This window comes from Phoca vitulina, unplaced genomic scaffold, assembly GCF_004348235.1.
Source record: "Phoca vitulina isolate PV1807 unplaced genomic scaffold, GSC_HSeal_1.0 scaffold59, whole genome shotgun sequence".
NCBI lineage: Eukaryota > Metazoa > Chordata > Mammalia > Carnivora > Phocidae > Phoca > Phoca vitulina.
In genome coordinates, this window is record NW_022589762.1 from 5,706,136 (window position 1) to 5,778,224 (window position 72,089).

General features: G+C 39.7%; 1 protein-coding gene across 1 annotated transcript; it reads left to right on the top strand.

Annotated features, from left to right (window-relative positions):
• Positions 1-8,435: 8,435 nt before the first annotated feature.
• Positions 8,436-59,398, top strand: GALNT8 (polypeptide N-acetylgalactosaminyltransferase 8). The gene is made up of 11 exons (XM_032390747.1): positions 8,436-8,685; positions 22,462-22,756; positions 37,889-38,055; positions 42,878-43,061; positions 43,805-44,002; positions 44,496-44,610; positions 49,012-49,197; positions 50,164-50,301; positions 50,853-50,948; positions 52,084-52,251; positions 59,255-59,398. The coding sequence occupies exons 1-11, from the start codon at positions 8,436-8,438 to the stop codon at positions 59,396-59,398; spliced, it is 1,941 nt and encodes a 646-aa protein (XP_032246638.1).
• Positions 59,399-72,089: the final 12,691 nt, after the last annotated feature.

The window sequence follows — 72,089 nt, forward strand, 5'->3', positions numbered from 1 at the left end:
GATGTTTACAATTGTTAGATCTTCTTGCTGGATAGACCCTTTAAGAATGATATAGTGTCCTTCTGTGTCTCTTATTACAGACTTTAGTTTAAAATCTAATTTGTCTGATATAAGAATTGCTACCCCAGCTTTCTTTTGAGGTCCGCTGGCGTGGAAGATAGATCTCCATCCCTTCACTTTCAGTCTGGATGTATCTTTAGGTTCAAAATGAGTCTCTTGTAGACAGCATATGGATGGGTCCTGTCTTTTTATCCAATCTGCAACCCTGTGCTGTTTTATGGGAGCGTTTAGGCCATTCACGTTGAGAGTGATTATCAAAAGATATGAATTAATTGTCATCATGTTGCCTGTGAAGACGTTGTTTTTATAGATTGTCCCTGTAAATTTCTGTTGTAGATCACTCTTGGGGTCTTTCTCCTTTTATAGAACCCCCCTTAATATTTCTTGCAGGGCCAGCTTAGTGGTCACATATTCTTTCAACTTCTGCCAGTCGTGGAAGCTCTGCATCTCTCCATCCATTCTAAATGAAAGCCTTGCCGGATAAAGTATTCTTGGCTGCATGTTCTTCTCATTTAGTACCCTGAATATGTCTTGCCAGGCCTTTCTGGCTTGTCAGGTCTCTGTGGATAGGTCTGACGTTATTCTGATGTTCCTCCCTCTGTATGTAAGGAATCTCTTCCCCCTAACTGCCCTTAAGATGGTTTCCTTGGTTCTAAGATTTGCAAGTTTTACTATTACATGCCGGGGTGTTGGCCTGTTTTCCTTGATCTTAAGAGGGATCCTCTCTGCCTCTAGGACTCAAATGTTTGTTTCATTCCCCAGATTAGGGAAGTTCTCAGCTACGATTTGCTCAAATACATCTTCTAGTCCTCTCTCTCTCTCCACTCCCTCCGGGATTGCAATGATTCTGACATTGGAACGCCTCATGGTGTCACTTATTTCTCTGATTCTATTTTCATGGATTCTGAGTTGTTTTTCCCTGGCCTCCTCTTTTCCCTTTTTATCTATTATACTGTCTTCCAGATCGCTTATTCTCTCTTCTGTCTCAGTTACCCTAGCTGTTAGATTATCTAGATTGGATTGGATCTCATTGATAGCATTTTTAAGTTCTGCCAATTCACCTTTTATTTCTGCCCTTAGAGACTCTATGTTGCCATTAATTGATTTCTCCATTCTAGCCATTGTCTTCATTGCTAGCCTGAATTCCATCTCCGACATCTTGGTTATATCTGCATCCATTTGTAAATCTGCAGCATAAGTCATAATCTCTGAGTCTTTTCGGTTTTGGGGGCTCCTCCTCCTAGTCATTCTGTTGATGGGTGTTTGAGGGAATGTATAGCGTCGAAATTATTGACCAGAACCCAAGCAAGATGCACCTGTTTTCTTGGGACCTCAGGGTTGCTGGTCTCTTGTTTTCCCAGCCTGTCTTCTGTGGGAGGGGCCTGCTGCACTGTTACTCAGGCAACCCTGTTTGGGCGGAGTTGCCCTGCGCCCCTGTGGTGGGGGATGGGCTCAGTGGGAATCAGTCTTTGGGGCTTTTGTTCTCTGGCGCCTTTCCCTGGCGGCTTTCCGTGTCTCTTCTGCGAGTCAGAGCAGAAGAGACCGTTTCCAACCCTCTGCCTCAGAGCAGAGAGACCTCAGTCTGTTCTTCAGTGAGCTCTCCAGGCCACACCATCTCCGTTTCTGTCTGTGCTGCTATAAACTGCAGTGTCCTGGGTTGTGCGCCCCTCTGCAGTGCTCCCAGTCCTGCCTCCAGGTCGGGGCACGTCTCTGCCCTTTGTGCTTCTAAAACCACCAGCCGCTCCCAGTTTGCGCGCGCGCGTCTCTGCCGCTTGGGGTCCTGTCCTGGGGACTGCAGTTGGCGCGCGCACGACTCCGCCGCTTGGGGTTTCCACCCCGGAGGTTGCCGTTCACTGGCGGGACCCCAGCGCACCGGGTTTCGTCTCGGAGGCTGCAGTTCGCATGCGCGCGACCGTCGCTCCGGGTTTCTGTCTGGGCGGCTGCGGTTTGCGTGCGCGCAACCCCGCTGGTCTGGTTTTCCACCCAGGGGGCTGCCCTAAAGTCCTTTCCCGATGCTACCGGTCTGCGAGTCTGTGCCCCGTCCACAGCGCGCGAGGCTGTGCCCCGTCCACAGCGCGCGAGGCTGTCACTCACCGGCGGTGTAGGATCCCCACGGCCAGGCACCCTCCCGCCGCCGTTTATCCTCCGATATCTGCCCGCAGAATCACGGCTCTCCGCTTCGTACCTCAAAACCAACCGCCTGTGATATTCTGTTTGTAGAGATCCAGATCTTCTTACATCTCAGGCTGGTTTCGTGGGTGCTCAAAGTGGTCTGGTAGATATCCAGCTCAATTCGGGGACCAGTTGAAATAGGGTACCCTACTCCTCCTCCATCTTTCCCCCCTCCTCCCAGCTTGAATTATTTAAATGTAACTGAATGTATTTAAAGTGTCACTGGAATGCTTAAATGACATAGAAACTGAGCTGTTGGCTGGCAGGTGGCAGCTGGGAAGTAAGGTAGCACTTCAAATCATTATCCTTCAGTTAACATTTGAAGAACTGAATTTAAAGGTTATGAAAATGAATTACATGGACAAGTATGGGCTTTACAGAAATTGTGTCCACTCTAGTTCTGATGGTAATAGCCAAGACATCCTTGCTAGATCACTGATAAAACTCACAAGCAGGTGTTGGAAACAAACAAACAAACAAACAAACAAAAACAAAGAAAAACCCACATGTTTTGGTTGTGGTCCCAGTTCTTCTCTTCTTTTGCTACCTTGTTCAGCTATCTATATTGGTCTATTTTCAGGCTATTTTTCCCCCTTTGGGCCAATTCTGTTCTTTTATAGGTCCTTAGGGATGATGAATTATGCAAAGAGTTCTGTTAATCTGCCACTTCTCAAGTTAAATGTTTATCAATTATATTGACTATGCCATTGGCTCTTCCTAATTCACACTCTTAATTATATCAGATGAATTAGGTTTTATGATGCTAATTCTTCAGTATGATTCTTTTTCCTCTGTTGCTATGGTGGAGGAGATTTGTCTAAGCCTCTTGACTATTGACAGGAAAGATTATCTTTAAAGTTAGTTTTACAGGAAAGTTTTTCTTTTTACTCAGCAGTCTTGCTTACATTATTATTTCTTCTTGGGTCATACTATTCATATTCCCACTCCTGGCTGAACAGATGGAGTGAAAAACTATTGCTTTGGAATACTTGTTCTGTGTTATATATAGATTTTAGCACAATGATAAATATATAGGCAACCAATCCAGGAAGTGAGGAAATATATGCAAAAGGAAAACTATTTGCAGGCCAACTGTACTAACCCTTAAAACTGTAGCTTAAAGAAGTGTGATTAAAACACTGAAAAGGAAAGAATACAACCTGATTCAGAGTGAAAATTACTTACCCTTCTAATCCTTAGTTTCCTTATCTATAAAATAGGGTAACAATCCCTGCATCACAGGTGGTTATGAAGATGCCTATGAAAATGCCTAACACTGGCTGCCCATAGAAGATGCTTACAAAATATTTATTTCCTTTTTGTCCTCCCATGCATGTTCACAATCTACAGATAAGCTTTTTCAGCCACTATTATCAAGCTTAGTCTTTGTCAAATGAATGAATCTTCTGACATTACAGATGTAATGTATTCCAGATAACAGAAATATCTGACAGATATTTGTAAGGAAGGGTGCAGTTTAATCTCTTGAGAATACAATATCCCCAAATGAGTATAGAATGAGCAGAAATTTTAGTGAGGAAATATGAGAGAGGGAGGAGCTTCCCCTTAAAATGTCAGCATTATGATCAACAAAATCAATCAATTATGAAATACTTATTGTCTGGCTAGAGGTTTTATGCTAAGGAAGAGAAAAGATAGACATTATTAATGATTGAATCACCATTTTTCCTTAATAGTATTAAGATAATATGAACATAAAATTGTCCATACTTGAATGTTCCACTTTATGTTTAATTCCAATACACTTCTACTTTGAAAAATTTTATTCATTTCCTCTGAGCAAAATTTCTGCCCCTGATCTCTTCCTAGAGCTTCAAAGCCAGATTTCCATTTTCTCACTGGACATATCTGATCTTTCAGAGGCCTTTCAAATGTGCCTAGTTGACCCAGCGAAGTCATTCTCCTTCCAACCTGTATCCCTCAGTGCTCTAGCCCCTGCCACCCCAAGAGATAACCACTCTTCTTCTGTATATTTTTAATAAAGGGTTTGTAATTTCAGAAAGTGATGTACTTTAGTAATAAGTTTGTTTAGAGTAAGAATCACACCTTTTTTAAAGAAAAACTTTTAATTTTGAAATAACTATAGACTAACAAAATTTTGCAAAAATAGTACAGAACAGTCCTGTGTACCCTTCATCCATATTCCCCCAATGGATGTATTTCATGTAACTATAGTGCAAAGCAAAACCAGACATTTGACATTGATAATTTGTGTGTGTACTTCTATGCCATTTGATCAGATGTATAGATTCATGCAACCACCACTACAATCAAAATATTTTAGAACTAGTCCATCACAACTGCACATTACATAACTTATCATAGTCTACTACTATCGTCACTTTACCCGTTCAAATGAATTGTAAAAATATTACCTTATTTTAAGTTTCTTTACCCTCTTCAATTTATGATTGTCCTAAGTACCTCTTCCACATTCCTTCTTCCCTTCCTTCCTTCCTTCCTTCCTTTCAGATTTATTTATTTATTTTAGAGAGAGCATATGCACATGCATATGCAAGTGGGGGGAGATGCAGAGGGAGAGAATCTTCAAGGAGACTCCATGCTGAGCATGGAGCCCCACTTGGGGCTCGATCTCAAGACCCATGAGATCATGACCTGAGCTGAAACCAAGAATCTGAGGCTCAACCAATTGAGCCACTCAGGCACCCCCAAGATTCTTTCTTTTGTCATTTCTTCATTTTGAAAATTTCCTGTAAGCTTTCTTTTGGAGTAGATCTAGTAGCAAGATTCTCTTAATATTTTCTTTTCTCTTTCTTTCTTTCTTTCTTTCTTTCTTTCTTTCTTTCTTTCTCTCTCTCTCTTTTCTTTCTTTCTTTCTTTCTTTCTTTCTTTCTTTCTTTCTTTCTTTCTTTCTTTCTTTCTTTCTTTCTTTCTTTCTTCTTTTTTGTTTTTTGTCTGAGAATGTGTTGATTTCTCTGCCATTCTTGAGGAATATTTTTGTGGATAAAGGATTCTGGATTGACCATTCTTTTCTTTACCCACTTGACAAATGTTGTGACACTTCCATTTGTTTTTTGTGATTTCTGATGGGAAATCTGCTGTCATTTACATTGTTTTTTCCCTACAGGTGAGCTGTCATTTCTCTCTTGCTGCTCTTAAGAATTTTTTCTTTCTTTTTTTTCTTTTTTAGTTTTCAGAAGTTTGATTATGATATGACTTGGTGTAGATTTATTTGATTTATCCTATTCACAGTTAACCCAGCTTTTTAAGTTTGTAAATTTATGTCTTTTGCCAACTTTGGTTAATTTTTAGCCCTTATTTCTTTGAATTCTTGTTTAGCCTCACATTCTCTCCTCTCCTTCTGGGACACAGATGAAATATTAGATATTTTGTTGGAGTCTCAAGTTCTTGAGGCTCTGTTATTATTATTGTTATTATTTTAAAGATTTTATTTATTTGTCAGAGAGAGAGGGAGAGACAGCACAAGCAGGGGGAGCGGCAGGCAGAGGGAGAAGCAGACTCCCTGCTGAGCAAGGAGCCCCATGTGGGGCTCCATCCCAGGACCCTGGATCATGACCTGAGCCGAAGGCAGACACTTAACTGACTAAGCCACCCAGGCATCCCTCTGTTATTATTTTTCAAGTCTGTTCTCACTTTGTTGTTCAGATTGAGTAATTTCTATTCTATCTTCTAATCAAGTTTCCTGATTCTTTTCTCTATCTTCTTCATTGTGCTGTTAAGGCTCTTCCTGTGATTTAAAATTTTTACTTATTGTATTTTTCAGTTCTAAAATTTCCATTTGGTTTTTCTCTATGTCTTCTATTTCTTTCCCGAGACCTGCTATTTCTTTGCTGAGACTTACTATTTTTTTCATTCGTTTGAAGCATGTTTATAACTGCTCACTGAAGTATTTTTATGATGGCTGATTTAATTTTTTTTCAGACAATTCTAACATCTGTGTCATATAGGTGTTGGTGTCTGTTGATTGCCTTTCTCCATTCAAGTTGAGATTTGGTATGACAAGTGATCCTTGTATGCATCCTGGACATTGGGGGTATTATGTTATTGGACTCAGTTTTATTTAAATCTTCTGTTTTAGCAAGTTTTCTGACACTGCCTTGCTGGGGAAAGGAAGATGCCACCTTGTTACATCACGTGGGAACAGAAGTCCGGGTTTACTACTTGGCCTCCATCGAAACTTGGTGGGGCAGGGGTGCCTCATTATACTGCTGAGGGAGAAAGTTCAGGTTGCCCACTAGGCATCTGCTGATACCACTAGGGTGAGAGAGAGCCATTTTATTACTATTCCCTTACTGGCATCATGGGGGAACAGGGATAAAAGTTATGCCTTCCCTACTCGGCTTTCTCTGAACCATTTTGGAGGGGGAGTGGAAACCGAAGCTCCCCACACGGTCTTTGTCAATGGGATGGCCATGGCAAACAGCAGGTTTTTCAGTCCTGGCTGTTGGCTGGGGTAGGTCAGTTATTATCTAAACATTTTTTTCTTACTGGGCTGTCCCTTTCCTGTTCCTTTGGCTAGAGAGAGCAGGCTTTTATTGTCCAAGATTCTTTTATTGTCCAAGATTCTTGGAGGCTTTTATTGTCTTTTTTAATGTAATTTCTTTTTTTTTACTTTTTATTTTATTTTATTTTATTATGTTATGTTAATCACCATACATTATATCATTAGTTTTTGATGTAGTGTTCCATGATTCATTATTTGCATATAACACCCAGTGCTCCATTCAGTATGTGTCCTCTTTAATACCCATCACCAGGCTAACCCATCCCCCCACACCCCTCCCCTCTAGAACCCTCAGTTTGTTTCTCAGAGTCTCTCATGGTTCGTCTCCCCCTCCGATTTCCCCTTATTGTCTTTTCTTACTGGCATTTACAGTTTAACAACTTCTCCAGCATCCAGGATAGGCTATACCAGGAGGAAGAAAACACAGGGAACTCACTGCTGTCATTCCTCAGCTCCCAAGATCTCCAGCCAGTCTGCCCACTTTTTCTCCACCTTTCAGTCTTCTTATGCAGGTTTTATGTATAATGTCCAGAGTTTTTAGCTGATCTTAGTGGGGAGGAATAGAGATAAGTGGATCTACCCCATTTCATGCCAGAAACGGAAATGATCATGCATTTTTAATTTATTTTTTACTCCAGTTTGCAGGTGAGAGCATAGGAAAGATGATGAAAACAAACAAAAAAACTCCACCTGATTACTTTTCATTTTGTTCTTTTTCATCTTACCTGATTTTCCAAGATCCACTTTTCTTTACTTTTATCCACATGTCTACTTCGGCTCTTGTCTGCATATACCATGTTTGGGAACCTAATAAAGAGTTCAAGGGACTGGGATGGGGTGGGAGATATGATTATGGAGGGACCCAACACCAGAATAACAACTTTGAATTTTTGGCTCTGGAGAACAATTTGAAGTATTTAATTAACAATGATGATGATTAGGTGATTTGTCCAAACATATAGTGAATGTGAGGTATGGAAGCAGAAGAGTTACTGGAAGTTGGGGCAAAGTAGAACTATGTTGTATGGAACTGTGTAGATGACAAAAGAGGATGGGACCAGTGAAGCCTGACCATCCCCTGGGGCTCACCCTCAGGGGCTGCTTCCAGCTCATCCACCTGTTTCTAGGTAGATCCAGCAGGACAGTCTTTCCTCAAGTTTGTTGAACTAGCATTTGCTGCACATCTAATATGTTCAAGACTCCGTAGAGTTAGATAAAAGGACATCTGAGATGTGATTCTTGTTCTCAAAATCATATAGTATGGAAGCTTCCCATTTTGTGGATTCTTTTTTCAAATTATTTATCTCCTATACTTCACATGCCCTTTCAGAGAGCAATTTTACCAGAGAGAGGGAGCATTAAAAAACAAAATAAAATGAAACAAAACACAGAGAGAAAAGCTTTCCCCATCACAGCCTGAAGTAGCTCCAGGGGCAAGCATTAACCTGACTTCTAAGATAGTGCAAGGTGTGCCCAGGTACCCTCCCAGTCATTGGGTGGCTTCCCTGGCACACTCCACACATGTGACAGTGCTCAGGGAGAAGCCAGGCAGCTTGTGACAGCTTTTCCAGTTGAAGAACATCTGGCTTAGCAGGCAGCAGCTGGCAGAGACAAAGCTCAGCTGATTGTGATCTTTAGCTTACCTGGGCAGTGACACATTCAGGCCTGCAGGAGGTGACAGTTTCAGAGGCAGGGTATGATGTCCAGGAGAAATGTCCTCAAAATCCTCTGCATTGGGCTGTCTCTGGTTATTGCCACCGATGTCCTCCTGGTATTTTATATATTTTATATACCTGGTATTTTATACCTGGTATTTTATACCAGGAGGACATTACAAAAGTTGGTTTGGGGAAATCTCCAAAAGCAGCTTCATTTGCCTTCGTCTGAAAGGAACAAGACAGTGATAAAGAGACTCTCTCATGTGGAGGTGGATTTGCGGCATCTGAGTAAGTTTATAATATCAACTTGGAGGGATGGTGTGTGTGTGTGTGTGTGTGTGTGTGTGTGTGTGTTTAGGGACACTTAGAAAAAAGGGGCATGGAAGAAATAATGAATGAGAGATCACATTCTTTTTCTCAGTTGCTCAATTAAGCATCTGATATTGAATTCTATCCCTCCAAATGGGAGGTAAGTGAGAATTAGTGGGAATCAGAGCAAACAGTTGAGGGGAGTGGAGCAGGATGTGTCTATGTGAGTGGTGTGTGGGTACACTTGAACACATACATGATCACAGGTACATGCATGTAGGCAGGAAGATTGAGGCTCAGTATAAAAACCCCTGAGAGGGCAAGAGCTGTTAAACAGAGGTGACAAACTCTGGGGCAAAGGCCTCCCTTCCAGGTTGCTGTGAGTTCCCATCAGGAATTAATGGGGACTTGTTAGAGGACCCAAGATTGAACCCTGACATGGCCATGATCAACAAGTGCTTATCTCTCTCAGCCATAGACTCTGGATCTGTAAATGGAGATGAGAGGTTACCTGCTGGATCTCATACAGTTGTGAAATATATGCAGAAAATGTTCTGTAGACTGATGTGTATCACATTTTAAACTCTCTCTTTTTAAGTTGAGGTATAACTGACACCTAACATTATGTTAGTTTCAGGTATACAGCATAATGTTTCAATATTTGTATATATTGTGAAATGATCACCATAATAAGTCTAGTTAACATGCATCATCCAGGGGCGGAGCAAGATGGCGGAGGAGTAGGAGACCTGGATTTCGTCTCCTCTCAGGAATTCAGCTGGATAGGGATCAAACCATTCAGAACACCTACAAACTCAACAGGAGATCGAAGAAAAGAATAGCAACAACTCTCTGAACAGAAAAGCGACCACTTTCTGGAAGGTAGGACGTGCGGAGAAGTGAATCCGAGGCGACATTCGGGAGGATAGACAGCGGGGGAGGGGCCTCCGTCGGCCGCTTCTGGCAAGTGATAGAGCCGCGGAGCACAAAATCGGAACTTTTAGAAGTCTGCTCTGCTGAGGGACGTCACTCCAGTGGCTAAGCAGGGGGTGGAACCCTCGTGGGACAGTGTGGTCTCAGGACCCTCAGGGTCACAGAAAGACCGGGGGTGCCTGAGTGTGGCAGAGCTCCCAGGTATCTGAGCAGGGAAGCCGGCTGCAGAAACAGAGCCCAGGTGCGGGCTCTCAGCTCGGGGTTGCCATAAACCGTGATCCGCGGCACAGTCGGGCCACTGCTCCTCCAGCAGGGACCCGACAAGCGGCAGATCCAGGAAGACTCCCCTTCCTCCCCCAGGAGGAGCAGCGCGGGAGCGCACCGCAGGGATCTGCTGGGTTTGGAGACTCCACCCGGGGTCGGGTGCCAGAGATAGAAACACGCAGTCACAGGCCGGGTGAGCACGGAGTGCGGCCGGAGACCGGGGAGACGGGAGTGACTGACTGCTTTTCTCTGGGGTCGCACTGAGGAGTGGGGCCCCGAGTTCTCGGCTCCTCCGGGGCGGAGATTGGGAGGCCCCCGTTTTCACTTTCGGCCTCCAAAGCTGTAGGGAAAGCTTGCAGGGAACAAAAGCTCCCGAGAGCAAACCGGAGCAGATTACTTAGCCCAGACTGGGCAAGGGTGGGGCAATTCCGCCTCCAGCAAAGACATTTGGGAACCACGGCAACAGGCCCCTCCCCCAGAAGATCAGCAAGAACAGCCAGCCAAGACCAAGTTTACCAATCAATGAGAACGGCAGAACTCCAGCGCTAGGGGAATACTGCACATAGAATTCATGGCTTTTTTACCATGATTCTTTAGTCTTTCAAAGTTAATTATTTTTTTTAACTGTCTTTTTTTCTTTCTTTTTTTTTTTTTTTAAATTTTTCTTTTTCCCTTTTTCAACCAACATCTTATCAATCCCTTTTTTAAAAAACATTTTTATTTTTCATTTTTAGAGTCATATTCTATCCCTTCATAGTAGTTACCCGTATTTTTGGCATATATATATAAGTTGTTCTCTCTTTAAAATTTTGAGATAGTTTCTTCTAACAGATCAAATATACTCTAAATCTCTAGTGTATGTTTTTTTTCTACTCCCCTGCCTGATCACATTCTCTCCCTTTTTTTTCCTTTTTTTTCTTTTTTTTTTTAAATCCTCTTCTTTCTTTTTTCAAACAACTTATCAATTCCTTTTATAAAATTTTTTGTAATTTCCATCTTTACAGTCATATTCCATCCCTTCATCATATTTACCCTTATTTTTGTACATATATAAGTTTTTCTTTCTTTAAAATTTTGGGAGGCACTTTCTTTTAACAGACCAAAATACACCCAAAATCTAGTGTGTGGCACTGATCTATAAACCAGCCTGATCATATTTGATCACATTCTGTTTTTGTTTTGTTTTGTTTTGCTCTGTTTTTGTTTATTTTTATCTTTATCTTTTTTCTTTTTTTCTTTTTCTTTTTTCTCTCTTTCCCTTTCTTTTCCCACTGCTTCAGGTCTTTTCTGATTTGTTTAGAGTATATTTTCTGGGGACGTTGTTACCCTGCTAGCATTTTGTTCTCTCATTAATCTATTCTCCTCTGCACAAAATGACAAGATGGAAAAAATTACCTCAACAAAAAGAACAAGAGGTAGTACCGACTGCCAGGGACCTACTCAATACGGACATTAGTACGATGTCAGATCTAGAGTTCAGATTCACCACTTTAAAGATACTAGCTGGGCTTGAAAAAAGCATGGAAGTTATTAGAGAAACCCTTTCTGGAGAAGTAAAAGAACTAAAATCTAACCAAGTAGAAATCAAAAAGGCTATTAATGAGGTGCAATCAAATATGGGGGTGCTAACTGCTAGGATAAATGAGGCAGAAGAGAGAATCAGTGAGATAGAAGACCAAATGATGGAAAATAAAGAAGCTGAGAAAAAAAGAGATAAACAACTACTGGATCATGAGGGCAGAATTCAAGAGATACATGATACCATAAGACGAAACAACATTAGAATAATTGGGATCCCAGAAGAAGAAGAAAGAGAGAGAGGTGCAGAAGGTATAATGGAGCAAATTATAGCAGAGAACTTCCCTAATTTGGGGAAGGAAACAGGCATCAAAATCCAGGAAGCACAGAGAAGTCCTCTCAAAATCAATAAAAATAGGTCAACACCCTGACATCTAATAGTAAAACGAGTCTCAGAGACAAAGAGAAAATCCTGAAAGCAGCTCGGGAGAAGAGATCTGTAACCTACAATGGTAGAAACATTAGATTGGCAACAGACGTATCCACAGAGACCTGGCAGGCCAGAAAGGACTGGCAGGACATATTCAGAGCACTAAATGAGAAAAATATGCAGCCAAGAATACTATATCCAGCTAGGCTGTCATTGAAAATTGAAGGAGAGATAAAAAGCTTCCAGGATAAACAAAAACTAAAGGAATTTGCAAACACGAAACCAGCCCTACAAGAAATATTGAAAGGGGTCCTCTAAGCAAAGAGAGAGCCTAAAAGTAACATAGACCAGAAAGGAACACAGACAATATACAGTAACAGTCACCTTACAGGCAATACAATGGCACTAAATTCCTATCTTTCAATAGTTACCCTGAATGTAAATGGGCTAAATGCCCCAATCAAAAGACATAGGCTATCAGATTGGATTAAAAAACAAGACCCATCGATATGCTGTCTGCAAGAGACTCATTTTAGAACCAAAGACACCTCCAGATTGAAAGTGAGGGGGTGGAAAAGCATTTACCATGCTAATGGACACCAAAAGAAAGCTGGGGTGGCAATCCTTATATCAGACAAATTAGATTTTAAACCAAAGACTATAATAAGAGATGAGGAAGGACACTATATCCTACTTAAAGGGTCTATCCAACAAGAAGATCTAACAATTGTAAATATCTATGCCCCTAACATGGGAGCAGCCAATTATATAAGGCAATTAATAACAAAAGCAAAGAAACACATCGACAACAATACAATAATAGTGGGGGACTTTAACACCCCCCTCACTGAAATGGACAGATCATCTAAGCAAAAGATCAACAAGGAAATAAAGACTTTAAATGACACACTGGACCAAATGGACTTCACAGACATATTCAGAACATTCCATCCCAAAGCCACAGAATACACATTCTTCTCTAGTGCCCATGGAACATTCTCCAGAATCGATCACATCCTAGGTCATAAATCAGGTCTCAACTGGTACCAAAAGATTGGGATCATTCCCTGCCTATTTTCAGACCACAATGCTTTGAAACTAGAACTCAATCACAAGAGGAAAGTCAGAAAGAACTCAAATACATGGAGGCTAAAGAGCATCCTACTGAAGAATGAATGGGTCAACCAGGAAATTAAAGAAGAATTAAAAAAATTCATGGAAACCAATGAAAATGAAAACACAACTATTCAAAATCTTTGGGATGCAGCAAAGGCAGCCCTAAGAGGAAAGTATATAGCAATACAAGCCTTTCTCAAGAAACAAGAAAGGTCTCAAGTATACAAACTAACCCTACACCTAAAGGAGCTGGAGAAAGAACAGCAAATAAAGCCTAAACCGAGCAGAAGAAGAGAAATAATAAAGAGCAGAGCAGAAATCAATGAAATAGAAACTAAAAGAACAGTAGAACAGATCAACGAAACAAGGAGCTGGTTCTTTGAAAGAATTAACAAGATTGATAAACCCCTGGCCAGACTTATCAAAAAGAAAAGAGAAATGACCCAAATCAACAAAATCGTGAATGAAAGAGGAGAGATCACAACCAACACCAAAGAAATACAAACAATTATAAGAACATATTATGAGCAACTCTATGCCAGCAAATTCGATAACCTGGAAGAAATGGATGCATTTCTAGAGATGTATCAACTACCAAAACTGAACCAGGAAGAAACAGAAGACCTGAACAGACCTATAACCACTAAGGAAATTGAAGCAGTCATCAAAAATCTCCCAAAACACAAAAGCCCAGGGCCAGATGGTTTCCCAGGGGAATTCTACCAAACATTTCAAGAAGAATTAATACCTATCCTTCTGAAACTGTTCCAAAAAATAGAAATGGCAGGAAAACTTCCAAACTCATTTTATGAGGCCACCATTGCCTTGATCCCCAAACCAAAGACCCCATCAAAAAGGAGAATTACCGACCAATATCCTTGATATACATGGATGCAAAAATTCTCACCAAAATACTAGCCAGTAGGATCCAACAGTACATTAAAAGGATTATTCACCACGACCAAGTGGGATTTATCCCTGGGCTGCAAGGTTGGTTCAACATCCGTAAATCAATCAACGTGATACAATACATTAACAAAAGAAAGAACAAGACTCATATGATCCTCTCAATAGATGCAGAAAAAGCATTTGACAAAGTACAGCATCCTTTCTTGATCAAAACTCTTCAGAGTATAGGCATAGAGGGTACGTACCTCAATATCATAAAAGCCATCTATGAAAAACCTACAGCGAATATCATTCTCAATGGGGAAAACCTGAGAGCTTTTCCCCTAAGGTCAGGAACGCGGCAGGGATGTCCACTATCACCACTGCTATTCAACATAGTATTGGAAGTCCTAGCCACAGCAATCAGACAACAAAAAGAAATCAAAGGCATCCAAATCAGCAAAGGAGAAGTCAAACTCTCACTCTGCAGATAATATGATACTTTATGTGGAAAATCCCAAAGACTCCACCCCAAAACTGCTAGAACTCATACAGGAATTCAGTCAAGTGGCAGGATATAAAATCAATGCACAGAAGTCAGTGGCATCCCTATACACCAACAACAAGACAGAAGAAAGAGAAATTAAGGAGTCGATCCCATTTACACTTGCACCCAAAACCATAAGATACCTAGGAATAAATCTAACCAAAGAGGCAAAGGATCTGTACTCAGAAAACTATAAAATACTCATGAAAGAAATTGAGGAAGACACAAAGAAATGGAAAAACGTTCCATGCTCATGGATTGGAAGAACAAATATTGTGAAGATGTCAATGCTACCTAGAGCAATCTACACTTTCGATGCAATCCCCATCAAAATACCATCCACTTTTTTCAAAGAAATGGAACAAATAATCCTAAAATTTGTATGGAACCAGAAAAGACCCCGCATAGCCAGAGGAATGTTGAAAAAGAAAAGCAAAGCTGGCGGCATCACAATTCCGGACTTCCAGCTCTACTACAAAGCTGTCATCATCAAGACAGTATGGTCCTGGCACAAAAACAGACACAGAGATCAATGGAACAGAATAGAGAGCCCAGAAATGGACCCTCAACTCTATGGTCAACTAATCTTTGACAAAGCAGGAAAGAATGTCCAATGGAAAAAAGACAGTCTCTTCAACAAATGGTGTTGGGAAAATTGGACAGCCACATGCAGAAGAATGAAACTGGACCATTTCCTTACACCACACACAAAAATAGACTCCAAATGGTTGAAAGACCTCAATGTGAGACAGGAGTTCATCAAAATCCTAAAGGAGAACACAGGCAGCAACCTCTTCGACCTCAGCCGCAGCAACTTCTTCCTAGAAACATCGCCAAAGGCAAGGGAAGCAAGGGCAAAAGTGAACTATTGGGAGTTCATCAAGATAAAAAGCTTTTGCAAAGCAAAGGAAACAGTCAACAAAACCAAAAGACAACCGACAGAATGGGAGAAGATATTTGCAAATGACATATCAGATAAAGGGCTAGTATCCAAAATCTATAAAGAACTCATCAAACTCAACACCCAACGAAAAAAGAATCCTATCAAGAAATGGGCAGAAGACATGAACAGACATTTTTCCAAAGAAGACATCCAAATGGCCAACAGACACATGAAAAAGTGCTCAATATCGCTCGGCATCAGGGAAATCCAAATCAAAACCTCAATGAGATACCACCTCACACCAGTCAGAATGGCTAAAATTAACAAGTCAGGAAATGACAGATGTTGGCGGGGATGCGGAGAAAGGGGAACCCTCCTACACTGTTGGTGGGAATGCAAGCTGGTGCAGCCACTCTGGAAAACAGTATGGAGGTTCCTCAAACAGTTGAAAATAGAGCTACCATATGATCCAGCAATTGCACTACTGGGTATTTACCCCAAAGATACAAAAGTAGGGATCCGAAAGGGTATGTGCACCCCGATGTTTATAGCAGCAATGTCCACAAGAGCCAAACTGTGGAAGGAGCCAAGATGTCCATCAACAGATGAATGGATAAAGAAGATGTGGTATATATATAGAATGGAATATTATGCAGCCATCAAAAGGAATGAGATCTTGCCATTTGCAACGACGTGGATGGAACTGGAGGGTATTATGCTGAGCGAAATAAGTCAAACAGAGAAAGACATGTATCATATGACCTCACTGATATGAGGAATTCTTAATCTCAGGAAACAAACTGAGGGTTGCTGGAGTGGGGGGTGGGGTGGGAAGGATGGGGTGACTGGGTGATGGACACTGGGGAGGGTATGTGCTCTGGTAAGCGCTGTGAATTGTGCAAGACTGTTGAATCTCAGATCTGTACCTCTGAAACAAATAATGCAATATATGTTAAGAAAGAAAAAAAGAAGAAGAAGAATGTAGCAGGAGGGGAAGAATGAAGGGGGGGAATTCGGAGGGGTAGACGAACCATGAGAGACGATGGACTCTGAAAAACAAACTGAGGGTTCTAGAGGGGAGGGGGGTGGGAGGATGGGTTAGCCTGATGATGAGTATTGAGGAGGGCACGTTCTGCATGGAGTACTGGGTGTTATGCACAAACAATGAATCATGGAACACTATATCTAAAACTAATATATCTAATGATGTAATGTATGGGGATTAACATAACAATAAAAAAATAAAAAAAAATACATCATCCCATAGTTAAACAATTTTATATGCAAATACAGGATTAACTATAGACACCATGCTGTACATTATATCCCATACTTATTTATTTTATAACTGGAAGTTTGTACCTTTTGACGCCCTTTACCCATTTCACCCACCTCCCCCATGCCCTGCCTCTCGCAACTACCAATCTGTTCTCTTGAGCTCATTGCCCACCCCACTCTTTTTTTTAGATTCCACATATAAATGATATCATACAGTAATTGTCTTTTTATGTCTGACTTCTTCAACTTAGCAAGATGCCCTCAAGATTTCCCAAATTTTAACTTCTTCACATGAATTCTGGGGTTTTTAAAATTTCTTTTCTGGGGTTTATTTTTGATTCTGGCTCACCATGAAACTCTAATCCCTCTGAATTTTATGTGTCTCAGGATCTGACTCCAGTGAGGGGCAGCAGCTGTGTTTCCTCTGCTCACAAGTGAGAGGGATCTAATGCTTGTGCCCCTGAAGGGAAGTGTTGAATGTGTGAGCAGGGAAGTGACTGCACAGACATGAGAGTGTGTGCACATGGGGACTGGAGATGGGGAAAATCCCTTCTATAATGAGAACTGAGCATTGTCAGGGTTCAGGGTGAGGCCAAGGGATAGAGAGAAGGACAGACAGGAGAAACAAAAGGAAGAGTTTAAATGGAGACTGGAGGAAAAAGGGAAAACAAGATGAGGGGAAAGAGAAAAAGCACCATAGCACCGTCTACATCCTCCTTCATAAGATGCATCATATTTTATTGTGGTACAAGTTTCTGGAGGGCAAATTTCATAAGGGCTTGTTTAGTGAGTGTTTTATAGTGTCTTACCACTCTATTCCCTGTACCTGGCATGTAGAAATTATTAATCAATGAATAAATGAATGACTGTGGGAAGGAGAAAACAGAAGACAGGCAGACAAGGATGAAGGGAAGAGGGGTACAAGGCAAGAAAGTAGATGAAACACAGAGAAGATTGTAAGATCCAGAAGACCTGGCTTTGAGCACACCCCAGTGGGTTAACATTAACTATGGAAATGTGCTTAGTACAGCTTCACCAGAGGATGTCTGTGTACCTAACCAGTCACCATCACTCTGGGGCAGAGCACCCAGACCACACCAGGACTCTCTCACCCAATCCCAGGGTTCGTCCTATTGGCTCAGGCTCCTCTGGCCTTAAAATAGTAGGACTTCCGCCTCAAGCCTGACTACTCTTTCCTTCAGCTGGGACAAAGTATGCCTTGAGAGCCACCCAGAACCATTGGGTGTACTTCCCCTGCTTTCTTTGCAATGACCAGTTCCTCCTTTTCTTGTTATTCTCAGTGCTTCCCCCTTTATTCACTCTAAAATGATATGGTGTCAGGGACTCCCTACCACCTGAGATGAATTTCAGAATGTCTTCTGGACTGTGTTTCCAGATCACAAATGCTCTTCTTTCCTAAAGGGCTTCCTGAAATCGAAAGCCTGTTCAATTACCAATCATCCTGGTTGCTCATTGCCTCCAAAAAGATTGACAAAAGTCATAAGTCAATAAGGATGTCTACACAAATTATGTAAACTATCAAGAACAAAAGCAAACACGTGATGATAATTGTGGGAGGGGTTGATCACCCTAAACTAATTTGATGGAACCTTCCTAAGGATACTTTAAAGTCCCACCACAAAGACAACATTGGGTGTGCCCCCCTTGGGTTCTGGAAAGTTTCAGTATAGTCATGGGGACAGTCTAGTGACACTGTATTCATCCTGATGGACTCTGCACTTACATCCTCAAATTAATTCTAGAGTGTCCAGGTCCAAACAATTTCCCATTGACAGCATCAATGAAAGAGAAAAATCAGATATTCCCCAAGAGGAGCATAGGGGAATTCAAAGGCACAGAGATCCCAAGACCACCCTATGACCCTCACATACTTAGTATAGAAGAGTTTGAATAAAAAATACTATTCAATTTGGAAAACTATAAAAATTCTGCTCTCATTTTTATTTTCCACTGGAGCAAATATGCTTGGTACTCACATGAGCCTTTTATAAAAACCAACCATTTATTTTTCTTACCGAGTTTGCTTTGACCATCCTGTCTTTGCTTTAAGCTCTTCCCTGGTTGTTTCTCCTTCCCTTTGGGCCAGTTTAATGCCACCTTCTAAACATGTCCTCCTCTAAGTTGAAGAGATTTTCCTGTTTCCTTTTTAGGGGCTGTATATTTAGCTGAAATTCAGTCCATGTTCTGCTCACCAAGCCATGTGCTGTGGCATGGAGCTGCACCTACTCAGAGGAAATTCACACAATAGGACGGTCCCCTCATCAAGCAGGTGCCCCTGGACTGTAATTATCCACAGATTTTCTTCTAACTTGTAGGAAAGTACTAGATGGGCTAGAAGGTGATCCTATCAGTCTGGTTGGAATTTAGAGAGTTTAGGGAGAATTAGTAGGAACTAAGTGGGTCCTTATGGTGGAATGCCTTGATTATCATTTTGGGGTTTAGTGCTGAGGAGTGTCATAATCCATTTTGGGCTTGGGAAATATTAATCTGTTCTAGGTTTGGTCTAATGGAGGAGAGTCAGAAGTCTGTCACAGTAGCCCTTTACCTCATTATGAAAACCTGGTTGCCCTCTTTCCTCTGCTAACATTTCTCTGGCTGACCTCTCTGACGAGTTTTCTCACTCCTTACAGACTTTGTAATGGCTCCTGGTTTAGTTTTTGTCTCTGCCCCCAATCCTGTTATCCCCCTGGGTGATGCAGTGTCATCATTTAATACCTTGTCCTTTCCATCTGTGAAGTTCTTTACCTACATCCCACCTCACATTTCTATGGTGTATTCTGGACTTTGTCACCTCCCAGAATTGTTCACCTTAGAAATGACAAACTCATGCTGTCCATTCCTGATTGAAACCTCATGACTACAATACATCCATCGAACTTTTCTCTATAACAGTACTATTTCTCCAACTCTGCTCTTTGCAATATCTACAACTCCATTGCACACTTGTTCTGTTGCACCCACCTAAGAACCTCCCCACACTGTGTGAAATCACTTGATCACCTTCTCTGTGCCTTCACTCAAGTGCTTGGTACTGCTGAAAAAATTCTCATAACTGAACCACTACAAATTCATGGTCACTTGCCTCAGCTGACCCTGTGGTCCCACGGTGCTTCTGTGTTTCAGAAATCAGGTCTTACTCCAATTTCTTATCATAACAATTTAAAAAGTTTCTCACTTTTCTTAATCCCCTTCCTCAGTTCTCCCCACCCCTCCCCCAGAAGAGGAAACAGAGAAAACAGAATTGATAGCCAAATTTTATTGTGTGCCAGGCTCTGTCCTTAGCACTTTATATGTATTAATCCACTTAGTTATCACAGAAACCCTGCGAGGTACTTGGCAAATCTAAGACCAAGAAGAGAAATCCCTTGGCCAAAGTCACACAGGTAGGAAGGTGTAGGGCTGCCTGGCTAAGGACTTTTAACATTGATCTGGTAAATTGTTGGATAGGATCAGCCTGTCTTGTCTGGCACTCTCCTTAGCAACTAGCCAGAGAAGATGCTCAATAAGTCTTTGGTGAATCAATAGTCCAGATAAGAGTCAATAGGGAATTGGATGGGAGTGGGATGAAAAGAAAAGGATGAATTCTATCCCGAAGAGGCATACTCCACACATAGGCAATTGAATGGAGGTAGGGAAACAGAGTCAAAGGAGACCTGAGTTTTGGTGGTTGGGTAGGTAGGAGAAGAGTGGTTGGTACCATTTGTAGAAATAGGGAGGTAACCTCAGGAGATTTGGGGGGAAGGTGATGAGTTCAGTTGTTAAGGAATTTGGGGAACTCGGGAAACAGCAAAATGAGAGACATCTCCAATAGACACTTGAGATGAAAGTGATGATGATAATGATGACCAACATTGACTGAGTATTTATTAAGTGACAGGTACAATTTTAACTGCTTTATGTATACAAACTCATTTAATTCTCCTCAAAATCTATGTAGCAAGTGCAGCTGTGATTATCCCCATTCAGAGAGGTTAAGATGCTTTTCTTTAGGCCATGCAATTGCTAGCTGGCAGAGGTGACTTTCAAAATCAGGCAGTTTGAATTTAGAACAGCAGGTTGTGTGTTGGGGGTGATAGTGGCCTTGAGTTGAAAGACAAAACCTTGGAGATAGACGAGATCACCAAGGATAGGAGGGGACAGAGGACAAGGAATGGGCTAATATTTGGGGGACAGGACAGAGGTGCTTGTTGGATCCCATCTGTAATTCTATGGTGCAGAGAGTACTCACTGAAAGAAAAATGATGGCAGCATAGCCAGCACAAGCTGAGGTGAACCTAGCTGGGGGCAAGTGGCAGAGTCAGGTGAAACTGGTTTGTTTTTCTTCTGTTGATGATATTCCTAGCTGAATGATCATGTGCCCAGGCTCCAGGATGGAGCTATACCGTGGGCCTTGTATCTGGAGACAAGGCCACTGGTTTGGATGGCACTGAGGAGAAGACATATTTAGTATTAAAATCAGACTCAGCTAAGCTGGCTCTCTGTGAGATACTAATAGATTCTCCTTCCTTTGGGTAAGGAGATGGTAAGTCCTGGTTTGCCTAGAATGGTCCTGCTTTACACCTGTGGTCCTGGTGATACTTGTTATGTAACTATTAATAGCACCCCATCTACTCTGAAAAGTGTCCAAATTAGATAGATTAATTATATCTTCATCGCTAATTTAGGGGCATTGTGTTTTTGAGTAGATTGGCAGGCAGAAGCACTTACATTGTAAATAATTACTTCCTTTTTCTCTTTCTCTGTGGAGTCCACAGAATTGAGCTTGAGGTACATATGGTGAGACTCTCCAAACAGAAATCTTATAGGGTTGTTGTAAAGGTGACATAAATAATGGATGGAAAAGTGCTCTGAAATTTGGAGGCCACTTTCCAAAACTATTGCTATTGATGTCATGGATCCTAGAAGCCCTCTTCTATATAAAAGAGTCCTGTCACTGGTTTCTTTTCTTCTTCTTTTTCTTCCTTTGATCCTTCCTCCTCCCCTCCCACTCCCCCTCCCTCTTCTTCTTCTTCTTCTTTTTCTTCTTCTTCTGCTCCTCCCCTCCTCCTCCTCCTCCTCCTTCTCCTTCTTCTTCTTCCTCTTCTTTGTGAAGACAGTGTTTCTGAAATTGATGTGACCATTAGATTTATCTGGAGCAATTGTTAAAAATTCAGATCCCCACACTCCACCCCAGACCTACTGAATCAGAATCTCTGGGGGAGACCTGGGATTCTGTATTTTTATCAAACTTTTGAAGTTTGCTTATGATTAAGCAAGTTGGAAAATGTGGGATTAGGACATCTCCAATTTAAAATTCTTGGCAAATCAAATATATAAGTGAAGGGAATGGTGGATAATGGTGCAGTTTAGAATAGATCTGCCTTTGTTAGCCACTGATAGTGTAGTATGATGTTTCAAATTTCATTGTACAAAGGAGTTACTCCTTGATTTTGTTAAAAATGCAGATTCTGTAACTTCTCTTCCCCTATCTCTACCTGACTCTATGATTCTGATTTAGTTGATTTGGGGATAAGCCTGAATACCTACATTTTAAAATAATCATGACAATTCTGATGTAAGAGTTTCTTTGGCCTTATTCTGAAAAATGTTAGCTCATTATCAATCTATTTCTCAGGTCACAGTTTCTTAAGAAGACTTAAATGTGTAGGACTCAGGATAGATAAGCTCTGATAAAGGTTTAGGAGAGGTGTGTTCTAGTGCACACCTGGCCAGGACAGCCTTGCATAGCTCTGACAAATTCCCTTAACAGACTGCATCCCCTTGGACAAGAGATTACACATTTCAGAATTTGAAGAGGAAAATATTTCAAGAAAATTTGGATAGAAAACAATGCCCAGGATTACCTGAAATATTTTCTCCCCTGCCTTTCATTTGCAGAAGAAAGTATGAAATTGGCTATGAAGCAAGAAGAAAATGTGGACAACACAGTGGTGAGGGTGAAATACGAACATCCTGTTCAAAAGGCATTGAAAATCAAAGCAAGTGAGACTAAGAAGCACAAACCCAAAGAGTTACTCTTCCCAGACTCACAGCTTTTCAGGCAGTGGGGTAAGGATCTTTCTGAGGCCCATCAGAAAAAGGCCGAGGACCTTTTCCAGAAGTTTGGTTACAACGTGTACCTCAGTAACCAGTTGCCTTTCAATCACACCATCCCAGATACCCGAGATTCCAGGTAGGGCGGACCAAGTTTGGGTTGCCAAGGGACCTTGGTTTAATTGGGGGATGAGCTTTGGGAGCAGTGAAAGTCAAGGGTTGAAAGAGGGTTGAGGAGTGGAAAATTGATGGGGAAGGAATTCTGGCAGGCTGACTGAGCAGAGTTCTTGTTTTTAATCCATTTTATAATGGCAGCTCAGAGAGGACAGCTGACTGGTCCCAATATTTACAGCCCCTTGGAAATGGGCAGAGATGTCAGAGAAACAGATCCTTGAGAATTCTGATGATGAGTCTAACTCATAATTGTACAGATGAGGAAACTGAGGAAAGACTTGTGCAAGTCACACTGAAGTTAACAGCTCTGCTTGCTCCCATGGTGTTTTCCTCAAATTCTGTGTGAATTCCTCTCTGTTATTAATTCTAATTTAAAGAGCCTTCCCTGGGGCGACTGGGTGGCTCAGTCAGTTAAGCATCTGCCTTGGGCTCTGGTCATGATCAAGCCCTGCATTGGGCCCCCTGCTTGGCAGGAAGTCTGCTTCTCCCTCTTCTACTCCCCTTGCTTGTGTTCCCTCTCTCGCAGTGTCTCTCTCTGCCAAATAAGTAAATAAAATCTTAAAAAAAAAAAAAAGAGCCTTCCCTCTCTTTCTCCATCGGTTTCTTCTTCCCATTGCTTTTTCTCTCTTTGCTTCTCCCACCATTCTTCGTAAGTCTTAAAAATAACAACTTTGTTGAGATATAATTCGTATACAATTCATCAATTTAAACTGTACAATTTAATGGTTTTTAGTATATTCACAGAGTGGTGCACCATCACCGTAATCAATTTTAAAACATTTTCATCACTTCGAAAAAAATTCCATACCCATTAATAACCCCTCCTTGTTTACAGATAATTCCTCATTCCTAGGCAACCATTACTTTCTGTCCCTATGGATTTACCTATTCTCGACATTTCATGTAAGTGGAATAATATAATATATGGGTCTCTCGTGACTGGCTTTTTTCACTTAGAATAATATGGTTTTTTTTATATTATTATTATTATTTTTATTATGTTCAGTTAGCCAACATACAGTGCATCATTAGTTTTTGATGTAGTGTTCAACGATTCCTTAGTTGCATATAACACCCAACGCTCATCACAACATGTGCCCTCCTTAATACGCATCACCTGACTGCCCCATCCCCCCACCCCCTCTCCTCTGAAACCCTCAGTTTGTTTTCCAGAGTCCAGAGTCTGTCATGGTTTTTCTCCCTTACTGATTTCTTCCCCTTCAGTTTTCCTTCCCTTCCCGTATGGTACTCCATGCTATTCCTTATGTTTCACATATGAGTGAAACCATATGATAATTGTCTTTCTCTGCTTGACTTATTTCATTTAGCATAATCCCCTCCAGTTCCATCCATGTCAGTGCAAATGGTGGGTATTCATCCTTTCTGATGGCTGGGTAATATTCCATTGTATATATGTACCTAGAATAATGTTTTTAAGTTACATTCGTATTATAGTACGTATCAATACTTAACTCCTTTTATTGTCAAATAATATTCTTTTGTACAGGTACACCACATTTTGTTTATCTATTTTCCAGTTAGTGGAAATTTGGATTGTTTCCACTTTTTGACTATTAAGAATAATACTGCTCTGAACATTCATGTGTAAGTTTTTGTGTGGACATATGTCTTCAGTTTTCTTGGTTATACCATAGAAGTATAATTTCTGGGTTATATGATAACTCTATATTTAACATTTCAAGGAACTGCCAGACTGCTTTCCAAAGTGACTGCATCATCTCTAGCAGTATATGAGAGTGCTGGTTTTTCCACATCCTCACCAACATTTGTTATTCGTCTTTTGATAATAGATATTCTAGTGATGTGAAGTGGTATATCATTGTGGTCTTCATTTAAATTTTCCTGATGTCTAATGATAGTGAACATCTTTTCACGTGCATATTGGCTATTTGTATATCTTCTTTGGAGAAATGTCTATTCAGAGACTTTCTCCTTTTATTTTTAAATTTATTTTAATTTTATTATGTTATGTTAGTCACCATACAATACATCATTAGTTTTTGATGTAGTGATCCATGATTCATTGTTTTATTAATATGATTTTGTCCAGTTTATCTAATTTTTTTCTTTGGTTGCTTATGCTTTGGATGTCATATGTAAGAAACTATAATGCTTAATGCAAAGTCATGAAGATTTATGCCATTTTTTTCTAAAAGTTTTGTAGTGTTAATCTTACATTTAGGTTTTTGGTCCATTTAAAATTAATTTTTGGACATGGTGTGACATAGAGGTCCAACTTCATTTTCTTGCGTATGGCCATCCAGCTGTCCTAGCACCCCACATTGGATTGTCTTGGCACCCTTGTCAAAATCAATTGGTCATAAATATAAGAATTTACTTCCAGATATCAATCCTATTTCGTTGTTTTATAGGTCTATTCCTTATGACATTAACTCACTGATTTGACAACTGTAGTTTTTGTAGTAAGTTTTGAAATCAATAAGTATGAGTCTTCCAACTTTCTTCTTGTTCAAGATTGTTTTAGCTATTCTGAGATCTTGAATTTCCATATGAATTTTAGGATTAGCTGGTCAATTTCTACAAACAAACCAGCAGTATTTTGATAGGGACTAGATTGAATCTGTAGATCAATGTAGGGAGTATTGTCATATTAACAAATCTTTCAATCCATGAACATAAAGAATCTTTGCATTTATTTAGGTTTTCTTTAATTTCTTTCAACAATGTTTTGGGTTTGGGAGTATAAGTTTTGTACTTCTTTTGTTAGATATGTTTATCTTTTTGATGCTATTTGAAGTGAAATTGTTTTCTTAGTTTCATTTTCAAATTGTTCATTGTAAGTCTATAGAAACACAATTTTTTTTTGTATGTTGAACTTGTATCCTGCAATCTTGTCATATTCATTTATTAATTCTAATAGTTTTTTTAGTGGATATTTTAGAATTTTCTCTCTATTAGACTATGTTATTTATACATAGAGAAAGCTATACTTTTTCCTTTCCAATATGATGACTTTTATTTAATTTTCTTGCTTAATTGCCTGGCTAGAATCTTCAATAAAATGTCACATAGAAGTGGTGAGAGAGGGCACTTTGTTTTGTTCCTCATTATGGGTGGGGGATGCATTTAATATTTCACCATTAAGTATGTTAGCTGTGGCTTTTTGTACATGCCCTTTATCAGAAATCTCATTCTATTTCTAGTTGGTTTAGTGTTTTTTTCTTTCTTTTTTTTTTCTTGTTATGAAGGGGTCAGATGCTTTTTCTGTGTCTATCAAATTGATCATGAGGTTTTATTCATTATCTATTGATATAGTGTATTACATAAATTGATGATAGGATGTCAAACAAATCTTAAATTCATGGCATAAATTCTACTTGACCATAGTATGGAGTTGTTTCTATATGTTGCTGGATTTGGTTTGCTAATATTTTGTGTCTCTATTCATAAGAAATATTGGTTTTTAGTTTTCTTTCCTTGTGATATTTTTGTTTGTTCATTTTTTTTTAAAGATTTTACTTATTTATTTGACAGAGAGAGATTGAGAGAGAGAGAGAGAGCACAAGCAGGGGGAGAGGCAGGCAGCGGGAGAAGGAGAAAGAGGCTTCCCGCTGAGCAGAGAGCCTGATGTGGGGCTTGATCCAGGACCCTGGCTGGGATCATGACCTGAGCTGAAGGCAGAACCTTAACTGACTGAACCACCCAGGTGCCCCTTTTTGTTTGGTTTTGTAACTAAGTAATACTGGCCTCATAGAATGACTTGAGAAATGTTTCCTCTTCTTCTATATTTTGGAAACATTTGTGAACAATTGGTACTAATTCTTTTTAAATATTTGGTAGAATTCACCAGAAGCCATCTGGGCCTGGATCTCTTTTGGTGGGTAGTGATCAGTAATTCAATCTCTTTACTTGATATAGGTCTATGCAGATTTCTATTGATTTATTTCAAGATTTTATTTAAATTCAAGTTAGTTCACATATAGTGTAGTATTAGTTTCAGAGGTAGAATCTAGTGATTGATCAGTTGATATAACACCCAGTGCTCATGACATCAAGTGCCCTCTTAATGCCCATCACCCAATTATGCCATCCCCCCATCCACCTCCCCTCCAGCAACCCTCAGTTTGCTCCCTTTAGCTAAGAGTCTCTTATGATTTGGCTCCCTCTCTATTTTCATCTTATTTTATTTTTCCTTCTTTTCCCCTATGTTCATCTGTTTTGTTTCTTAAATTCCACATATGAGTGAAATCATATGGTATTTGTCTTTCTTTGACTGGCTTATTTTGCTTAGCATAATATACTCTAGTTCCATCCATGTCATTGCAAATGGCAAGTTTTCATTCTTTTTGATGGATGAGTAATATTTCATTGTATGTATGTGTATATATATACACCACATCTTCTTTATCTATTCGTCAGTCGATGGACATTTGGGCTCTGTCCATGTTTTGGCTAACAGACACATGAAAAAATGCTCAACATGACTCATCATCAGGGAAATACAAAACAAAACCACAAAAAGATAACACCTCACACCTGTCAGGATGGCTAAAATTAACAACTCAGGAAACAACAGATGTTGGCAAGGATGCAGAGAAAGGGGAACCCTCTTACACTATTGGTGGGAATGCAAACTGGTGCAGCCATTCTGGAAAACAGTATGGAGGCTCCTCAAAAAGTTAAAAATAGAACTACCCAATGACCCAGCAATTGCACTATTGGGCATTTATCCAGAGGATACAAAAATAGTGATTTGAAGGAGCTCGTGAACCTCAATGTTTATAGCAGCACTATCCACAATAGATTTCTATTTATTCTTGAGTTGCTTTTGATAATTTATGTCTCTTTAGGAATCTGTCCACCTCATCTAAATTTTCTAATTTGTGGGAACATTGTTTATTTATAGTGTTCCCTTATAATCTTTTTTTATTTCTGGAAGGTCAATAATGATGTCCCACTTTTATTCCTGATTTTAGTAATTTGAATACTCTTTATTATGTTCTTGGTCAGTCTAGCTGAACATTTGTAAATTTTGTTGATGTTTTCAAAAAGCCAACTTTTCACTGATTGTCTCTATTTTTATATCTATTCTCCATTTTATGTATTTCTACTCTCATCTTTATTATTTCCTTCCTTCTCCTTGCTTTGGATTTAGTTTGCACTTTCTATTTTCTTAAGGTGGAAGGCTAGATTATTATTCTTTTTAAAAAAATATACTTATTGATAGCTATAAATTTATTTCCTAGCTTCTCTTTAGCTGTATTCCATAAGTGTTGGTATATTGTGCTTTGTTTTTTCAGTCATCTCAATGTATTTTCTAGTTTCCCTTGCAATTTTTTTTGACTCAATGGTTACTTAGGAATGTATTTAATTTCCACATATTTGTGAATTTTCCTTTTTTTTTTTCTGTTTTCATCTCTAATGTCACTCTATTGTAATGAGAGAATCATATTTTGTATTAACTTAATCTTTAAAAAATTTATTGAGGCTTCTTTTGTATGCTAACAAATGATCTCTTCTGGAGAATGTTGTATGTGTAGTTTGAAAGTATTATGCTTTTTTCTTTTTTTCTTTCTTTCTTTCTTTCTTTCTTTCTTTCTTTCTTTTCTTTTAGGATTTTCACATGTGGAAGCAGAGGTGTTCTTAGAGAGACTCATTTTATGGTGCCTTGAAATAAAAGTACTTCCACTTGCCATGCTACTCAAAAAAAAAAAAAAAGAAAGTATTATGCTTTTATTGGGTAGAGTGTTCTCTAGATATCTGTTAGGTCTAGTTGGTTTGTAGTGTTGTTTAGTCTTCTGCCTAATCTTTTCTTGTTTATATTTTGCTTAGTTGTATCTATTATTGAAAGTGGGATATTGAAGTCTCTAATGATTATTGTTAAATTGTCTATTACTTCCTTCAATTCTGTCAGTTTTTATTTCATATATTTTGGGACTCTGTTGCTGGATGTATACTTTTACAATTGTCTTATCTTCCTGATGGATTGATCCCTTTGTTGTTATAAAATCTCCCCCTTATCATTACTAAGATTTTTATTTTAATATCTATTTTGTCTGATATTAGTATAACCACTCTAGCTTTCATATGGTTGCTATTTGCATAATGTATCTTTTACTTACAATCTATTTTTATCTTTTGATCTAAAATATGTTTCCTGAAGATATAGTTGGATTTAAAAAAATGCAATCTGACAATCCCTACCTTTTGATTAGATTAATTCATTTATATTTAATATTTTTATTGATATAGCTGGATTTATGTCTGCCAATTTATCTTTGTTTTCTAATGTTTCATGTCTTTTTTCCTTTCATCCTTTACTGCTTGTTTTTTATGTTAAGTGAATATTTTCCAATGTAACAATATCATCCTTTTAATTATTTTTCAGTATATTTTATAGTTATTTTCTTAATGGCTGCTCTAGGGTTTATTGTGTACATCTTAACTTATCAGAGTCTACTTAGCCTTATTATAATGAGATATAGGAAGGCTAGTCATATATAACTTTATTTAATCTTCTTTTTTGCTATTATTGTTATACATATTACATATATGTATGGTAAAAAATAAAAAAATATACTGTTATAATCACTTTATATAGTTTTATCTATTAAAATGAGGAAAAAGGAAAGGAACTATAAATTTATGAAGTTTGTTATATTTATCTTTTAAGTTATCATGTCTGATTCTCTACACTTGTTCCTGTAGATTCAATTTACAATCTGGTGTCATTTTCTTGTGTCAGTACAGCTTTGCTCCCATCTACCTCTTTTGTGCTGTTATTATCAAGTATATTAAATCACTATATCTTATAGGCCCAACAATTAGATATACTTAAAAAATATATAATTGCTTTTAAAATCAGTTAAGAGAAGAAATAGGCATTTATACTGTCTTTTATAATTGTGCAATTACCTTTACTGATGCTCTTTGCTCGTCTATGTGTGTGTGTGTGTGTGTGTTGAGTTACTACTCTCTGGGATTACTTGTTTTCAGGCTAAGGAACTTAGTATTTCTTGTAGGTGGATTTGCTACCAACAAATTCTCTCAGTGCTTATTTATTTGCCAATGTCTTCATTTCATTTTCATATTTGAAAGATAAAAGATAAAAACTGCTTGGTTAATTTTTTTTCTTTCTGCACTTTGAATATGTCATTCCATTGCTTTCTGGCTCTATTGTTCTGATGAGATATCAACTATTAATATCACTGGGGTTTCCTTGTATGTGGTAGGTTATTTTTCTTTCACTTCTTTCAAGGTTTTCTTTTTATCTTTGGCTTTCAACATTTTGACTACGATGTGTCTGGGTGTGTATCTCTGCATTTATCTTACTTGAAGTTCATTGAGCTTCTTGGATGTGTCTAGAAGTATTTAAATATGAGTATTTCTTTTAGGGGTTATGAAATATATCAAAAGTTGCAGCCTCTAAGTGCTAAGATCTTATAGCTGAATTCATCCCAAATGAACATGGAATTGTGATCATTTTTTTCCACAAATTTTATTCCATTTATACTTTTAACCACCAGAACAAAAGAATCATCATTGAGGATCTGACCCATAATCCATGTAATACATGGCAGTGGCCTAATGTAGCATTTGAATGATGAATTGATACTCTTCGTCACATCACCCTAAGAAGATGATTCCTCAGCATCCCCTAATTCTCTAAATCAGAAGGTAACTGGCATAGCCATAGATGGAGATGTGAGAGCTACTTTTTCACTGAGACTCACTTGTCTCAACATGTAGATCACCCCAAAAGCATTCAGAGAAACCTTTTTCCTGTACAAGGATGGTAACAAAATTTCACCTTAAAGCCAACTCCAGTTGATTGGTAGTGACTACCTGGAGTATTGTGGTGGGAAAACATTTGAGTCCATATGATCAAAGGCATGGATGATCTGTTAGGGGAGAATCATGAGAGGGGAGAATGGTGCCATGTGTGTCAGTATTTGCTACTTGTGAACCAGGACACAAGTAGGACCTAACACATTTTCTCCTAGGTTGATTGCATAATTTAGGTCTTTAGGTATGAAGATAATATGCTGGGACCAGTTGGTAACTGAAGATGCCTTGTATTTATTGATTTTGAAACATCCAGATTTAATTCCATAAGGATTAACTCATGAAACTGCTTGTCAGAAAGCATTACTGTGGATACAAAATATTTATGAATCAAGTATCTACATATACTTGAAAAACGTTTGAGTCACATCTGATACTACAAACCAAATGAGTACTCTTCCTCTCTGCTGTTCATAAAAAAAATCTTTGTGGCCCAGACATATATGGATTTCAGAGCTAAAGCATTCTGGAAACCATATGGTTTAAAACTATAGGAAGACCACTCCACTGACTTTCTTTGAGAGAAATAATTTAGTGAATTAGAGGTATTATTAGATAGAATTACACAATAATATAAGAATAGACCTTCTATGCCATTTAGTCCAGCTTCCTGCTAAGTGAGATGTCAAAGTGATTGTAATCACTGTTCCCCCCACCTTTCTGGACAGCTATCTGAGACCAGAAAGATGCCAGCCCTGGCAGCTCTCCTGTCGTCATGTCCTCGCTTTACCTTTCAGAGACCAGGGAAAGGCTACTCAGGAGAGCACTGTGTGGAATTGGAGAATCAGTCAGTTACCTTATTGAGTTTAGGTGGATGTTAAATACCAACAAATGATTAAACACATGAAAAGTCATAGCTTCAATTGTTAATCTTTTATTTTATTTTATTTTTATTTTTTTAAAGATTTTATTTATTTATTTGACAGAGAGAGACACAGCGAGAGAGGGAACACAAGCAGGGGGAGTGGGAGAGGGAGAAGCAGGCCTCCCGCGAAGCAGGGAGCCCGATGCGGGGCTCAATCCCAGGACCCTGAGATCATGACCTGAGCTGAAGGCAGACGCTTAACGACTGAGCCACCCAGGCACCCCCAATTGTTAATCTTTAATAGGGAATTTACCAAAATGCTGTGGCCAGGACCAGCTACAAAATTTGCAGGGCCCAGTGCAAAATGAAAATGTGGGGCCTTTTGTTCAAAAACTATTTAGAATTTCAAGATGGTGTTAGGAAGGTATTAAGCCAAGTTAAGTCACTAAGTGTGGGGACCTGTGTGACTGCATAGGTTGCACACCCAGGAAGCTGGCCTTGCTGCAGGTGTAACTTGTTTTAGGGAATCCCAATGTAAGAATATATTTTGCAATTGTTTAAAGTCTGTTTCCATGTGTACATATCAGTTAATTTGTTATGCACAATGGTAGTTTCAGGTAAAGTTATGATATACATAAAGTTTATCTTTCTAGCTCTAACACCTAGAAGCTACCTTTTCTCTTCTCCCATTGCGCCTTCCTGTTGTTAGGGGGAAGTGGGGTGGACTGTGGTTCTATATTGGAAGGATTTGCCAAAGATCAGTTCCTGTAACTGTCATCCAACTAATAAATATTTTTTAGGATCTTCTGCTGCACTACCTAATATGGTAGCCAGTAGTCACATGGGACTATTTAAAATTAAATTAATTAAAATTGAATTAAATAAAAAATTTAGGTTTTTTTTGTTATATAGTGACATTATAAGTGCTCGATAGCCACACATGACTAGTGGCTATCATAATGGGCAGCACAGATTTAGAACATTTCCATCATTGCAGGAAATTCTGTTGGACAGAGCTGGTCTAACCATTCTAGGTCAGGTGTTGGGGAGCAAGGAGGAAGGAGAGATCATTCTTTTTGGAACTGCAGGAGCCACATTTCTTGCTTCCCTTGATATAAGGTTGGGAAGAGAATGTGGGGTGTGGATAAAAGAAGTGTTGGGAAAACATTTAGAACATAGCCAAGACAGTACTCAAAAGGAAGCATGGGAGACTGAGTGGAAAAAAGAAAATTTAAAGATGGTTGATTGGATTATGTGGATTAGAGGGAAGAGAAGCTGAACAAAGTTTTAATCAGGTTTCAATTTAACTTAATTACCAACTCTTACTCTTGATTAAATACATATTTATTATATAATCAGTCTGTACTAGATATTAAGAACTGCCCCTGAGCTTGAAAGAATTTAATGTTCATCTGTCACACTCCTTTGCCTCTGCTTTAAATATTGATGACCCTCAGGCTTTAGCTTAAGGCTCTTTTCTGCATGTAACTTGAGTGATTTTATCCAACTCTTACGAATTCAACCACCACTTACAGGGTGATGACTCCTAAATTCACTTGTCTCCAATCCAGATTGTTCAGCTGTGACCCTGGGACCATATATGCAATGACCTGCTGGGGAATTCCATGGTGTGACTCACAGGTGCTTCCTACTCAACATGGCCAAACCAAAATGTATCAGTTTCTTTTTCTCCTCTCATTGTTCCTAGTTCAGTGACTGGTGCCGCTGTTCAAGTAATAAATGTAAGAACAAGAACAGCAATAATCACCAAAGTAGTAATAGTAGCAGCTAACATTAAATGAGCACTTCTTTTGTTCTGAGCATTTTTGCACATTATTGCATTTTACCCTCATAATAATACTGTTGTGAAATAATAGAAAAAATATATTTGTCTCTGTCCCCTCTTCCTGACACAGAGCTAAAAGCCTTGTGACTTCCTAAATGATGAGAACACTATGAGTATTTTTTGTTCTAATGAGGTGACTCTGAGTGGACCCTGGTTGGGGGCTGGTTATCAGAAATATCTACCATGATAAGGAGCTTGGAATTTTCAGCCCCATCCCTATCCCTCAGAGAAGGAGAGGGATTGAAAATAGAATTAATATTCGATCATGCGTATGTGGAGAAGCCTCCATAAAATCTCAATAGTATGGAATTTGGAGAGCACCCAGGTTGCTGAACACATTAGTAACTTAAATACTACTCAGGTCCAGACAGCTCCACTGGTGAATTCTACCAAAGTTTAAACAAGAATTAGCTTTAACTCCTTAAACTCTTCCTAACAATAGAAGAGAAGGGAATACTCCACAACTCGTTATATGAGGTCAGTATTACCCTGATACCAAAGTCAGATAAATACATTGCAAGAAAAGAAAACTGCAGAGCCGCATCCCATATGACTATAGATGTCAAAATCCTCAGCAAAATACTAACTGAATCTAACAGAATAGAAACAGGATTACACACCAAAACCAAGTTGGGATTTAAGCCAACAATATAAAATTGATTCAAACTCTGAAAAGCAATCAATGTAATACATCATATTGATAGAATAAAGGACAAAAGCCACACTATAATGTCAATAGACACAGAAAAAAAGCACTTGACAAAATCCAACCTTTTTATGATTAAAAACACTCAACAAGCAAGGAATAGATGGGAACTTCCTCAACCTAGCAAAGGGCATCTATAAAAAGCCCATATCATTCCTAATGGTGAAAGACTGAAAGCTTTCCCTATATGATGAAACTAAACAAGTATGTCTGACATCAACACTTGTATTCAAGATTTTAGTCAGGCAAGAAAGAGAAATAAAAAGCATCCATCTTGGGATGGAAGAAGTAAAACTGTTTCTATTCACAGATGACATGATCTTATATAGGAAATCATAAAAATCCATTAAAAACTATTAGAATTAATAAATGAATACAGGAAGGTTGCAGGATGCAAGATCAATACATAAAATTTATCATGTTTCTACAGATTTGTAATGAACAATTCAAAAATAAAATTAAGAAAAAAGTGTCACTTAGCATCAAAAAATACTTGGGAATAAATTTCACAAAGAAGTGCAAGCTTGTAGATGCAAAACTACAAGACATTAGTTAAGAAATTAAAGATTTAAATAAATGGAAAACATCCCATATTCATTGTTGGATCATTTATTTTGTTAAAATAACATGTTATTTTGTTAAAATAGCAACAGTCTCCAGGTTGATCTACAACTGGATTTTGGGTAGAAATTGACATGTTGATCCCAAAATTAAAATGAAAACACAAATGATCCCAAATAGCCAAAACACCTTGAAAAGGAATAAAGAATAGAGAAAAGAAGAATAAAGTTACAGGACTCACATTTTCTCTATTTCAAAACTTACTGCAAAACTACAATAATCAAGACAAGGTTTAACAGGTTAAGGATAGACATATAAATCAGTGGTATAGAATTGGTACCAAGAAATAAACTCTTACGTTAATGGTCAATTGATTCTTGACAAGGGTGCCATGATACTGTGATTTATACTAAGAAATATATATTTGGTCTTCACCCCTGTTCCTGACATAGAGTATCTAAAATCCTTGTAATTTCCTAAGAGATAAGAGAGATGAACGTGTCTTTTGGTATCCTTAACAAGCTCCTTTCAGCCCTGAATTAATGAGGTGACTCTTAGAAAGCCTCTAAGACTGTGAGCTGGTTGCCATAGTAATGAACCCTATAATTATAAGGTTGGGATATTCAGCTCCTCCTATATCTTCTGACAGGGGAGGGAGGATGGAGATAGACTTGACCACTAACAGGCAATGATCTTATCAATTATGCCTATTAAAGCATGAAGCATGCCAAGGCTGTGCTGCACCCCAAACTCCACTGGGACAGAAGCTCCTGTGCTCTGGACCCTTCAGAACCCTGGCCTGTGTATCTCTTCACATGGCAGTTCATTCATATCTTTTAGTATCTTTTGTAATAAACTGGTAATCTGATAAGTAAACTGGTTCCTGACTTCTGTGAGCTGCTCTAGCAAATTAATCTAACCCAAGGAGGGGGTCTTGGAAACTTCCGATCTATAGCTAGTGGGTCAGAAGCACCAATAACAACCTAAACTTGTGATTGGCCTCCAGAGTGGTGTGTGTGTGTGTGTGTGTGTGTGTGTGTGTGCCAGTCTTGTGGGTGGGAACTCTTAACCTGTGTGATCTGATGTTAACTTCAGGTAGGTAGTATCAGAATGCAATTAAATTATAGGACACGCGGCTGGTGTCACAGAATTATTTGATGTGAGGAAAAAAACCCACTATCCAGTCATCAAAGTTTTCATTATGAGTAGTGCTGTGAGTAGAGAGAAAGAGATACACAGGAGAGTTTTTCCTCTTTACAGGTGCTAAGACAACTGAATGGGGGTAAGAATTATCTCTTCAACAGATGGCACTGGGACAACTGGTTATTTATATGCAAACAGATGAAACTAGGTCCTTATATCATACCATACATAAATATTAACTCAAATGATCATTGATGTAAATAAAACTAAAGCTCTTAAGAGAAAACACAAGATTAAATCTCAGAGATCATGGGTTAGTCAATGGTTTTTAGATATGACACCAAAAGCATAAGTGATAAATGATTGAAAAGCTGGACTTCATCAAAACTGAAAAATTTTTGCTGCAAATAATATCATCAAGAAGGTTAAAAACAGGGCGCCTGGGTGGCTCAGTTGGTTAAGCGACTGCTTTCGGCTCAGGTCATGATCCTGGAGTCCCTGGATCGAGTCCCGCATCGGGCTCCCTGCTCGGCAGGGAGTCTGCTTCTCCCTCTGACCCTCCCCCTCTCATGTGCTTGCTCTCTCTCATTCTCTCTCTCTCAAATAAATAAATAAAAAATATTTAAAAAAAAAAAAGAAGGTTAAAAACAGCTCAGATTGTGGGAGAAAATACTTGCAAACCATATATCTGATAAAGTGCTTGAATCTAGAATACATTAGTAGCTCTTATAATTCAATAATAAAAAGACAAATAACTAAATTAAAAATAAACAAAGGACTTAGACAATGTTCCAAAAAAGATACACACATGGCTAACAAGAACATCTGAAACTAATGATATAGTAACTATATATTAACTAATGGAATTTAAATAAAATAAGTTAATAAAAGAAAAAAAAGATGCTACACATCATTACTTATTAGGGAAATGGAAATCAAAGTCATAGGGAGGTAATACTTCACACCCACTGGGATAACTATCATCAAAATGACAGATAATGACAACTGTTGTGCAGGATGTGGAGAAATTAGAACCCTCGTTCATTACTGGTGGTAATGTAAAATGGTTTGGAAAACACTACAGCAGCTCATCAAGTTGTTAAACAGAGTTGTCCTATGACTTAGCAATTGCACTCTTAGGTGTATATATAAGTGAAATGAAAATATATGCCAGCACAAAACTTGTTCAAGAATGTTCACAGTGGCATTAGCAACAGCCAAAAAATGGAAAATATTTTAAATGTCCAACAACTGATGAATGGATAAACATGTGGTGTATCCATGCAATGGAATATTGTTTGACAGTAAAAAGGAATGAAGGTCTGATGCATGCCACAATGTGGATGAACCTTAAAAACATTATGCTAAGTGAAAGAAGCTAGTCATAGAAAACCACATATTATATGTTTCCATTTATATGAAAAGCCAGAATAGACAATTCTATAGAGATAGAAAGTAGATTAGTTGCCTTTGGCTGAAGGGAGTGGGGGTGGAATGGGTTGGGGAGAAATGGACTGGTAATAGGTATGGGGTTTCTTTTTAGTGTGATGAAAATGTTCTAAAATTTGACAGTGGTAATTATTGCTCAACTCTGTGAATGTTATAAAAAACACTTGTATACTTTTAAATAGGTGAATTTTTATCATATATTAAGTATATCTCAATAAAGATGTTAAAAGTAAAGAATAAGCTAGTTCCTGGCATATGGTAAGCATTTAATAATGTAAACTATGAAAACTATGAAATTAAAAAAATGTGTCAAGCATAATTCTTTGAACAGTTCCTCACTTCTCTACAGTGGTGAAGTAGAGGTTTGTGTCAGAAATGACTGACAGCCTGAGAATATGGGGAAAAGGTGGTGGCAATGACAGAAGACTTCTGGCAAGAAAGCAAATTTAGAGATGGGGGAGGGATAAGGATTCCTTTTGGGGGAATGTCGGATGTTCAAGTTGATCCATCTACTGAAGATTAGTATGAAAGACAAGGATTTTATCCTCATAACAGGAAAATTTTAGTTAAGCAAATATAAGATCTTGCTGCAGTGACAATCACCTTAGAGTTTCCCTTCCTAATGAGTTTGGGGGTTGGTGAGCCGATTAATATATTAAAGCATCATATATAGTGAAGGGGTAGATTGGATAGTAATGTTTAAGTAATTTTTAAAAAGTTTTTAAAAAGTAATATGGTTATTTAAAATGGTTTCTTATAGGTGTCTTCAGAAGACATATCCTTCACAACTCCCATCCCTTGGTGTCATTCTCATATTCATGAATGAAGCTCTGTCCATTATACAACGGGCCATCACTAGTGTCATCAATCGCACCCCCTCTCATTTGTTAAAGGAGATCATCTTGGTGGATGATTTTAGCTCAAATGGTGAGCAACTTGATCAAAGAATAATAGTTTATTGACTGCTGAGCTGGAAAAGAGTTTTATCTTAGAGTTTAGGACACTTTAGGCTCCTCATATAGTGAAGAGAAAGGGATCATTTATTGAGGTCGTATGTGCTGGACACATTAATCTTCACAAAGTCAAGGCAGAGGATCATCATCTTGATTACATAGATGGGGAAGCTAGGACACAGAGAGATAGATCACATAATGTGCCCAAATTGCATAGTGAGTTAATGGTGGAGCTGACTCAAGTCCAGGACTGAGTGACTCTGAAGCCTTTCTATGCACCATGATGGAGACCTGAGGGAGTAAACTGGGGTTCAAAATTAGACCTCAGATACCAAGAAGGGATTCAGAACTGTTCCCTATGAGGAAAAGCAATCTTCCTGTGTAATTAAACCCAGAGAAAATGGAGCTTTGGATGCTGAGACTCTTCACAGTGGCAATGTTTCTTGCTCATAGCATGCCCCCTCCCCATCCCTATCTAGTTCACCCAGGGGGGACATGAAGAATTGGGAGATAGCGGGCAAAACATGCATGTTGGTAATAATAACTATCTCATAAACTGCAAGGAGAGTTACATGAGATAATCATGGCAGCTAACATGGTTCCAAGCACCTTATGTATGTTAACTATTTTAATCATTACAATAACCTATGAGGAGGAACCACTGTTTTGGCCATTTTACAGCTGCAAAAACCTAAGGCATAGTCTGGTTAAGGAATTTTGCTAAATATTGCAATGCTGGTAAGTGACAAAATTGAGATTTGCAGAGTCCAGAGCCCTATCTCTAGCCACTATGTTCACTGATATAATACGTAGGTGATGAACAGTATTTAGCACATAGTAACCTCTCAGCCAGTGTTAGCTCTTAGTTTTTTAAATTTTGAAGAACTAGAACAAAGTCACAGATTTGTGCTAGCAATAAGGAAGAAATTTCTGAGAGTAAGGACTATGGAGTGGCTGCTCATGGGAGGCAGAATTTGTTCCTTCTCTGGGGGATCTTTAAGTACGAGACAGGTACTTATTGCAGATTCAAATTAGGGGCAGTTTTATATATATATATATATATATATATATATATATATATATATATATATATTTATTTATTTATTTATTAATTATCAAATTAGGGGCAGTTTGACCTAAGAGGAAGAGGCAGATGACCTCTAAACTTTCCTTTTTGGATTTCCAGACACTAAAAATACTCCTTTTCATGTTTTAAATACCTTCCTTTCTTGTCATTTCAATATAAATGCACAAAAAAATAAGAAGGTACAGTTCTTAAGCAGAATTCCATTGAAAACCAAAGAAAAGAAAATGGCTGACTTCATTCCTTTCTGGGCAGGCACACCTAGCTTTTGAGTAGGAAATAAGAACTTGATTAGAAAGACCTCTGTCCTCGACATCTGGACACACCCTGGCTCCACTCCCTGTCTCTGTGAGATGATCTGAGGCAAGCCGTCTCACCTGTCTGAGACTCAACTTTTTCATGGGGCAAATGTAAGGACTGAGCTGGGGGACCCCTGAAGATATCATTTCCTGTGGAAAAAAAAAATCAATGACTCTTTAATTCCACATTCCATGAAGAGTAGATAAGAATTAATTCAAGATTTCTACCTATGGAACAATGAAATCAAAAGATACAAGATTACAAATGTAGGTAGACACATAAAGAGAAGTCAAGCAAAACTCTGGATCGTTCCAAACCATTCCCTTATCATATAATACATCTCTCTCACTTTGGTCAGGAACCCATTATGCTTTTCATAGAGATAATGTGTGAATTGGCAAAGAAGAGGGGACTGTTAGTCCTTCTTTGACTGGTGTCCCTGGGACAGGGATTAACTTCTCTCTCATTAACCATAAAATATCAACTAGATTGGTCCTACACTGAACAGAACTTAAAAATCTGTTTTGTGTTAAATTGAGGAAAATAAATGGAAGTCTACCACATATGCCACAAGAGAAACTTACTATTCATTTGACTTCGTGGGGCAAGTAATTCAACTACTCCATGTCTCCACTTCCTCACCTGTAATATGGGAGAAATAATAGTGTTTACCTGATAGGACAACTTTGAGGATTAAATAAGACATGTGAAGTCCTCAACACAGGACTTGCTCCCAATAAATGTTAACTGGTGTTATTACTCCTTGTTTACCTCAGTATCATTTTTAGTACTGTTGAAATGCCATAACTTGATTATGTCCCTGTCCTTTCCCCCCCTAGATATGAAGCTTCATTTGTATCAGGTCAAATGTTTCAAGTGTCAGTAGAGCTAATCCAACTATTTCAGAAATTGTATTAATATATGTGGGATTCTACATATTCGCTCCAATTTTAGGCAAATTTTATAACTAACAACTATTTATTTTGTACCAAAAAACAAGCACTATGCAAGGAAGATTTCAAGAAGTTCCCATATTAATTTATGAGGCAAGACATACCTATGGAAAGATATTTCAATATATGAAGAATGGTGTGTCAAATTGAGTGAGCTGTCAGTGAGTGCAAGAAAGCCTGGAGAAATGGCTGGGATGAACTAAAGAGGCTTCCTGGAGGAGGAGGACTTGGATTGGGACTTGAAAATTTGGTAGGATTTAGAAAAGCAAAGAAAACAATGGAAGACTGGGTGTGTGTATGTGGGTGTGGGGGATAGAGAGTGATGAAAAGAATGATATGAGCAAATCTGCAGAAGCCAGAAGCACCCTGAGCTGAGCATCCTGGAATAAAGAGGTTGGGGGCAAAGAGGACCAGTGGGAGAGCAAGGCTGAGAAGGGAGCATAAGTTTACTTTAGAAGATCCATTGAAGGGTCTTTAATTCTTGTGCTGGACTGTAGGCATTATTTCTGAGAGGATGACTCAGAATCTACAAATCATAAAATTTTGGAATTGGAAGGATCTTGGCATATTATTCAGCCTTTCTTTCTAAGTCGAGGAAACAGAGATCCCCAAATGGGAAGTGACACAGAAATAGATAGTGAGGGAGGTTGAATTACACACTAGATATCTGGGGTCTATGGCAAACTTTTTTTTCTCTTTTTTCCTTTTTTCTTTTTTTCCCACCATTTTGGTTCACACAGTTTATTTAAGAACTCATACAGAATACTCAAGATAAATGATTTTTAATCCTCATCTTTAATTCTCTTCTTTATCCCGGTTAATCTGGAAGTAATGTAATTCCTAATTATGCTGTTAACAACTATGTACAACCAACCACACAGAATATTCTTCATATTTCTTGGTGAGATTTTTCTAATGCCTTTTAGGAAAAGGTACCTCAGAAGTTATGGTAATCCTGCTCTTGCTCCTTTCAATGATTATAACACCTCTACCAGGATTCCCAGGTTTTCCATTCACTTTGATTTTTTCTTGAAGAAATTGCTAAAAAAATAGGCAGAATCCATGATTCTTCTACAAGGTGGGTGCCATCAAGGGTGAAATTCGGAACCTGCTCCTTCCCCTCACTTTGCCACAAGCCTTTTCAGGGGCACCATGGTGGCAGAAGAAGAAAAAAACATGGCAACTCCTTCTGATTGCTTCCTGAAAGTAGTGACTGGGTAAGTGTAGGGACTTTCCAGCTTGGTTTCTCACAGTTGGAGCAAAAAGCCTTCAGATCCACTGGCTCTCTTTAAAACCTTCAGTTACTGAGTCAGTCTTCCTGGAGTGCAGCTGGGAAAGTTCTAACATAGGGCAAATTTTTGTGCCACAGTCATGTAGGTATTGCTTCCAGATCTTGGTCATTCTAGCGCTCACAAATCTACTCTTCTTCTGAGAGAGGAACCAGCAAGAATTTCATCTCTGGGCCCCGGGAAGAGAGGGATAGAGAGAGATCATGATAAATCCAACCAAGTACACACATAGTTCTTGAGGCAGCATGGCATGGTGGTTAGACACAACATGGGCTCACATCCAGGGTATGCCACTTATTGGATGTGTAACTTGGAGAAGTTTCTTAATCTCTCTGTGCCTCAGTTTTTTTTTTTTGTCAGTAAAGTGAGGATACTGAAATACCTACCTTATAGGATAATTTGAAATTTAAATAAATTAATGTTATCAATGGAAAACTCAGTCACTTGGTTAGATATTTTAAACACTGCTTAGTGATTTGCATGCAAGTTTTTCTCATACATATGAGGAAGTCAACTGGTAGGCTGAGTCAAAGAACAAATTTATAGACAGCCTTTATAAAAGACAGGGGAAAGAGGGAAGAAAAAAAATGTAAACAATCTGGGAATAGTGAATCCTGTTTGCATAATTTAGGGGACAAATTCATTAGCTAGAAGCTGGAAAAGTGATTAGCCTGGGCATTCTGTCCAAAACTGGTCCTTGAGTAGGCCAAGTAGAAATATGTAAAATAAGACAAAACAGTTTCAGTTGTTTATGGATTCTCCAGAAAGTCTTGAGAGTTTAGCCACGGGGAAGACATTCCAGGCTGTCTCCACAATGTCTGTTCATCAGCATCTCTACCTTAGCTAGGTCAGGTCTATCTACTCATTCTTGTGAGAATTCTCAATACACATAAAGCTTATATAACAATCCTTGTTACATGGTAAGCAGTATGATTATTCTAAGTTAGTTAAACTTCAAGGGAAATGAGATTAGGAATGGAGCATTAAGCCTGAGGATAGAATGGAGAGAAGTAGGTGCAGGGGAAACACTACTTATTTCTCAGTCAAGATGGTAGAATTGCTCAATCTAAACTGGAGGTAGTCCAACCACTACTATATAATAGTATGAAATTTCTACACCACATTGATTATTGCACTCAGAATTTCTATAGGTGTGCATTTGGTTGGCAGGAGAACTAAAGGCATACTTGGATAAGAAGATTAAACTTTACAACCGGAAGTATCCAGGACTACTAAAAATAATACAGCATATGAAGAGAAAAGGTCTTGCTCAAGCACGCAACACTGGCAGGCAAGTGGCCACAGCTGATGTGATTGCCATCTCTGATGCTCATGTTGAAGTGAACGTTGGGTGGTGAGGCTCCAGGAAGTTTCTTCTAAGAAAGGGGAGAAAGGAGATACTGAAAATGTACTACATACAAGACAGGATATTATGGAAATAGGGAAAGATGGCACCAGACCTTGAACAAAGAAAAGATCCAAAGACAGGGTGTTTTACTCAGGGATTCGTAACACTAAACTACTAAAGAAGTAATAGTTTAGTGTTAGGAAAAAACAACAACCAGAACAAAAACAAAAAACAATGGGCTTGGAGTGTTGACAACTGGATTCTGACCCTGACTTTCCCAAACAACTTTGTGACTTTGAATAAGTCACATTTAACTAGACATTTATGTCCTTAACTATAAAATGAGGAAATTGTCTTTTGATGATTCCTAAGGTTTTTCTCAGCCCTGAAATTACATGATGCAAAGAAAGGTGTGTTCTTTGGAGAATCAAATAGTAAAGAGACATCATTTTGGAAACAGGGAGACTCAAAGAGTTAATGTAAATTTAGGCAGAATACAAATAGTCCTGTTCATAATGACTTGAGAGTGGTATTTGGGTACTAATTCCAAATCTGTTCTTGACATATCTGTTCTTTTCATATCCTGAAAACTGCGAGTCTTTGCATTCTGGAGTATCCTACTCAGAGCTCAGCACAGCATAAATGAAAAAGGTGCTCAATGTCAGGGCAAAGTGCTTGAAGAGGTTTTGTTTGCTTGCTTCTTCTTACTTTCGTATCCAACCTGGATTTGTTACACACTCTTCTTCTAGGGCAGAGCCCATTTTGTCTCGGATTCAGGAAGACCCCACTGTAATTGTGTCTCCTGTGTTTGACAATATTCATTTTGACACCTTTGAACTGGAAAAGTATGCATTGGCAGTTGATGGCTTTAACTGGGAACTATGGTGCTGCTATGATCCACTGCCAAAGGCCTGGTTTGATCTGCATGATGCCACCGCTCCAGTGAAGTAAGTCTGAGATTTAGGGAATTTGATTAGAACATGGGAAATCAGGAATGGATGGTGTGGGTTTTGTTTATCTTTTATGGTACTGATGGGAGTGGGTGGGAGAAATGGAGGAGATGGGGTGAAGGACAGAGGATAGAGAAAAAATTATAGGCACTTTAGACTATCTAAGGGTTTTCAAACAAAAACCAAAGTATATAATGTTTTTAAAAAATATTTGAGACATTTTAAGAATTTTCAGGCTATGAAGTAGGGATATGAAGATGAAAAAGGTATAATTTCATTATAATATGAGAAGGACTATGGCAGGATGAGGGTGAAAGAAGGCTACATGTACTTAGTTCAGCCTGAGGGTTTAGAGAAAACCTTCAGGATAAGAAGAGGCTTGAGTAGACCTTTGAAAGCCAAATCATCATTGGCTTCCTACCCCTCACCACCATCCTGACCCATTTCTCTCATCAAGAGGTTAGTAACTCTCTTACTATGTGTTCTATAGGAGTCCTTCCATCATGGGCATCCTGGCTGCCAACAGGATCTTTTTGGAAGAGATTGGATCTCTGGATGGTGAGATGCTGGTCTATGGAGGAGAGAACGTGGAGCTTAGCTTGAGGGTGGGTACGTTTTCTTCTCATTATGAGAAAAAGCAGAGGGGGAAATAATTGGAGAGTAGTATGGTCTTTGGAATTCTGGAACAAGGCTGAATGTCATTGGCTCAAGAGATGGACAAATTATCATGTTCCTGAGTCACTAGGAAAGGCAGTAAAACTTCTGGAGTGGAACTTTCTAGTATAGGTTTGTATAATCTGGGAGATATGGATGGAAAGAGGTATAATTGAGGCTCAGCAGATGGTATTCTTATTTACCTTAAGGGAAATAAGCATTCCAAGCATTTTTCCAAGCATCTCCTAGATCTCATGCATAAAATATCCCTCCTATAGTATTCCTTTTGCAGCTTCTGTATAATCCACAATCCTTTGTTAAAAGGCCTTGCCCCTAGGGTTTGTGATTTTTCTTATTAATTTACCTTTCTTTTATCTTCCAGCCTAAGGCTGAACTTTAAAAAAGGCACTAACTTATGTTAGTGAGAATTACATGAGTATTGGAAACAGACAGACTTAAGTCCAAATCCTACTCTACCACTTGAAAGTCTGTGTTATCTTGGGCAGATAGAAGCTCTCTAAGCCATACCTACTACATTGAGCACCTAGCATGCTGAGTGACATGTGACTTATGCTCATAAATGGTTAATGATAAAATAATAATGATAAGGATGTCAGGATGGCATTGTAAAAAAATGCTGAATTTGGCTTCTAATCCTGACTCTGCTAACTCACTGTGGACTGAGGTTCTATAAAATGGCTTTTTTTTTTCCCCCAAGCCCTGAAATTCTGTGCCTGAGACCAGGTGATCTCTAGTCCATTACAGTGTCTGGAAGCATATGATATTTTCTAAAGCTTATTTAGATCTACAACTTTCAATTTCTTTTTACTTGGAACTGAGGACCCTAGAACTACATATTATACCCAATGAAGACCTAACCAGGACCTCACATTTATGTGTTAACAAATACACTTTGAGTCCCTATCTGGGTTATACCGTAAGCCACAGTAATTGTTGGGCAGAGAAAACTACTGCTTTGCATGTTTGTCTTGACCAGTTTTCCCTTTTACGAAATGAAGAGAAACATCCTTGTTTCATCTACCTCATAAGGATAATGACACTGTTAAAATGTAATAAATATTTTTAAATGATTTATAAAGATATTAATTGAATCCTTGTTTGACTACTGTGAGAGAGGCTAAAATAACAGGTTTAAACAAGATAGAGATTGATTTCTTTTTCCCAGAACAGTTTGAACATAAGCAGTTCAGGATTAAGATGGCAGCTTCAGGGTGATGGGAACCAAAACCCATCTTGTGGTTCTGCTACACTCAACACCACACCTGTATTCTACTCAGTAGGAAGAGAAAAGGGGGGAAAGACAGAGAATGTTTTCTTTTTAAGGGCACTACCTCAAAGTTGTATGTTATTTCCCTCAAATCCCATTGGCCCCTGCTGGTCATATGGCCACTGGTGAGCGAAAAAGTCTGGGAAATGTAGATTTCAGCTAGTTGCTATGTGTGCACTTATTCCTTCTACAACTATAGATGTAGAGGGAAATAGATATTGAGTGTACAATTAGTCTCTAGCACAAAACAGAAATGTAGAAATAATTATTTTATGCGTGGTACTTAGCAAAGTCCTAAGATGACCTTAGTTACATTATGGCTGAGGTTTTCCTATCTACCATAGCTTCCATGAATTTGGAACTCCAATTCTCCAACTTAGGACCCCAAGCCCTTCTTACCATTTCTGAGTTCCCCATGCTTTTCTTTGCTTTCTTCTTCTTCTGCTTCTTGTCTGTTTCCATTCCCCTCACCATTCCATATTGAACTCTGATATTTTAGTTTCCACAAGAAATTCTCTTTATTTTAATATTTTGTGCTTTTTTGATAGATTTTGCTGGAAATGTAGGGAGTGTCAGGGAAAGGCCATTCTTTTCTTTTTCTTGGATAAAACAGTTCTACCCATATCTAGTTTCCTTAGTTTGTGTGTGTGACTATTTGCCTTTTAAAACCTTCCAACACTTGTTAAGATCTGTCTTTCTCCAGTGACAGATCATGGGGAACATTAGAACTGCATGGAATGTTTTGTTCTGACATCTAGAGGCATGGCAGTGATAGTGCACATGGAAGTGTATAAATGGAGATGGACTGTTGGGGTTGATGCTCAAGAAAGGAAAACCAGCATTTATCAGGCACCTTGTGTATTCCTGACCCCTTGTCAGAGCTTAATAGGCTCACTGCCTGGGTTCAGAATCCAGTTCTGTCATTTACCTGCTGGTAAATGTGGGCAACTTACTTAAATGAGGATAATAATAATACCTACATGTTAAGGATTAAATTCATGAAAAACATTAGGGTAACATTTGCCACAGAGCAAGTCATTGTTATTATAAGCAGAAGTTTTACATCTCTCTCTGTGTGTTACACACACACACACACACACACACACAGAATGAGACTGGAGGAATGTTTGGCAAGTGGGAATAAATTGAAAGAGTAAAATTTGAAAACTGTTGGTCAAGGATAATAGTTAACATTACTTCATAAATGGCAATCATGACTTTTATCTTTTCACTTGAATTTAAGTTTTTTTTGTGCTAAAATTTTTTTCTCCTCTGAATTCCTGTGGATTGGAAACTACCACCAACTAAAAAAATTGAAATAAATTTGTATTTGAAATTTTAGATGTTTGGCTTCAGAAACTAAAATCTGAAAGCACATGAGTTTTAACCTCCACATGATTCTGGAAACTAATGGAGAAAAATTCAGGAAGATAATGGAAGAAAAGATGTGTTTCAAGTTAAAAATCATAGACATTTATGGATACTTGTTATGCCATTTATTCCTCCTGACAGCTTTATGCCCTTTGTGGATGAGCCACCTGAGACTCAGAAGGGGGAGTGTTTTGCTTCTAGTTGCCAGGTATGCAGTGATAGAATCAGGATTTGAACACAGGTCAGTCTGACTTCAAAGCATGACTTTTTGTCATTGTGCTATTCTGGGTTTTGGGGGATGAGGGAGAAGAATCTGTGGATTCAGAAGTAGAAGAAGGGATAAAAAAATTTTGAAAGTCAGATAAGGGGACTGACCCTTCAGGTGGTTAACTGAACCAGCAGGACCTAAGTTCCTCACTCTTATCTCAGAGGCTCCCTTGGGCATGAATGTAGTAGATTTCTAACCACTGCTAGATAGGCCAATTAACTCCCAGAAACTGCACTTTTCTTGGGAAACCATGAGGAGAAGACACTGGAGCCATTATATCAATCTAATATCATTAAATAATTCTATCATCTATCTGGATGAAGATCATATTTTTAAGCCAAATATTAGAATATGTGGCCTGAAAATTAAGTTTGTACCCATCAGGATGGCAAAGAAGAGTATTTATAATTATATCATTATATCATAAGTCATGATATCTCTTAGTCAAAAATTACTTGTATTAGTTATCTATTGCTGTGTAGCAGGATTATCACAAAGTTGGTGATTCAAAGCAAAGTGCATTTACCATCTCACTGTTTCTGTGGATTAAGAGTCCATGCATGGCTTAGCAGGGTCATCTGCAAAGCTGCAGTCAAGGTGTTGGCCAGGGCAGTCAAAGCGTTGGCCATTGAGGATTGACTAGGGAAAGATCTGCTTCCAAGCTCATGGGATTGTTGGCAGCACTCAGTTCCTTGAAGCCCTCTAGACTGAGAGAGCATTCAGTTTTTTGCTGGCTATCAGTTGGAAGCCACCCTTAGTTTCTTGCCCTGTGGCCTCTTTATCATGGTGGCTCACAACATGGTGGCTTGCTACTTCAAAGCCAACATGACAGCACATCTCCTAACCAGATGGACGCTGCAATCTTATATAGTGTAATCACATACATGCAATCATGTACATCCTGTCACCTTTGCCATATTCTATTGGATAGAAGGAGATCACAAGCCCACACTCAAAGGGAAGGGATTAGAGAAGGGTATGAACACTAGGAGGCAGGGATCATGGGAGCCCCTGAGAGTCTGTCCACCACATTGCTTTATATCTAGCATGCAGGACAGAGTGGGTCTTGGGAAGTGAAGTCCAGTGAGATTGGCTCAGAGTGTGGTGCCTCTTAGGACTCTGGCACTTTCTTGGGGATAATAGAGCCAAAGCAGCCATTCTTTTGGTCTGTTCAGGAAGATTTCCTGACGGATATAGGATTTTTGGAGCTGTCTGAACAATGGGAGAGAAGAATTTTGGTAGATTTCTAATGAAGGTTGTTTTAGGTAGGTAGGTTGAGAGGCCACATTGAGATAGGAGTGAGAGAACTGAATTTACATTCTTTAAAAATGATTCCAAAATGTGTTCTCTGTGAGTCTACAAGCTATGCTGCTTCTTGGTCATGGGCCTAGCTTTCCCAGGTGACTTTCTTTTCTTCTTTTACAGGTGTGGCAATGTGGAGGGAGAATCGAGATCTTACCCTGCTCCCGGATTTCTCACCTAGAGAGACACCACAAGCCCTATGCCTTGGATCTGAGTCTTGCCTTGAAGCGTAATGCTCTGCGAGTGGCTGAAATCTGGATGGATGAGTACAAACACATGGTCTATTTGGCCTGGAACATACCTCTCCAGGTTTGTCATGGATTGAACAGAAGCAGGGAAGAACGAAGGAGGAGGAAGGGGTGATAAGTGTAGGAAATGGGAGAGATAGAGTGAAAGTGCCATCCCTGCCCTAAAAAATTAGCATAAAGTTCCGATGGTGCAAGGATAATGACATCTAACATTAGTGTAGTAATACTATGCTCCAGGTAGTCATTAATCATTGCAACATATCTATGAGGAAGGTTTTTTTTTATTCTTCCAAGTTTACAGATGAAGAAACTGAAGCACAGAGAGTTGAAAGGAATTTGTTTAAAGTAATAAAGTAATAAGCAGGAGAGATATAATTTAAACCAAGGAATCTTCTAGATTCTATGATCTTCATGCATCATCTATACTGGGGGATTCCTTGTGGGGCAGGGCTGGACATTAGGAATTTATGGGACATGGCAGGTGGGATGTGGGATGGTGGGAGTAGAGACTGTAACCCTGCTGGATGCACACAAATGAGGGTGGCCTTCTTGGCTAAGGCCAGCCACCTGAGGTTGGCATGGCATGCTGTCTTCTGTCCTTGAGCTGCGACTCTGGGCTCAAGCATTCTTTCCCTTTGATTCCCCACAGATATCACTTGTAGAAAATCTCCTTCAACCTCTAAATCTTGCTACCAGAATATTCCTTTTGAAAGCCTTTTTCTATCATGAGGAGTATTTTGTGCCTTACTGGTGTAAACATTATCTCAAATGGGAGCAGTCTGCATTAGCTTGCTAATGAAGGGAAATAAACCTGAGTGGCCCTACTATGCAGGCCTTACAAGTACCTTTGAAGCCAGCAGAGATTACTAGGTTTCAAGCTCTTCCCACTCTACTTGAAAAACTATAATTATCAAGGTTACCTTCCAGGCTATCAGGAAAATATTTCATTCCTTCATGTGTCATTCATATCCTTTGGTGGAGTCAAGGATGTTACAAGGCACAGAAATAGTCCATGTTTAATTTATAGAACTCTGGAATCGATTTTGGAGACATTTCTTCCAGAATGGCACTCCGGAAAAAACTGAAATGTAAAACTTTTGACTGGTATCCGAAAAATGTTTATCCAAACCTGAAGCCAATCCACAACATTGTGGGCTACGGAAGAGTATGTATCATGAAATTGCAACTCAGATTTTAAATATTTGACTATAAAAGACAATGGGACCTGAATTACATGACAGCTCAGAAAAGCATTTCCTAATTCCATCCTGTCCAGGATTATCTTTCTACCCCTTACCTCCTTTCTCAGCTTTTTGCCCTTGGGCCTTCTCAGTGTCCTTTTGTCTCTTGCTCCCCAGACCCCATCTCTTTTCCTTGTCTTTGCCTCTGGTTCCTTACTTTGCAAACTGCAGCCCTAGATCTGACCTCTCAGTTTCTCAGCCAACCAGGGTATCTGGCTTGGTCCCCCTTCTCTATATGTGCTGTGACAGTCTGAGGGGTGGGAGTTCCTAGGAAGGAACATCACAGCAGCACCTCCTTCCAGCATTTGTCTAGTGCAAAGAGAATGGCTCCCAAGATCCCAAACCCCTGCTTCCTTTTGGTTGGTAATTTCTGGCACCCTTGGAGTAGTGGGGAAAAGGCATGACCTGGGGAGGCTTGAGGGCCCTCTTTCTCTACCTCTTTCCAATGGTGTTTCTGTGTGTTTTGCCCTTTCAGATGAAAAACATGTTGGATGAAAATATCTGCCTGGATCAGGGACTTGTTTCAGGCAAAACCCCCATCATGTTTTATTGTCACAAATACAGTCTGCAGGTATCTTCCACAATCTCCCCTGCCCCAGGGTGAGTCTGTTGTGGCTCAGCCCCTGGCAACACTTGCCAGATTCAGACTAAGTGTTAGATGATGGGAAGGCAGAAACAGAGCATCCTGAGCAATGGGTAAGGGTGAAATCCAAACCTGTCTTTGTAACTAAGCACTTCGAAGTCCATTCAAAAAATCATACTAGACAGTTCAACTTCGGGTACAGGAATGATAGGTAGAAAGTATGCTCTGTCACATTCGTTCACAATGGTAATATTTTCATTGACAGTTACCTCAGGTTCCACCCTTTTCCCTTCCCCTCACTGTCTCCACCATCCTCCCACCACTCCTGGTATGCCCTGGAAGGTGGACAGGTGATGCTACCTGTGACTTCTTCTGTAGAGAAGGAAACAGGGGCTAGAGAAGAGAGGCTAAATGGAAGTCGCTCCATAGAATAGAAGAGACCTGGCATCAAGTGGATGGTGCAGCCTGGGGGACTTTTTCCACTGAGAATATTTTCATCCATCTTGTTACTTTGCATGTTTCCCTCACAGGGAACTTCTGGTAGTATGTATGATAGATAAGCATTTCCACCTGACAAATGAAAACACTGAGACACAAAAACAACCCACTTGTCCAAGCTCACCAAGCAAGATAGTATCAGATTAAGAACTGGAAAGGTTTCTTGACAAGCCCATAGCTGGAGCTTATGATGACAGCTTCTGAAGTTCAGGTGTGTGCGTGTGTGTGTGTGTGTGTTTCAAAGATAATCTCCCTTGTCTATGCAAGTCATGATTGTGTTGGAGCCCTTGTATGGAAGTTCAGGTGTGCGTGTGCGTGTGCGTGTGTGTGTGTGTGTGTGTTTCAAAGATAATCTCCTTTGTCTATGCAAGTCATGATTGTGTTGGAGCCCTTATATGGAATCAAGCAGGCTGGTGCCCCCTCCTTATGCCTGGTCTTCTTCCTAGAGTCAACTGGGCTTTGAGGAGAAGGAAGAGGAGGTGGCTCCTTGTTACCCATGAAAGTTCACTGCTCCCTCATAGTGATTGAGTACGTAGGGGACCCAGGAACAGCCTTCATGCCCTCTATAAGGTCAAGGACAGCCCCACTGACCGTATCCATGACAGATTCCTTTGCTCTCTTTTAGAATGTCTACTATCACCTAACTGGGGAGTTCTGTGTGGGACCACTGATTGAGGAGGCACGTACTGATGATCACTGCCTGACAGACCCTGGCAATGGGGAGAAGCCCACTTTAGAGCCATGTTCCAAGGCAGTCCAAAACAGACTGCACATATATTGGGATTTTAAACCGGTGAGTCACATGTTTTTTTAAAGATAAGCATATTCAAATCTAGTCTGTGAGGTTCATATTTGATTTGATAGTGTTTTAGAAGGACTGGCTTTGTAGCAGTGGTAGGGAAAAGACTGGAAATGAAACTGGGCATGGAACGCTGAGTCTGTTGGTGAAGGTGGGTGGATAAGGGAAGCAATATTGGAATCTGTTATAGTTTAATGGTTAAGAGTTTGGGTTCGGTCCTAGTTCAGTCACCATTAGCAAGTTTCTTACCCTCTCTGATACTCGGTTTCCTCATTTATAAAATGGAGATCACAATATCTACTTTAGGAGCCTGTTGGGAGGATTAAATGAGATAGTGTGTATACAGAATTTAGCATGGTGCCTGCACATAGAAAGTATTCAGTAAATATTAGCCATTATGATTAGTTTTATTATTAATGGTAATCAGAGAATCTGGAGCCCTGGGCTGAAATTTGATAGTATAAAAGCCCTGGGTTTAATTTCAATATCAACTGACTAAGAACAGGGTGGAGGGAATCTGGCAGAATTCACAAGACAATGACATAAGGGATTTGACTGACTACAGCCTACATGTGAGTTTACTGTGTGATGGGGCTACATTAAGCCACTTTGGCAGAGATGTGATGTTCTGATGAAGGGAGGCAATGCTCTGTCTGTGATGGTATCTCTGAGCATTTTGGTACTGTGTTAGGTTCAGGGGCTACATTTTAACAGACATGGATCAATCTAACTCATTTACTCCTAATGTAAAGCTAATAACTCTTCTGAAAATCTTCTTTCCAGGAAAACATATATATGCACATATGTGCACAATTTTGCTTACAATTTCAGAGGGTTTTTGGATCCTAGATCAAGTCTTTTTGAACTAGGCACTATCAGTGAGAAGGAGGAGGAGGGTAAGCTGTGTTTCTGCTCTTCACTTCCTGCTCTATATGGAACTACATGTAATTCTATGAAAGGCTATGCTCCCTCTTATCTTAGGCTTTTGTGTACGTATTATTCCCTCTCCTCCCACTTCTTTACTGGGCCAACTACAAAATGTTCCTCTGGCCTCAGACATTGTCTTCTTTGAGCAGCCATCTGTGACTCCACAGGACGAGGATGAGTGATTTGTGCTCTCAGGGCTCTTCCTACAGGTTTTATCTCACGATTATTTCTAAGTACCTCCTCACTTGCTTCTTTTAATCACTAGACTGTGAGCTGGAGGGCAGGGCCTGGGTTTTGTTGTTGTTGTTGTTGTTTTCTCTCTGGCATCTAGCACAGTGCCTGGAACATGACAGGCACTTAATAAATAATTGCAGAGCAAAGGAAAGATTGGCAAATCTGGAGGCACTAGCTTGGAGACATGAGCCTAGCGAAAAGATGATGCTGATTTCATGAGGAAGAGGGATTAGATTTGTTCAGTGTCTGCAGGGGGGCAGAACTGAGACCAGTGACTGGAGATCAAGGAGAGGGAGTTCAACTTAACATAAGGGGAGGACTTTCTAATAGCCTGACAGCTTAAGCTATCCTACAGAATAATGGGCTGCCTAGCAAGGTGGTGAGCTTTCTGTCAATGGCAATCACCAAGCAGACATGTTTGACAGGCAGGTCCAGTGTGCTAAATGTGAGTTTTTGATGTCCTTAACAGTATCTTTTTTGTGTGTGCAGAAAATACTATCACAGGTTTACTTTAGTTTTAAAAATTAATATTAAATTTATTTAAGTTATAAATTAAAGTACTATAGTTTTTCTTAAACTTTTACATTCAGCTTAGAAATCTTATTATTTTATTTAAAAACCCAGCAGGTTTTAACAATCACTTTTTTTTTTCATTTCCAATCTGTATGACTTTTATTCATTTTGTTTTTCTTGCCATATTACATTAGCTAGAATTTCGAGTACTATGTTGAGTAAGAATGGTGAGAATGGATATCCTTACTTTGTTCCCAAATGCAGGGAGAAAGCATTGAGTCTTTCATCATTGCATATACATTAGCGGTAGATTTTTTGTAGATGCTCCTTATCAAATTGAAGTAATTTATCTGAATTTCTAACTTGCTAAGAAATATTTTTATTGTGAATGTGAGCTGGATTTTGCCAAATGCTTTTCCTTTGTCAATTGATATCATATTTTTTCTTCTTTAGTTTGTTGATATGATGGATTACACTGATTAATTTTCTAATGTTGAAACAACCTTGTGTGCCAGGAATAAATCACACTTAGTCATGGTGTACACTTCTTTTCATAACTTTATTGGATTTGGTTTGCTTGTATGTTGTTGAAGATTTTTGTGTCTAAGTTCATTAGAGGTAATGACCTGCAGCTTTTCTCTTTTCTTTTTTTTCTTTTTGGTACTGTCTTTGGTTTTAGTATAAAGGTAATAAAGGCCTCATAAAGTGAGTTAGGAGGTATTTTCTCTTTCTAATTGATAAAATTTGTCCTATTGACAAAAATTTAGAATAGATCAGTTTCTGAAAGAGGCATTTCTGGAAGAGATTTTCTGGAAGAGATTGTCTTAAATTGGCATTAATCCTTCTTTAAGTGCTTGGTATAATTCTCCAGTGGAACCATATGGGCCTGGAGGTTTCTTTTCCAGGGGCTTTTAAACCAGGAATTAAAATATTTTAAAACCCTTTCGGCCTTGTGTGTACCCCACAAATTCCTGCCTATACTCAAAACTATCAGCACAATCCCCTGAGCCTGAAGCCAAGTTCAGTGAGCCTGGTTTCCACTCTGGAGCACCCAAGCATAGACACTTTGCTCCTTGCACACTTCCTGCATTCAGACCTGCCAGCTTTCTAGGCCTGTGTGCACAGGTGATGTGCCAGCCTGGCAGGCCTTCTTCCTGGAGCTCAAATTGAAAAATTTTTTAATAGTTCAGGGTTATTCAGATCATTTATTTCATGTTGATTGAATTTCAGTGCTTTATGGTTTTTGAGGAATTGGTCCATTTCTTCAAATTTATGAGTATAAAGTTATTTGCAACAGTGAATTAATTAATTTATTTATACAAATGACATTATATTAGTTTCAAGTGTATAACATAATATGCCTAATTTATGCATAAATTGCAAAATGACCACCACAGTAAGTCTAGTTAACATCGATCACCACACATAATTACAAAAACATTTTTTTCTTGTGATGAGAACTTTTAAAATCTACTCTCTTAGCAACTTTATGGGGGACTTTACAATTTAATAAATTCCCTTAAACATTACATACTGTATTTATAAATTTAATACATTGAATTTTCTTTCTTAAGAATGTCAATTATCTGACTTTAAATTAATGATTCTTAAATTCTATTATATGTTTCAGCAGTGTTTGCAATTTGGTAAGACTTCATAAACTTAATTATTCAATTACACATTTTTAAATTGGTAACACAAGGTTAATCTGTAAGATTTTTTTTTTAAACATAGCAGGTACTTAAAAATAGTAACTATACACAGAATCTTTAACAAATACTATGCGTTTGATTCCTTTAACATCTTTACTTGATCCTAAATCTCCCGGGAATTAAACATACTAGTTATGCTAAAGAAACAATTATAACATCTCAAACATTTTGAGGTTTGCCTTTCCAAGAGAATTTTGGAAAGATCACTTTCTCAGCTGGCTGAAGTTGCTGAGAGAATATAGTTTCTGGCTGGGTATGAGGCCTGGAGCTGCAGGACATGCAGGGGAATTTTGCCCACCACTCCAATGTCCAAGCCAGGTCCCTTTTTAGGTGACTGTGTCAAGAAGTCCAGAAGTTGAAGAAGGAGGTGATCATGTAGCTCATGAGTCAATTCATTCTATCTAAGCCTTTCCTATCCACCTTATCTTAGGATCACAGTTCTTTCAGGTAAGAAAGCTGTAGATACAACTTACACATTCATTCCACTAAAAAGCTACCAAAGATAATTTCCAGAATTGAGAGGGAGTTAAGACTAAATAATCCTTTCATCTTCCAATTGCATGATTCATGGTTTGAGTCAACCAGAGGAGGTACGACTTCTGAAAGCCACAAGAGAGATGGCATCAATGACTGAGAAGGGACCCAATTTGAACATCTGGACTTTGAAATGAGGAGCAGAGTTGCGAGTAGAAGCATACTGAAATAATGGAGGGTTGGGGTAAATATCATGCAGAAGTCTTCTGGATTGAGTGACACAAAGAAGAGCTCTGGGAGAGGCAGTGAGAATGAGGAGTCAGGGTTTGAGAAATAAAAAGGAAGAGATACTGTGGGAACGCTGTCACGCTAGTGGGCACAGTTGCAGAAGGCAGTTTAGCTCTCTGCATGAAAAACCCTGACGCTAATCAGCACCCCCAAATTAATTGTGACCCTTTTATGGTGCTTATTCTGTTTTAAGACAGTATTTTAAAAAATAATATAGAATGTGGGTCAAAACTAATATGGAAAATATCTTAATATTTATCATAGCAAAATATTAGGAAAAATTAAATGCCCGACAGTAGGGGAGATTTTTTTCATCCCCTGAATATTGAACTGAATATTATATAGCCATTCAAATTATATCCTCAAAAAGTATATTTTCAAAAATTAATGAAATGGGAAAGTACACGAGATATTAAATCATGATATTAAACTTAAAAAGCAGGATATACAAACTATATATACAATGTTATTCTATTACAAGTACTTCTAATTTTTGAAATATGCTTTCCAAATTAAAAGAAAGAGCACATATTCCTTCTGTGAAAGTGGAAAATAAACAAAACCAAAAATTCCTTAAAAGCTGTCAGACAACACCCCCTAAATAAAAACCAAACCAAATATGTATAAGATCCAGATGAACACAATGTAAAGGAAACCAGAGAAGAAGTGTGAAGAAGGTGCAAAGAATACTTCCAAAGGACATGTCACATGGAAGTGGAGAGAAAATAGAAAAAAAAAAGGGTCACTGACTTTATCTAAAAAATCACAATAAATTAGAACAGCCAAGATTTGTTGAGTACGTATAATGTACAGGCACGATCTAATTTAATCCTTACATAAATCTTACAAGAGAAATATTATCATTAGCTCTACTTTACTTATGAAGTTACTAAGCCACAGAGAGTCAAATAATATAACCAAGGTCACATAGCAGATTAAATGTCCAGATTCAAACACAGAATCTTATCCACTGTTGTTATTGCCTCGTTGCTTGGGAAGTTTGGTTCTGAAAGGGAGGAAAGCACTGAATTTTGGTTAAAAAGGATGGTAGAGTTAAGGATTCTTTTCCCCCTCTAATATCGGGACATTTGGGTATATTTAAAGTCAGTAGAAAAGGAATCTGCCCAGAGGGAGAAACGAAAGAACGATGTTAAACAGGAAGAGTGTTTCTCTGGCATCCACATCAGAGCACAGGGGCTGCTAGCAATAGAGAGAGGCAGGGCAGCTCCTTTGAGACCACCCACAAGCAGTGTCCTGAGGGTCCCTCATGGCACTTGGGGAGGGACTAGACTGGCTGGCAGTGTGATCTTCTCAACAAGGTGAAAAAAAAAGCATTTAGTGTAAGTGAGCATCAAGCACCAAGTGGGGACCAGGGTTAAAGAGTGCTGAAGAGGTCTGGAAGAGTAACCCTAAGGAGTAAGCCAAGTTTTAAGCCAGACTGCTGTAGGCACATTTGTGGTCAGGCTGCTTGGTTGGTGGACCCTCTCCAGGAGCACCCTGTGGGCTACAAACAGGGCCCACAGAAAGGAGCAGTGGAGGTGACAGGAAGATTTCTAGAACCAGGGGTGCCTGCGTGACTGCCCGCACTGGGGAGGTACACTGGGGAGGTGCACCTCAGAGAAGTCCAGTGTGGGCAGGACAGGCAAGTTTAGGGGAGCAGGGTTGGCGGTGGGGGTTGCATTTTGTGATGGAAAGAGATCAGAGGAAGCAGGGTTTGGACATACTGCTGCAGCCCTGCTCAATGCTGAAATGTTTGGTGGTAGGTTCCAAAGTGGGACGGTGAGATCAGGGTCTCTCACTAGACCTTCAAATGGAGGTTGTTAACTCAGGATGACAGCAGAGGGCAGGGTGGATAAAGCGAAAACAACTTCACCGAGGCACTGAAATAGATTCTGTGAATGATTCCTGCAAAGAAGTGGAGAGGGGTGTAGGAAATGGGAGGACAAGGAGAAGAGGACAGGACCAGGACAGATGGCATGATGACAGTAGTTGAGCCATAGATATGAGGAAGGAGCTTAGGGGCTGGAGGTGGCACATAGGAACAAAAAGAAGGATAACCCTTCCTCCCCTTCCCCCATTAGAATGGGAAGAGTCAGAGATGTACTAATTTACTGCACATCTTTCATGTCAGGCACAAGATGCTCAATAAATATTAACCAACTAATTTAATTCAATTAATATTAATTTTAACCCTAATATTAACTATAAACCCATTTTACAGATGAGGAAATTGAGACTTAGGCTAGGTAATTTGCCGGAGCCCTCTCCTGTATGTGGTGGAGTAGGGATTTAGCCCAGACTCTTTGGCTCCTAAGCCCATAACATTCCCAGTAGTAAACTTTGGTGAAGCCCCCAGGGCAGAACAGGTAGGAACTGCTCCCCCCCACATCCCCCACAGAGGTAGAGAAAACAAGCTGAGATGCTTGAATGTAGCTTCTGCTCCTTTGGCCACCAAGCTTCACTGAAGAGGGAGGGAGAATCCTGATGGGTTTCATGGGCTCAGGGGTGAAGATGTGGAAAGGAAGGCCAAGTAGAGAAGGACCATGGCTCTCCAAGATGTGTCATGTCTAGACAGTCACACTGCCCTGATGCTTCAACCTCATGAGAGGTGGATGATAACAGAAACCCAGCACAGCCTTGCTTCCTCCTAGATCCGTGGTTAGTCTGCCATGGTACTAGTAGAGAAAGCCCTGGGTGGTCTAACTCTGCCCTTTGCTTCATTTCCCCTCTGGATGAGTGGCAGAAGATTGAGGGACTCTTCAAGCATGTGGCTGAGCACAGCAGGAAGAGCAGAAGCAGGGGAGATGAGGGCATTTTGATACCTTGACTCTGTCTCTTCTCCTATCCAGGAAAAAGCTGTCATGAACAGAGCCACCAAGCGATGTCTGGAGATGAAGAAAGACACTTCCAGCATCTATGAGCCTGTGCTCCAGACCTGCACCACACAAGCGTGGATGATACAGTATACTGTGCAAAACTGGGGGTCAAACTAGCTTCCAGTGATCCTCAGAGAGCCTGGATTTGGGATACCAGTTCTTGCCACTGGAATGGCTTCTACTCCTAAGGCTGCTCAAATAGGGAGAGGGTGAGAATAGGAAAGTATGTGTGTATGTTTACTGTGACTTCGGCCTGCAACACACAGGCTAGGGGAGATGAAGCGTATGCGTGTGTGAGGATGTCCAGGCTGCAGATGGGTGAGGAAACTCCCCCAGCTTCCCTTGGAAAGTCATGATATATATCAAATGCCATTATTGGAAACTCCTTGAAATAAGCACCATCATCTGGCTGCTATGTGGGGACAGAACTAGGAGGGTGGAAGTCTATCATTGACTTCTGCCAACACTGTTTAGTCTTCATGCCTGACAACTACTGTTGCCATCTGCCCCACACATCCTCCCCCAGCCCATCTGCTCAGAGACTTCCCAGACAGCCTGGGGGCTGCTCCATGGGAGAGGCTGGGTCATCATCGGGCTGACAGCATGACAATGATTCAGGTGGCACCAGTTCTCTGAAGGTGTGTTGCCCCTGCTGTTCCCCTTTTCTGAACTGTCCTGAAAGATGCAGCAAATAGACAAGTAATCTTTAAAAATTCCTCCGTCATCACTCCAGAGCAGTTTTATTTGGATTACCCAATCTCTCCCATACCAAAGAGATTCTGGAGGCTGAGGGTAGGAGAGAATGTGTCTCCACTAATCCCAACTCTGCACAGTGCATAGAGAGTGGTAGAAAAGTCCAAGTCCATCTGAGTCTTTAAGTAGCTTCTAACACTTAATAGACTTGATTACCTTTCCTTCCATTCTCCCCAAAAATTATGGAGAAATTGAGGCTTGAAACAGAGGGGCATCACTTATTGGGACACAAAGAAAGAATTGTAGGCACAGACTTAAAACCAAAGGCACTTACTGCTGTCTGTTGGATAAATCCTTTCCCCTAGTTGGTAAATTGGGAAGATATGTCTAGGGATGCCAATTTTGGCAAGGTCCTGGTGGTTGGTGGGAGTGGGCACCATGATAGGAGAGGAGGTAGGATGTTATATGTATATGTTGTTTTGTGGTCTCACCTTTCAAGGATGTGCAAACTGGTCCCTTCCTTAAGAGCATCACCTTTTCCTTTTAGTTTTATGTCAGTGCTACTTGGGTATGATTCTGGGAATAATTAGGCTTCCTTTAGGCATTAGGCAGACAAGACACTGATAATTTAGTACAGAATTAAATCAGCTAATTTTTTTAAAGTAAGCTTTTAGAAGTGCATAAGTCATAAGTGTACAGCTTGATGAAACTTTCGCAGTGGCCGAATCCATATCCAAGAACTAAAACATTACCTTAGGTAGGATCTTATGATGAAAAAATTAAGGAACAGGATAAATGTTAAGCAAATGTATAACTTGTAGTTTCTTCATAGCAAATTGAAGGGAAAATGCAATTCATAGCAAAGCTTTTTTTTTTTTAAAGCTTGTACCCATTAGAAAGATGGGTAAAAAATGGGTAATATCCTTAAACATACGAAAAGATGTTTAATCTCACTCAGAGAAATGCAAATTAAAATGGTACCGAGATAATTTTTCACTTAAATAGGTGAAAATTAAAAAGTATGACAGCACATTCTGTTAGCAAGGTTGTGGGAAACAGGTAGTCTCATATTTTGATGATAGGGATGCAAATTGGTACAACCATTTTGGAGGGATATTTGGCAGTATTTAAAAATACTGTAGGGGCACCTGTGTGGCCCAGTTGGTTAAGTGTCTGAGTCTTGATTTTGGCTCAGGTCATGATCTCAGGGTCCTGAGATCAAGCCTCAGGTCAGGCTCCACTCTCAACAGGGAATCTGCTTGAGATTCTCTTCCTCTCCTTCTGCCCCTGCCCCTGACTCATGTGCATGTGCATGTTCTCTCTCTCAAATAAATAAATAAATCTTAAAAAATACTATATGTGCACTTTCTTTTTTGTGTAACTCTACCTTGAGAAACTCACACCTCCAAAAAATAAGAAAATACTTATGTGTAAATGAATTATTTGCAGTATTGAATTTAATTATAAAATGTTGGAAATGAACTATAATGTTCAAACATCAGCAAGTGGTTGAATATATCCATACAACAGAGTACTATGCAGCTATGGAAAAGAACTAGGAACATTTCTTTGAACTGATATGGAACGTGTTCCAGTGTGAAAAAAAAGAAAATCATATTTATAGTTTGTACTTTTTAGGTAAGAGATAAGGGGGAAATATACATGTATCTGTTCATTTCTGCAAAATGAAACATAAGGATAAACCAGAAACTAATGAGATTGGTTACTTATGGCTGGTATTGGTTGGAAATAGGATGGAAAGGATTGAGGATAGAAACAAGATAGAAGGGATGTGGGGAGAGTGACATTTCTCAAAACATATATTTTTCTGTAATTTAGATTTTTGAATCATGTTATGTTTCATATGTTCAAAACATAAATACACAAACCCAACAAGGATAAAGGGAAACCCAAAATGGAGTGCAAACAAAAACAAGTGAACCTACCTATGTTTCTGTGTTTAACACACTCATTCTGAGCACACTCAGCATCCAGCATGCAGATCTTTGTTTCTAAATATTTTCCAGTAAAAGGAATTAGGGCTCCTTGGAGAAATAGCTGATTTTAGGGTTGGGGCTTAGACGTTTTCCTGTGCTAGAGAATAAGGAAATGCTCCAAGAGTGATGGGGACATGTCACAACCTATAGCAGCCAGATCCAAGGGGTTCTCACTGGCCAAAACTAGAATAGTTTGAGCATTAAAATAAATAATGCTTTTATTATATAGATTAAAAGCCATAGAAAAAGTAAGAATCCATGAGTTCATACCAGTGAAGGAATGGATGGATAGATGGATGAATGAATGCATGGAGAGAAGGGAAAGCTCTTCCTTAGTGTAGACTGCCAATTAAAAAATGTAGGACGAAATCTGGAATTAGAAAATTATTTGACAACTCATAGTTAAAATTGTTTCAGGCAAGAATCTTAAATGGATATTAAAATTAATGGGTGATGAGAAACAGAATACATACATAGTATCAAAGTAACCCTTCAGAAGATATTTGTTAACTACAAAGGGAAAACTAATTTCATGGTGGAGAAATCTGACAGACACCATCTTAACTAAGTGATCAATGTTAATATCGCCAGTTACAAGACAAATGGATATCACATGACTTCTGATAAGATGCACCCAGAAAATACAACATCATTTCCAATGGTGTTCTTGCCCCCAACACAGGACCTGAATCTATAATTTTTAGGAAACAATTAAACCAAAATCAAGGAATATCCTTCAAAATAAATGGTCTGTCTGCTTCAAAATGTCAAAGTCATAAAAGACAAAGAAAGACTGAAGAACTTCCCCAGACTAAAGGAGACAAAGAGTCTCGACAGCTAAATATAATGTGTGGTCCTGGATGGGAATCTGGGCCTGAGGGGAAATTAGTTTTCCTTTGTTCTAAAGAACAGCAGTAGACAACTGATGAAATTTAAATAAGGTTTTTTGATCAGATAACAGTACTGTATCAATGTTATCTTCCTGATTTTGATCACTGTACTCTGCTTATATAAGAATATAAGAGAATGTCCTTGATTTTACAAAATACTCTATGGATAGATTGGGGGAGGGGCATTATCATTGAGATTATATCTATTATACTATATATAACCTCCTTAGCAAAGAGACCTAGGCAAAAAGTCAACTTTATGACAAGTTAAGAAATGGGTATAGTTTATTTTCCTTCTTTCTCTAACAAATCATGATGGCTAGATCAGGACTTGTCTTTTCCAAGCACCTTGTCAATCTCCTTCCATTTTTAAAGGTTCGTCATTAGCTACTAAATGAGGCTGGTGGCTTCTGCTTCCAATACATTTCCTAGCTGAGGCAAAATTGAAGAAGATGGGCTGTGCTGTTCTATTTTTATAGGTGCTTTGTTCTGGGGCTAGTAGCAGCCCCCAAGTCCTAGTTAGTCTCCCCTCACCAAGCTCCCTATGTCCCGTTCCAGAGAGCTTGCTGGTAGGCCTTCCCATTGGGCCTACAGCACATCTCGATTAGTGTTCCATGTGAGAATTCCTTCCCAGCAGTGCTTGGGAAAGTTCTGCATTTTTTCAAATTTCAAGTTTCAAGAAAAATCAGTTGAAAAATTAGGAAGACAAGAAAGAGCTCTATAATTCTCCTGCAAAAATTAAAGCTTTGTAAGTAACATAGAAGTGTTACTGGTTTGAAGGAACCCACTGTCATCCAATGGAATGCAGGAACAGGAAACACTGAGACACAGAGTCCAAGGTTAAGGGTATATTTTCGGAAACCAGGACAGGAGTGTGCAGAAAAAAAGGTGGCCACAGTCTAATCAGTTGGTCACGCATATAGCAATAGCCATGCTGTAAGTGTGTGTGTTGACCTATTTGCCTCTACTGGTGAGGAATACTTGCAAATAAAAATACATATTAAGTTTTTATGCATAGCGTACTTCATACAAATCTTATGAAATTCCAAGGAATAACAAGTTTGGGGAGCAAAATATGGTCTTAAATTGGCAATTTCAACACATGATTTTGACAAGTCTATTAACCTAGTTAACCTCTCATCAGGAGATCCAAATGTTACATTATTTGAATACTACAAATTTCATGTAATCTTGGCTGGTGCTTTCTAGGGTTTGAATATTTGCTATAGACTATCGTTTTTGTAAATATTACTAAGCTTAATATCTCTAATTTAGTAAACAACTTTTAGAAATCCGTAATAGCAAGTAAAGAGTATATCTGATTTTTGATATACTAAAGAATAACTTACGCTTTGGGGGAATTTATGAAAATTACTGAGTTCTGATTTTTTTCCTGAATCCCCAAGATAATGTCTGTTGGGAAATTGTTGGGATTACTACCCTAACATTACTGAAACCTACTGTGGGTGGTCTCTGTCAATTTATTGCTCTGGGTTCTCCATTAAAAATCAATCAAAGGGACTTCTTTCAGGTTTTTTAAATAAAAATTATGTCCTATTATTTTTGCCAGTTTTTTTTAAAATGACTTCATTGAGATATGATTGACATGTAAAAAGCTGTACATATTTAATATATGAAACTCAATGAGTTTGGGGATAAGTATACCCCCATGAAACCATCACCACTATCATGGCCATAGACATATTCATTACTTCCCAAAGTTTCCTCTTGCCCCTTTTATTATTATTGTTATTATTATAACTACTACTACTATTTGTGGTATGCATACTTACCATAAGATTAACCCTCTTAAAAAAATTTAAAGTATACACGTAGTATTGTTAGCTATAGGCACTATGTTGTATTGCCCCAGAACTTATTCATCTTGAAAAACTAAAACTTTGTACCCTTTGACCACCATCTCCCCTTTCCCCCTCCCTGACCCCTGGCAACCACCATTCTACTCTCTGCTTCTATGAGTCTATTTTTAAGTTCCACATATAATTGAGTTCACATTTGTCTTTTTTATATCTGGCTTATTTCCCTTAGACTAATGTTCTCCAGGTCCATCCATGTTGTTGAAAATTTGCCAAATGTTTTTAAATGTCTTCCACAAAATCAGTTTCCTGGGAGTCTTTTTTTTTTTTTCTTATGTCTGTGTGCACATGTGCTGTGGCTGGCTGCAAGATCTCAGCTCCCACTGGAGCACGGTGGTTCTCATGATCGCAACAATCTTCAACAGTTAGTTCCTAGAGACTTTTTAATCTTCAAGAACTTCTCTCCAGGGCAGAAGTTCTGCTGAAGATGGAGTTCACTGACATGGAGTGGAGTAACATGTACTTTCCATTTCCTCTGCTCGTGAGGGAAGGGAAAAATCTAGGATTACAGGTGCAATAAAAGGAATCCAAGTGTAGCTCAAAGCTCTAGCATTATAATCCATGGCACCCCTTTCCTCCAAAATCTGTCCTCCTAGCCCTATCATGGACTTCTTTCCCTCCCTGCTGGAATCTGTCCTCACAGATTGGTCCAGGGTGCAGGGCAGGTGACACAGATTTTGCAGTGCAGAAACTCTAGGCACCTATGCTCTGCTTTCTAAGCCTTGAGTCCTGCCCCTCTGATGAGGGCTTCTCTTCCCTAGTTAGAGCCAGACACTGGGTCTCAGGCTGGACTGCTACCCTGGGGATGGGCTGTCTGCCAAGCCTTGATTTGCTTTTCTGGGCTGGAACGCTTCACTCCTGAACCGCCCAGCATGGCTTAGGAAATAGGGGACATGGACTAAGGGGACAGAAAAGCACTGGCTCAAGGGTGACAGAGGTGGTGACTGCAAAGCCAGTTTGGGTGATGGTAGATGCTGCAGGATAGGTGTGGCTGGGGTGGCTGTGTGGATACCAGCAGTGGTACCTGCATGATTTAGGACAGGGTCAGCAGGGCAATAGATCCTGCGGGGTGGTGAAAGGAGTGGGGGTTGGCAGAGGACTATATTTGCCTCCAATAGCTGCTGCAGGGGGCCACAAGGTGCTGGGTAGCTCTCAGAGAACTCTGGCAATGGCAAGTAGTGGCCCAGTGTAAAAATGTTGATAGCTAAGCCTGGGAATTGGCCAGGCAGGGAGGCAGTGAGAGGGCCCTGAGAAAAGGCCTCTGTCTGTGGTTGCTGCAGTTCTTATTCCCCTCCCTGCAAGAAGGCTTTGGCTTTCTCTCTGTGCCTGAGGTTTTCCTTGCTTCTACCCATCCTCAGATGTTAAGACTTTTGCACCCAGGGTTAACTCAGCTCCAGTGGAGCAGGTACTGGCTGCTACTGATCAATGGGATAATTTGATCTGTGCATATTTTTGTTCAGTCAGGAGGGGACAGTAGTGGGTCTTTACTTAAAAACACTTTTCCCGATAGATCTTTACTCATGACTAAGCTGTTTTCCACGGAAGATTTTTCTTTAGGGTCCTGCCCTAGCCCTTAGGATCTTGAGAAGAGCTCTGTAAAGGGAGTAAGGTTCCTACCTATTGGACTCACTATTCTTCCTTGAACGCTTTGGGAGCAGGGAGACTTCCTAAGTCCCCCATGAGAAACACCCTTAAAAAGTGAAGGCATCTCTTTTACCTCATCCCTACCAGTGTGAACTCCTTGTAGCCAAGTTCTCTTAGTGAAAGAAAAAGAGAGAAGGGGGGAGAGAGAAGGTGGGGGAGAGGATTTAGCTATTCTGGGCAACATCCAGGCAGAAGCAATTCCACTGATGTTGCCCAACACTGCTCTCCAAGTGAGAATCAAGGGCCAACTCGGCAGACCCCTGGCCATCTTGAAGCTTTCCAAACATCCTGTTTATGCACGGAGGGGTTTGGAAAAATAAAAGCAGTGAAGACCAGTTCCACTCAACAGGAAAGGAGAGGAAGTTCTTAAGGGAGCCAAAGTGCCTGGGGGAGGGTGCTGTGGTTGGGTTGAGCCTCTTTGGGCAAATAGACCAGTTGGCTGGTCACTCCCTGAATGCAACATGGTAGAATAAACAGGCAACTGTTCTGAAATCCCACTTGCCCTGGCCCTAGGCAGGAGTGGTCTGGCAGATCCAGTAGTGGAGAGACTTCACTCCAGACATGCTTTGAATAAGTGCACCCAATCGAGACTTTGTCAGACCCTTGTCTGTCTCCACTCCACCCTTAGATCCTTTGGGCTCCAGACAAGATCAAAGGTTCCTGCTCTTCTTGGCCAAAAGCCTCAGAGAGAGAGAGAGAGAGAGGAGAGAGAGATTTGTAGGAGTCTTTTCATTATGGGCTCCTGGTTACTGGAATTTGAAAATCTGGCTGTGAACACTTATTCCAGGCCAACTGTTGGCACCGATGTTATAACAAGGATCAACTTCTACCCCTACTCCCCACCCCCTTTCAAGTCAAATATGGAAAAACTCCATGTGGCAGTTATTTTCCCTGAAATAGCAACAAGAAGAGAGACAAATATCCCAAATTTTTAAAAAAGAAAACTTTACAGTGAATCAGGCATTCCCTTACAATGTTATTTTAATAAGTAATACCTTTGATTCTGCCATCACACTCCTGGTATTGGTGATTATAAATGGACCTCTAGACTGAGTGTGCAGGTCAGTGGTAAAGCCACAGTTGGGAATTAAAAAACAAACAAACAAAAAAAGTGTATTAGAAGACACACAGTCAGAGAGAGAGATAGAGAGAGTTTAAGTACATCCATGAGTCAGAAAATAGAAAAGCCAAGGTAAATAAGCTCCCTGCAGGGATGGCTCCGGGGACAGGGTTTGGCTTACCTTGAGACTGTGTGTTTCCTCTCTCCCATCATGAGGGCACCTTGTAATACAGTGCTTTTCTTTGGAGAGTGAGTGTCCTCATTGAAGAGACACCTTTGTTTCTTCTCTTTCAGATACACATTGTCTTGCCTCCTACTGCAGGGGTCAGAAAAAAGAGAGAAAGGTCTATTTGAATCCCTTTCTGTGGTTGCCTTTTGAGACTTTGTATTCTCATGCATGACCTAGACATACCAAAGGTATGCAAATTTAGCAATGCCTTTTTTGAATTTTATGGTTTTCTCCATTTTTCCTGTCCTTCAGTCCTAACTTTCATTTCTATTTATCTGACACTTGACTGAATCAACTTGAATGGTGCAGAAAGGGAAGCAGGGGCACAGGAATCAGGTCCAGGCTAATAGGTGTGGGCAGGGTGTGTGTAGAAGGTTCTCAGTTCATGCCTCACGCTTAGTGTGGGATTTGAGGAGGTGAGTGAAGTGGACTCTTCCTGGTCGAGAAGACTGAGACTATGCCAAGGACATGACTACAGGTGAATAGAGAACTGGGAGCAAAGGGAGCCAACAATGAATTTGCCTGGATGAAATGAAAGAACAAGGAGATGAGAGCAAGACCAGGGAGAGAGCTGAGCCTTCAGGGAGCACAGCGGCCGACAGAAATATCTTTCCTGCCATCTTCTCCCTAAGGAATACACAGAGAAACAAATGAATAACTAATACTTATGTTTTATTTTTCATTGTAAATATTCCAAAGCACATAAAGACATAAATAATAAACAAATAGCATGTGTCATCTTACCACTTTGAGGTGATAATTATAAATTTGTCTTTATTTCCTTTTCATCTTTTTCCTTTGAATCTCTATGTCTGAACACGTTTATACATTTTATAAAACAAGGACCATACCTGATATACAGTTGTAGCTTGATTTTTTAACTTAATATTCTATACAGAATTCTAGCATTTTTCATGGATTTAGAGAAGTCATCAGCTGAAAGGCAGAAGTTTCTAGCACAGGCTTTAGGATTTAACTGTGGAACAATGGTGTCAGTGAGTCTCTTTCAGGTTCAGGTTTTGTGTGGAGCAGAGGACTCCCTCAGCTTACCAGCCCAGTGCAGAGGACTGCTGCTCTAAGAAGGAAGAGGGCAGAGGGAGGAATGTTGGAAGGAAGAGTTCTGTTCTCCCAGGTGCAGCGGGAGGGAACTTGCAAGGCTGGAACTGTTCTGTATTGCACAGGTCAGTGCTTCCTACCTAGGGGGATGCTCATTACAGTTATCATTTAGTGAGCATCTACTACGTGCGGGGCAATGGAGCTGTGCCAATACTATCTGTCATCCTCCAAACAATCTGACAAAATAGGTGTTATTACCCATACTTTCCATGAGAGGAAACTAAGGCTCTCAGAGGTTAATTTACCTGTCCATAGCCACACAACTGCCAACTGAGTGAATGTGGGCTCTGACTTGGGTTTCCAAGAGGGTAGAAGAATAGAAAATTATAGGCTTTGAAATATACAGAAAACATGTATTTGAATCACTTTTGTTAAAACAAAACTTTTTTTTAGACTGTAAAAGTAATGCATATTTATTGAAGAAAACTTGCTATTAATCTCTTTTCTCCAGTACCTTGATTTGGAAAGTCTCTGTTATCTGATTTCCCTGCCAGGATTTTACATTAATTCATCCAACAAATATTTAATTTTAGTCACTGTTAAGAGGAGTGAAAAAAAAATTGGTTAAGTTTTAGCCCCTGCCTTTAGGAAATAGTGCAATGGGACTAGGCAATCACATGTACCCTAACTGTGACATCTGTAATGATGATTACCATAGAGACCTGATGCAAGGGCTCAGGAAATACAGCTGTGAAAGAGGATTAAACCTGCCTGGTGAGGGTCAGACGAGGCTTCAGAATGAAGGCGGTTGTTCTCTCCCTGAGCCTTATTTCATCTGTTAAATTGGGCAAGAGTGACTTCTGGTCCTGGCATTCTGTAATTCTCATCTCCTTTTCCTATATGGATTTGTCACCAAGGATAGCTCTTTTCCATACATAAAGATCTCTGGGTTCCCAGGGAGGCCTGATCTGGAGCCCGAAGTGAATGGCTGCCTTCAGAGGTCCCTTCTGGAGCGAGGCAAATGGCTTCCTTGATCACAGTTCCTTATGCTTGTTTGGCTCAGCTACAGGTTTGGGTTCTATTTCCTTCCTACTTTTAGCTCCTTCCCTCTTTCAATGCCTTCTAGTCTTTTCGTGGCGGATTGTGATGTGCTCCACCTCTCTCCACTCTCAGATTTCCTGGAAGGATAGACCCAAAGTCAAGATTTGTTCTGATTCAGCTCTATATCCCTCCAGGACTTAATGCTTTGCACACAGAAGATGTTCAATTAAGGTACATGAATGCATAACAGTTTTTTCTTTTGGAAATTTTTTGCATTCAGGTTAAAAGTACCTGTATTTGTTTTCTCCAGTTTGTGGAACAAATTACCACAAACAGTGGCTTGAAACAACATAAATATATTGTCTTACAATTCTGGAGATCAGAAGTCTGACATGGGTTTCACTAGGTTATACTCAAGATGTTGGCAGGGCTGTGATTCTTTCTGGAAGTTCTAGAGCAAATCCATTCTTGTTTGTTTGTTTGCTTTTTGTTTCTGTTTTTGTCTTTTCCAGCTTCTAGGGGCTGCCCTGTATTCCTTGGCTTGTGGCCCTCTTCCACCTTGAGAGTCAGCAGTGGCTAGTCAAACTTTGCTCACATCAAGTCACTCTGACACTGACTGTTCTTCACCCCTTTTCTAGCTTTTAAGGGGTGCTGTGATTACATTGGGCCCATCTGGCTAACCCAGGATCATCTCTCTATCTTGAGGTGTGTTGATTAGCAACTTCAATACCATTTTACCATGTAAGGTAACATAGTCACGGGTCACAGGGATTAGGATGAGGATACCTTTGGAGGACCATTACTCTGTTTACTATGGTACCAAGTGACATTTCCCCCCCAGGATTCTGTTTATTTAATCATCTACCCATGCACTTACTTACTTAGCATTTGTTGAGCTCTAACTATGTCCCATGTGCTTTGCTAGGTGCTGGGAAGTCAAAGGTGTACAGTACATAGTCAAAAGTGGGAGGCAAGAATGAACAATTGATGCAGGTGTGCAAAGGGGACTGGGGGTACAGAGGAGGTGCATTAATCCCAGATTGGAGAAAGAGATGACACCTGACCTGAGTTTTAAGGGAGCTGGGACTAGAGATGGGGGTCCATACAGAGAGAAGAGCATTTGCAAAGACCTGGGCAATATGGTGTTCCCTGGAAGTTAAGATAGTTTAAGTTACTGGAGCAGAAGGTATTTCCCCCACATTCTTCCTGTGCCATCCTTAAGGAAGAGAGTTGAGTCTGGATCAGTAAGCATGGGCATAGACCATGGTGGGCCTCATGTGCAGATAAGGAGCTGCACTTGATGGGATGCCTGAGTGGCTCAGCCAGTTAAGTGGCTGCCTTCGGCTCAGGTCATGATTCCAGGGCCCTGGGATCGAGTCCCGCATCAGGCTCCCTGCTACTTGGGGAGCCTGCTTCTCCTTCTGCCTGCCGCTCCCCCTGCTTGTGCTTGCTCTCTGTCTCTCTCTCCCTCTCTCTCTCTGACAAATAAATAAAATCTTAAAAAAAAAAAAAAAAAAGGAGCTGCACTTGATGTGATAGCCACTGGGAAGAGACTGAAGACTTTCAAAAGGGAGTGAAGGTGGGCTGATGTGCCAGGTGCACGTAAAGACTTTTCAAGTTTAGGGCTTCCTTCCTTCCAGCGTACACACATGGTCTTCCTTTTTCTTTTTTTTTAAAGATTTTATTTATTTATTTGAGAAAGAGAGAGAGAGAGAACACAAGCAGGAGGGAGGGGCAGAGGGCGAGAAAGAGAGAGAGAAGCAGATGCCCCACTGAGCAGGGAGCCCAACATGGGGCTTGATCCCAGGACCCCGGGATCATGACCTGAGCCAAAGGCAGACGCTGAACCAGGCGCCCCAGTCTTCCTTTTTCCAATGTGAATTTAATGCATTCATTTTCTACCCTTGTTGTCAGCCTTCTTAGGCTAACCTTGTGGCCTTCTGTTGGCTAAGGCTGCTTTGAGGTCCTCAAAGATGACTTTGTAGCATCTCTTCCCATATTAGGCCCAGGACCTGGCCCTGAGTACCTTCATGCTTTCAGGCTCTTTCCCCCAGAGCCATCGGCATGAAGGTCCTAATTATGACAGCATCAGTGAATGCTGAGTACATCTGTAGAAAAGGATTACTCGTCTCAGCAGATTTGTTGCTTCTTTGAAGGTAGTAGCAGGAGCAATTACGCAGCAGCTATGTATGGTATAGTGGCAAAAGCACGGGTTTTAGTCAGAAAATCTGACTATGAATCTCAGCTCTGCCATTTAATAGGCATTTGGCTTTGGGGAAATCACATAAATTCATTGTGTCTCAATTCCACAATCTTTAGAA

What these genes read in the sequence shown, in the direction of transcription:
- GALNT8 (XM_032390747.1), top strand. Translation starts at nt 8,436, where the DNA reads ATGATGTCCAGGAGAAATGTCCTCAAAATCCTCTGCATTGGGCTGTCT. An exon ending in CCAGATACCCGAGATTCCAG is followed by an intron (nt 22,757 to 37,888) that starts GTAGGGCGGACC and finishes GGTTTCTTATAG; the next exon opens with GTGTCTTCAGAAGACATATC. An exon ending in ACATTGTGGGCTACGGAAGA is followed by an intron (nt 50,302 to 50,852) that starts GTATGTATCATG and finishes TTGCCCTTTCAG; the next exon opens with ATGAAAAACATGTTGGATGA.